This window comes from Camelus bactrianus, chromosome 10 (genome assembly GCF_048773025.1).
Source record: "Camelus bactrianus isolate YW-2024 breed Bactrian camel chromosome 10, ASM4877302v1, whole genome shotgun sequence".
In the NCBI taxonomy this organism is placed as follows: domain Eukaryota; kingdom Metazoa; phylum Chordata; class Mammalia; order Artiodactyla; family Camelidae; genus Camelus; species Camelus bactrianus.
The window spans coordinates 45,834,608-45,897,882 of record NC_133548.1 but is presented as its reverse complement, the minus strand read 5'-3'; the positions used below and the strand labels follow the sequence as shown (position 1 = coordinate 45,897,882).

General features: G+C 37.3%; 5 protein-coding genes and 1 pseudogene across 5 annotated transcripts; 2 read left to right on the top strand and 4 right to left on the bottom strand.

Annotated features, from left to right (window-relative positions):
• Positions 1-7,011: 7,011 nt before the first annotated feature.
• On the bottom strand, positions 7,012-7,977 carry OR51G1 (olfactory receptor family 51 subfamily G member 1). Its single transcript, XM_010952691.2, has one exon. It carries the CDS (start codon positions 7,975-7,977, stop codon positions 7,012-7,014), a length of 966 nt encoding a protein of 321 aa, XP_010950993.2.
• An 8,667-nt stretch (positions 7,978-16,644) lies between these two features.
• On the bottom strand, positions 16,645-17,586 carry LOC105067217 (olfactory receptor 51A7-like). Its single transcript, XM_010952693.1, has one exon. It carries the CDS (start codon positions 17,584-17,586, stop codon positions 16,645-16,647), a length of 942 nt encoding a protein of 313 aa, XP_010950995.1.
• Positions 17,587-24,628: 7,042 nt separating this feature from the next.
• Positions 24,629-25,573, bottom strand: LOC105067216 (olfactory receptor 51A4). Its single transcript, XM_010952692.2, has one exon. The coding sequence runs from the start codon at positions 25,571-25,573 to the stop codon at positions 24,629-24,631; it is 945 nt and encodes a 314-aa protein (XP_010950994.1).
• A 6,259-nt stretch (positions 25,574-31,832) lies between these two features.
• On the bottom strand, positions 31,833-35,483 carry LOC123616226 (olfactory receptor 51A4-like; annotated as a pseudogene).
• An 11,153-nt stretch (positions 35,484-46,636) lies between these two features.
• Positions 46,637-51,445, top strand: MMP26 (matrix metallopeptidase 26). The gene is made up of 5 exons (XM_045515044.2): positions 46,637-46,834; positions 48,766-48,986; positions 49,700-49,848; positions 50,472-50,597; positions 51,082-51,445. Exons 1-5 carry the CDS (start codon positions 46,703-46,705, stop codon positions 51,318-51,320), a joined length of 867 nt encoding a protein of 288 aa, XP_045371000.1. The 5' UTR covers positions 46,637-46,702; the 3' UTR covers positions 51,321-51,445.
• Positions 51,446-61,423: 9,978 nt separating this feature from the next.
• Positions 61,424-62,371, top strand: LOC105067219 (olfactory receptor 51L1). The gene has a single exon (XM_010952695.2). It carries the CDS (start codon positions 61,424-61,426, stop codon positions 62,369-62,371), a length of 948 nt encoding a protein of 315 aa, XP_010950997.1.
• Positions 62,372-63,275: the final 904 nt, after the last annotated feature.

The following is a 63,275-nucleotide window of genomic DNA, read 5'->3' as shown; positions in this document are numbered from 1 at the left end:
TTTTTAAAGTCGAGACAGTCTGAAATGGGTGGTGATTAAATGACAAATGATAAAGAGAATTATCAAAAGTATCAGTCCCTACCTTCTTGTAGCTACTAGCTCAAGGGAGCCTCTCTGGAATGAGAGTTTATGCTTCACATTTTAAGGGAGTAGAGCAGAACAGGAATCAGAAAGAGAGGACTTATAAGGATGAGTTGAAGGAGGGAACTTGGATATAAGCAAAAATCCAGAAGAGTGAAGCCAGGAGATATCTGCTTGGTTTCACCTTTAGTGTGTTGGCTGAAGAGATCTTAGTAAGATAATTATTCCAAGGGCTTCTTATTTAAAGGTCCTTAGAGTATTCCTCCTCAGTTCTGGTGAGAATCTCACTGTTCCTGACCAGTACCAAAAGTAGCTGTCCAGGGTAGAGAAGGGTGGGAAATTTAACAAATGCCTTTCTGTCCCCAGTTGCTCTTCTTGGAGACCACTTCCTAGAGTGACTTGTACAAGTGCAATGCTTGCTTCTAATTCCATCAGTCATATGCTGTGGTCCTTCAGGGAAATGTCCTTTGATATTACAGTCGAGCTTTTCTCTAGAGGATCACATTTCTTCCTGCCCCTCTATCTCTGTGCTTCTTGGAAATAACTCCCGATTCTATAACCTTGTGTTTGACGCTAAAGGGCAGATACTGAACCTAGAGTAACTGAGCTCATCTCCTTCCTGCACCTCAGGTTCACTTGCCAAATTGGCCTGTCTCCCTGGGTCTCAGCAATATTCCCACTGTCACCATGCATGGGGCAACACTCTGAGCACAAAACTAAAGAAGTGAGCAGATGTGAGGGAGCTATTCTTTCCTCTCTGGGCTAGTGCTAAAACCAGGCCTTGAAATCCCACGAAGTAAGCAAGATCTGACTCCAGCAGTCCCACCTTGAGCAGAGAACCCTCTACAGCCTTTCCTGTGCCTCAAAATCCCTTTATTTCTCTCCCTCTCCAAAGACAAGGCTGAGCCTTCGGGGATCTCTTCTTGGTTCCACAATTCAGCACTGAACACCTTCTCACTATGTTGACTCCTAATGTACCAAGACTAAACCCAGAGGTTCCGAGCCTTAACAACAAAGGAGAAGGAAGGTTAAAACTAGAGCTCTGAGGGGAATGGAGAAACTAGAGGGTGGATTTTTAACTTCCTGATTTTTATAAAACTGCCTGAGGTCCCCATGGAGACCCAATCAACGATCTTTAATCAACTTCCTGCTAGGACTGGCTTCCTGTCTCTCATTATCTCAGACCCTGGGGAGAAGGAAAAGAAAGAAGAGAGTGGTCTTGTGAGCTGTCTAGCTGGGAAACCCAGAGGATTTTATACACTGTAGCTACTTTTTAAAGATCTGGTGAAAGTTTTGAACAACCCCTACAGCTTCAGGGAAGTGCAGCGGGTGTTGCTGATAGTGTTTTATCAATGATATATTCTTGTTACAGAAACAGCAGGCCAGCCAAGAAACAAATGCCACTCGGAGGGAGGGTTGGAGTACTCAGGTTTATTATGCTGGCGGGCTCAGTGGGGCTCTCGCTCTGGAGCTCTGAGCGCCCCCGGGAAGTGTAAGTGAGGTTTTACAGGGTCGCTTACAAGCTCGGGGTCCATCAACCAACAGGGTGAGTACAGCTAGGCAGTATAAAGCGGAAACAAAGGGTCGCTTGCAAACTCGGGGTCCATCAACCAGTAAGGTGAGTACAGCCAGGCAGTATCATAAAAGCAGAAGCAAAGGGTCGCTTGCAGTAACCCGAAACCAGTCCAAGGTGAGACTTAAAATTCATGAGTTAGCCCAGCCCAGTCTTGGCCCACAACCTTTTCCTTTTCATCCTAACTGTATAGTTTAGGCATATCTGATGTGACAGCGTGCATGTTGAGTATACATAACCCTATGTAACATGAAAAGGGGCTTTTTGATTAAATGTTTTTCCTATCACCAAAGGGGAGGAAAGAAGTTAGACCAAGTTCTTGGAAATATTGTGACAGTGTTTATGCTTATTCTTGGTGCCCCAGGGAACCCTGTAAGCTCCTGACTCTTGCCTACACTCAGGGACTCCATCTCCTCTTCCTGCCTCTGACCCACTCAGAGCACAGCCCTTTGTTTCCAGACATCAGGAGCCAACTGGAGAAACCAGTCTATCCTTGTATTCTTGTGGACAACATGAGCTTCTGCAAAGGGTGGTTAAATCTCCAGAGGAGTTTTATGTATTAGTGTAGGATTATGAAGGGTTAATCATCAATTTTTAGACTCTGAAGTCTAATGGAGAAGACATTTCCTTAGATTTATATCTAAGAATTTCATTTTTTGAGGTGCTAGTATAAATGGTATTTTTAAAAATTTCAATTCCACTCATTCATTACTAATAAATTCAATTTAAAAAAAAGTGTTGTTTTTTTTTTTTACCAGTTTTCAGTCTGAGGACCTGGCCTGCATTCTATATATTCCTGAGTAATTCAATGCATTTCAAAGATGTGTTCTACTCAAGAATGGTGGGAATCACTCGAATGAGTGAACTGTGAACTAGACTGTGCTGGCTGTAGCGTAAGTTCTCCACCTTTTGGTAGGAGCATGACCACTAAATTCAGTTTTGTGAAGAACCACATTCATGCTGATGATTAAGTATATTTTAGACTGTTAAAGGAAACCATCTCTTTATGAAATATTTCTTCATATACTCAGTGTATACCAGATTCATGGTTCATTTTGTAAACAATGTGAAAGTCCCAAGGTAAATAAAGAGAGAGTAAATTAATACCAATAATATTGATGATAATCATTAGAACAAAATGATAGCAGTAATATGTATAAGTTAAAAGAAACTAATATTCATAATTACAGCATATAAAATATTATACAATAATACAGTAACATATCATATATTAATTGTATTACTATTTAATATTCATCATATGATATGATATGATATGATATGATATATAGGCAAAACTATGGATCTTAAAAAGATCAGTGGTTTCTAGAGATTGGGTTTGGAGACAGGGATGAATAGGTAGAGCACAGAGGATTTTTAGAACTAGGAAAATAACCTTGTGTGATACAATAATAATGGATTACATGGCATTATACATTTGCTTAAAAGCATAGAATGTACAACACTAAGAGTGATCCCTGTTGGGGGACATTTTGTGGGCTGGTGACACAGGTTGGTAAGAAGAATTTAGCAGAAAGGGAGAAGTTTAAGAACAAAGGAAAGATTTAATAGTTAAGCTGCTACAGGCAACAGCAGGCCACACAGGCAAGCGGTGCCTGCGTGCCCACCCTTTGTGAACGTGCAGGGTCTCTTACTGAGGAAGAGGCTGTGAACACAATGGGATGGGGAATAGATTGGCTACAAGTGAGGTGAGGGGCTTTGGTATAAGGGAGGATAGTGGATTTACGACTCCAGTAAGATGGAGACATGCGCTGACACAATGAACATAGTGGAATTTATGATTACGATAAGGAGGAGATGTGGGCTGAGACAAGCCAGCCTGAGCTACAGTGAGGCTAGTCATTTCCCAGGGCTGTTACCCTGGGAAGGCCAATACCTGTTAGGACTTTATCTTCTGAAGAGGAGCAGGCAGACTTCTAAGGGCTGGAAGTTTATTGGGTGCAGGGCAGGCACCAGTTGGCACTGCAATCCCTGAGATTATGATGTGTCAATGTAGGTTCATCAAATGTAACAAATAAATATACCACTCTGGGGGATGTTAATGGGTGAGGCTATACGTGTGTGGAGCCAAAGAGTATCTGGGAATCTCTGTACCTTCCTCTCAGTTTTGCTGTGTGAGAATCTAAACGTGCTCTAAAACAAAGCAAAAAAACCAAAAAAACCTTGGAAAAAAATAGCCATTTAAAACAAATTTGCATGCATTGTGATGAAGGTGTTAATGAATCAAGCTGTTCGGGGAATGAAAAAGAAATTGTCTGAACAGGACAAGCCTTACTGATCACTTCTCCTAACAGTCAGGCAAACTCCCTAGTTTTAGACAAGAAGCATCTGCTTTTAACACATATTTTTGACAAAGAGACTGGATGGTGAGATAAGATGAAGATATTAAAGAATAGAGAAGTCAGAAAGTAGAGTAAGAGAACATGAGGGGAAAAAAAAGGTCTGAAAAGATGAGGGAGAGGCTTTGAAATAGACTATAAGATCCAAAGGATGACAGAGCTGGCTAAAGGACCAAAAATAAAGCAACATTACCACTTCTTGGCAGTGGAACCCTTTTCTCATTGAAAATCACGTAAAATGTAGATGCAGTAATCTAGGTGAAAAGAGCTTCAAAGCCTCATTAATCTCTGTCATACCCACCTTCCTATCCACAGTAGTTGTTAAAATCCCTTTTTATGGTCTTAGAACATCCTGGAGAAGAGTTTTAAAAAGTGACGGTCTAGAGAAACAGTTTCACTAAAGTTGAGATGGCTAAAAGGCAAGGGACCCCCATTTTGAAAGTAAACAATAAGAAGGAGCAGGGAATGTAAAATAAATCATTGAACACGTTCAGTGTGACTCTGTGATCAAAACCAGTGCAAACATTCCTTCCACTGAGACATTTAATTCAAGATGAGAACTAGAGAGGTATTTCATATAGAATAGTTACTCAGTAACTGTTTTCAGATTTGATTTTGTCAAGTCATAAAATGCAAAAAAATTGAAGAATTTTCACTTGATACTCTTGCACTCAGAAAATCCAGTATTCAGGGAGAGAATCAGTGTACACAGTATGTGGGGTAGTGCCCAGAGTCAGAGGATATGTATCGTTAGCTGATTTGAAGGCCACTGGCTGACTGACCCTTATATGAGAGAACATAGATTCAGTGTCCAAGAATAGAGTTTAACTCATTGGTTTCAATTTCAGTAGAAGGACTTCTCTATATTACATGGATGAGAGTGGGAAGAAATAGGGCAAGTCAAACTCTATGGGAAGAGAAAGACTGTGTTACTTTTCCCTTTATAACGTTCAGATTCAATGAAGGGTTACACACAAATGGAGAAATACTGATTCTACAGGTAATCTGTCTGAGAAAGAGGTTGCTGTGGAGGGGTTTGGGAAGTGTAAAAGATCAACCTGGGGAATTAATAGGCTCAATCAGTACATTAAAAATGCATTTTTTGACAACAACAAATGTTGATGAGAATGCAGAGAAACTGGTCATCATACCTTGTTGGTGAGAATGTAAAATGGTACAGGTACTCTGGAAAAGAGTTTGGCAATTTTTTATAAAAGTGAACATGCTGTTACACAACCTAGCACTCTTGGGCATTTACTTCAGAAAAATAGACTTATGTTCACACAAAAAACCCAAACACAATTGTTCATGTAATAGCTAAAAGCTGGAATTAGCCAAGATGTCCTTCAACAAGTGAATGATTAAATAAACAGTGGTGTATATATAACATGGAGTATTACTCAGCAATAAAAAGGGACAGACTATTGATATAAGCAACAACTTGAATGAAGCCAAAGGAATTACACTGAGTGATAAAATCCAATCCTAGAAGGTTCATACTGTACAATTCTACTTATATAACACCCTTTAAATGGTAAACTTTTAGAAATGGAAGACAGATTACTGGTGGCCAAGTCTTAGGTACTAAGGACAGTGAGAATGGAAGGGAGGTGGATGCGGTTATAAAAGGGCAAAAGGGAAAGATTTTTGTGTTGAAACCACTTAATATCTCGGAGAAGACACAAACCTACACAGGTGATAAAATTATTTGGAACTTAATGTACACACGCATGTGCACACACACACACACACACACACACACACACACACGAGTGAGAACAAGTAAAAGTGGGGAAGTATGAATCAGATTAGTGGACGTACGAATGTCAGTATCCTGGTTATGCAAAATATTACCACTGAAGGAAACCGGAAAAAATATACAAAGGATCTCTGAGTTATATCTTATAACAGCATCTTAATCTATAATTATTTAATAGAAATTTAAATAAAATATATATTTTTGTGAAGACTAGAGACAGAATCAGCATTTTTGGTGTTATTTTTAAAAGTTAATTGTGTTCAATCCAGCATCTTTTCTACTATAGTTACAAAATCTATTAAATTATACACATTGATGAGAATGAAGGCAATTATGAGAAATATTTGCTTTCTCAGGAACTGTGTTCCCTCATCATGGAATAAGAGTGTACCTTCCATAGGAATTCTTCCTTTTCACTCAGGAGCTTATCTATGCTGCTTGCAAATAGCATCAAAGTGTTGTACCTTTTTGAGACAAAAACATCTTGCAAAGAACATAAAATGTGCATGTGTTTCTCTTGCTTTTTCAACTCAGTAATATACAAAATAACTAAAGAAAGAAATCAAGTCCCCCGACTAGTTACGAAGATGATGAGTGATTATCCTAAACCTCAGTTACCTCCTTTGAGGGTGAACTATGGTTACTGTTTTTTTGTTCTCACTGGGTATCTTCCCTCAGACTCCCAGGGTATCTTCTTTTCTTAACTTTGTAGATATGCATTTAGGAAGCAGCCTCACAAAAAGTTATTAACTGGGGTATAGGTATGTGTGCAAATCTGTTGCAAATGAATAAAAATGATAATTATAATAAAGTAACATAAAATAAGGTAATAAAATATAAATTCAAATGTATAAATCTCTGATCAAATTTCACTGCCTGGAGGAATAAAAGATGAAACTTGTATACCCTTTTGGAGATTTTTTCAAATAATAATAGTTAATATTGGTTGAGAATTGATATGTATCAGGCACTGTGTCAGAGACTTACATGTATTTTCTTATTTAATCTTCACAATATCCCTACAAAGAAGGTATTATCATTATTTCCATACTCATTCTGCAAGTGAGGAAAGTAAAGAACAGAGAGGTAGGTAATATTTCCAAGGGCACACATGCAGTATATTGTACAGTTAGTCCACTTTCTGTTGATAATTGGGAGTTCGTTATTTTTCCGCATCATAGCTGAAACCAAAAGTATCCGTGAGCTTTACACCTCAAACTTCCTCCCTTCATCCCAACCTAATCCTGTCGAAAACACCTAGGCAATTTTATAAACTCAAACTTCTTAGCAATGCGTTGGCGGATTTGCTTGGTCTTGATGCTGTAGACAATGGGATTCATGAGAGGTGGGACCAATAGATACACATAAGACATGAGGAGGTGTACAATGCGGGGTAGATGTTCACCAAAGCGGTGCACAAGGGACAAGCCAATCATGGGGATATAGAAGAGCAGCACAGCACAGATATGGGAGACGCAGGTGTTGAGGGCCCGGAGTCGCTCCTGGCGGGAGGCAATGCTGAGCACGGTGCGGAGGATCAGGGCATAGGAGAGGAAGATGAGCAGTGAATCCACACCTATGGTGCAGGCCACAACGAAGAGCCCATAGATGTGATTGACAATGATGCTAGAGCAGGCCAGCTTCATGATCTCTAGGTGCAGACAATAAGCATGGGCCAGCACATGGGAGCGACAGTACTGGAAGTGCTTAAGGAGGAATGGCAGGGGGAAGATGAGCAGTGCGCTTCTACACACCGAGCTCAGCCCCATCCTGACAATCCGTGCAGGTGTCAAGACTGTGGAGTAACGCAGTGGGTTGCAGATGGCAACATAGCGGTCAATGGACATGGACAGTAGAACTGAAGACTCCACTAGGGACAAGGTATGGATGAAGAAGAGCTGAATGAAACAGGCATGGATACCAATTTCTCTGGCATCAAACCAGAAGATGCCCATCACAGTGGGTAGTGTAGAAAGGCAAAGGCCCAGGTCCGTAAGGGCCAGCATGGCCAAGAAATAGTACATGGATTCGTGGAGTGTGACATCAGTCCGGATGATGTGGAGGATGGTAAGGTTTCCTACAATAACTATCAAATAGATGGAGCAGAAGGGAATAGATATCCAGCCGTGGAGCTCTTCCAGACCTTGGAAGCCTGTCAGGAAGAAAGTGGTTTTTTGGAGGCTGTTATTATAAAGGATTGTCATGACTTTACAAACTTGAGTTCACCAACCTGCAATATAGAATGGGATTCCTGGATAGTGACAGGGCTGAATTCTCACTTGCCTAAGTAAGTGTCCTGGGATCAGTGAGTTAGGAAGGGTCTGCATATGAAATAGGAAATAAGTGGGGGAGCCTTTTCTGGAGGGTCTAGGAAGGGGATTTCTATGGCCACACTACCCAAAGCAATCTACAGATTTATTGCAATCCCTATCAGAATACCCAGGACATTTTTTCACAGAAGTAGAACAAGTCATCCTAAAATTTACATGGAATCACAAAAGACCCAGAATTGCCAAAACAATACTGAAGAGAAAGAACAAAGCTGGAGGAAAGACCCTCCCAGGCTTCAGACAATTCTACAGAGCTACAGGCATCAAAACAGTGTGGTATTGGCACATAAACAGATATGGAACAACAGAACAGAATAGAGAGCCCAGAAATAAACCCACACACCTATGGCCAATTAATCTTAAGACAAAAGAGGCAAGAATATACAATGGAGAAAAGAGAGTCTCTTTGGCAAGTGGTATTGAGAAAGCTGGACAGCTGCATGTAAATCAAGGAAATTAGAGTACACCTTCACACCGCACACAAAAATAAACTCAAAATGGCATAAAGATGTAAACATAAGACAAGACACTATAAAACTATTAGAAGAAAACATAGGCAAAACATTATCCAACATAAATCTTAGCAATGTTCTACCCAGGCAATAGAAATAAAAATCAGAATATAGGGGATTTGCATGGCTCACAGATGCCCTGTGTTTTAGTGTTATGGTGGTATGTCCATCGGTGTTGGACTCTCAGGAGTTTAATGAGATCATCTCAGATGGCACGTTTTTCACATGAGAAAAACTTCAATACAATCACCAAAGCATTTAGAATCTATGCCATAATACATGGGGAATTGGCACTACACACCACTTTGCATAACTATTTACTAGAATCAGTTGCATATCATGAGCTTTTACATGTATTTGTAATTTGGATGGAGACTACGTTTCATTCCACAGTACCTAGCCTTCAGGGGAATGCCAGAAAGCATTGAGGAAATGTTTGTTGACTCCTTAAACTTGTAACTTGGGACCAGAATGATGGCTTTCCTGAATCTACTAGAAAAGCCTTTGATGGCTGAGGGGGCAAATGGTGGTGTGCAAATTTAAAGTCTGAGAAATGTCTGAGAAGGCATGTCCTTCAGAAAACAAAGTATTCTAGGAAAGGGTGCTTTGGGCTTAGTTCTGAGAAATATCAGGAGAGAGGTGTGTTTCTGACATCAGGGCAGTTAAGCTGGGGTAGATGAAGGGATAGGGATGCGGAGGAAGGAGGCACAAGCTCTGAAACAGTAATAACAGAGAGGAACCTGAAATGGTCAGGAAAAGCCTCTAATCTGTACTTACATAGGAAAGTAAATCTTGAGGCTCTCAGAGAGAGCTGTGCCTCTGCAGTTTAGGTCGGTCCTTGTAAAACCTGAAACCATGCTCTCCTTTACTTTTGCCCTCAGAATTTTTATTCAGTCACATTTATTGCAATCCACACTATAATGGGGTCTATGTATACTAATACAGTATGACTAGTATATTATTTGCTTAAAATAGCTAATACTTATTTAATATATTGTGTTCCTGTCACCTTCCTAAGTGCCTAATGTTTATTAAGCCGCTTCACTCTCACAACACTCGTATGAGATAGGCTTTGTTCTAAGGAGCACATTACAGGTGAGAAAACTGTGGCACAGGGAGGTGAAGTAACCTGGGTAAGGTTACAGAGCAAGTAAAGGTTTAGGATGGAATTCAAACTCTGACAGTACACTCCAGAGTCTACATTTACTGTTTTACATCATATTTCTTACTACGACTACACTACTGCTGCTACATAACACTTTAGCTCTTACAAAAGTCAGATAATTAAAAAAAAATAAATAAACCAATGGAAAAAACAAAATAAAGCTGTACCTTGGTATAACTATGGACAGCCATTTCTAGTATATGCATAACAGATGAGAGAAAACATGTTCTGGGGACTGAGTTCAGCTGGGGCATGCTGAATGTAAGCTTAACAACGAGTTACTGCAGAGAGCGTCTAGAGGGTATTATATGTAGTGATCTCTGTTTCAGTGAAGGCTCGAGCTACAGGGTATCACTCAAGAACATGGGGAAAATTGCTAGCAAGTGCAGTGTGGAAAGGAAAGACCAGGGCCCAGTTCATAACACTGGAAACTATTTTAAATGAGAGTAGGACATACAATAAGATCTAGAAAAGAGGTAGAGAATGGAGAATCAGAAAAACAGGATGAAAATAGTAGTGTATAATGTCACTAAAGTCAAGTCACTACTGTTGACCATGAAAAGGAGATGGATGTGCAGGATGTGGGTTTTTAAAAAGGCATTGCCCTTACGATGGCGAGATCATTGTTGATTTTTTAGAGAATATTTCAGTATATTGGAGAAAGATTATAAGAGCTTAAATTATCAGTGGGTGAGGAGGAATAAGTAAAAAGGATATACTGGGGGGTTGGGTAGAGCACACACTTAGCAATCACAAGGTCCTGGATTCAGTCCCCAGTACCCCCATGAAAAAAATCTAAAAAAATAAATAAAGGAACACTATTTTTTAAAGTGTATATTGTTTTTCTTCTAAGAGAAAATCTACATGATGAGTGAAGACAGAATATTTTAAGAAACAGAGAAGGAAGCTTGAAAGTACTGTTTCAAAAAGCTTCTTTTTTCTCAGTAAGGTAGAAGGCGTTGAAGTGTTTTGAGGATAAAGAAAGAAAAAACTGTCCATACCCAGCTTTTGCCATTCAAACTTCAAATCAAGTAATAAAAAAGATAATAATGCAATAATTAATATCATAGTAAAATCTCTCTTGTTTTATGACCCCAAAGGAGAAACAGAAAAAGGATAGAAAAAGGCACAGCTAGGAAAGAGGAAGAATGAAGGAGAGAAGTGGAGACTTGGAGAGAAGATGGGCTACGAGGGAAGAAGGAAAAGTCATAGGATTTGAGGAGTGCCCTGTGGGTGGCATAGATAACAATGCAGTCTCACTCTGAGAGTGAGAACAGTGATGGAGAAAAAAAACAAAAAACAAAAAACGGCAACAGAATTGTAAAAAGGAATGATAATAAAGAAGAGACAAATTTCCATCTGTTAAGTGGAGATGCAAACAAGAGTTTAAATATATATGTCGCTTTTCAGCCAGCAGACTCACAGTGATTCTGGTTTCCATCCAGCTCACATTGAGAGATTTCAGAGAGTATGAGAAACAGAAGAAACATTTAAAGGTTATCTATTTCACTCCTGTATCTCCAGACAGAGACTGTTCATTCTGCCTGCTTAGTGAAAATTTGCATTTGTAATATCCCATCCCAGTTATTATCTCCTCTTCCAAATATATTCCATATTTTTGGTGCAGGTAAGAGGCAAGTGTACCATGTATGGTGAGGCAAAAAAAGATCAAAGCAAATATAACTAGACTCAGAGTGATGGAATTTCTGCATCACTAGAGTCTTGTGACCCTAGCGCAGATTTGGAACCTAATAGGTTATACTGAACAAGTGCATTAACGAATGGATAAGAAAAGAGTTGAGATGCAGTAGGAATTACACAGAATATTATTTAGTGCAGAGACTCTTCATTTTCTTTTCAAAGGTACTCACCTCCAGTTTAGTGAATCAGAGAAGTGTCAGCTGATTTCTCTTCTAGACTATATCACACACACTTGGTCCTCCCTTCAGCTCCAATTTATTGAGATAAAGGGATGTCAACCTATGGTCTGTGGCAGAAACAGAGAAGAGATGGGTTAGACAGAGATTTCAATGACACCGGACTCCTCATTTTCATTCTTCAGATAATTGCACAAATGTGTTTACGCTTATCAGCAGCTGCGCTGGTGACAGTCTGCAAAATTACTCCTAAGGACAATTATGACCTTATATTAGTGTAACGCTTGATTGTTACAAAGCGTTGTCAAATCCATTTTAATATTTAATTATTATAATACAGGTTTAAGGTAAGCAAGGTAGAGATTACAATTTTAATTTAAAGATAAAGGTACTAATACTCCTAAGGAGGAGAAAAGAGATGAAGGGCGACAAGAATTGAATCGAATGATGAAGATGACTTTTACAAGGTCACACACAGCGACAAAGCTAGGACAAAACCGCAGGAGCCCTCTCCCCATTCTGTCTGCTACTCAAAACTTCCTTGACTAATTTGATGTGGGGATTCAGAAGTAGCTACGATTGAGAGCTCTGTGTATGGTTCTGGTTATATGTGCCCCAGTTCTCTTTGTGTTCCTGGCAGTTCCTTGTGATTCTTCCTAAAATACGTATCTAAATACCAACAGCTAGAGATAAAAGTGCTTGGGGTGTGTACTTCCTGTCAGAACTCAGGACAGATGGTAACTCAGCTACAAGAATATTCCCTGCTTGACACACAGGGTCTTTTTGAAGAGCCCAGCAGCGTCTCCCTAGGGGCCTCAGCTGAGGCTGAAAATTCCCTGAAGAGCTCTCAAGGCTCTTGGCTAGAGCTGGAGGCTGTGAAAGGCTGAGAAACTCCAATCCTGCACATAGGCAAGGGATATCTTCAAGATGTTAGGACATTTCTCATTTCTAGTTATGAATTCATTTTCCGAAATTGTGTAAGAAAGACCTAGCTCTGCGTGAAAAGCAGTGCTGCACAAGACAGTGTTTTGATTCAGATTCAGATAAAAGAAAAGCTGATTCCAATCTTATCTCTGATACTTTCTAGCCAGTAACCTAGGGACATATTACTGAATCTCTAGAGAGATTATTCTCTTATATATTAAAAAAGCAACCTCTTCCCTCCTTTTTTTCTACACAGACCCTGGTACTAGTAGGCATTCTCACATGTTTTAGAACCAACTGGTAATGTAATCTGGTTTGCATGTTAGGGAAAAAGGTCCTTCTCAGCCTTCAGTCTAAAATACAGGTTTCTTAATTACCACTGGCCATGTTCTTTCAGATTGATTTAAATAGCTGGAGGAAAGACCTGAACAGAATAGCTGACACTTAATGGATTCACAGTAAGCATCATTCGTAAAATCATTGGTAGAGTGACTGTGATTCTAGTTTGCCAAAAATGGGCCTAATTTATAGTTATTATCTTGGTTTCCTAACCAGTTTGGATTTGCATTTCCCTGATGATTACTGATGTTGAGCATCTTTTCATGTACCTGTTGGTCATTTGCATATCTTCTTGGAAAAATGTTTATTCAGTTCCTCTGCTCAGTTTTTAACCAGGTTGATTTTGTTGTTGTTGTTGTTACGGAATTGTAAGAGTTCTTTACGTATTTTGGATATTAGTCACTTATCAGATACACGGTTTGCAAATATTTTCTCCCATTACTTAGGCTGTCTTTTCATTTTGTTAATTGTTTATTTTGCTGTGCAGAAGCTTTTTAACTTGATGTAGTTTGACCTCTTGATTTTTGCTTTTTTTCCCAGTTAGGGGGATCTTCAGATCATGCTTTCCCATTGGCCCATGGAAAGACTTCTTGATGGAGTTCATCAAATCATCAGCAGGGACCACATCCCTTTAATGACCTCTGAGAATTTTATCTGCACCTCTCCTGATATCTTTCCTCTCTTCAGTCGTGGAGTGTAGGATTTAGTACTCTGGATGCTACAAGAGAAATAAGTCTCTTTTGCAGGGTCCCGCACACCTGGGGAATATGGGAGTTCACTCAGCCACTCTCTCTCCCTCCATCCCCCATCCTCCTAGAAGGTCTCACTTAGCCCTTAACTTTGCTACCTGGGGGAGGAGTAATGAAGACAAAATCTAGCTTTTCCTCTTACACACTCCAGTACATCTAAAATTGTATTTTTATTCCAAAGGTATGCTGGAACTTTTCTGGGAATCTGGAATTCCACAAAGCTTCTTTCATTCGTGGGTGACTGCCCCAGTCAGTGTTTTCCAAGTGCAGAAAGACCAAGACTGACAGGGTATTGAGCTGGTTCATAGGCTGTTGTGGAGACAATAGCCAGAATCAAGGTCTGTTTGCCTATTACCCAGTGAATGTGTGGGTGTGACCCCTCCCAGGTCCCTTGAAATATGGTACTGGATCCCACAACTCCCACAGAGGCACTTTTGTTCATGGATGGATACTTTTTTGTTGTCATTGTTGGAAAGATGATAAATGAGAGGCATCTTATTTTGCCACAATGCTGAAGTCACTCTGAAAATCAATTAATTATACAAGTTGTTTAGTTATTCCAATTCATGACTCAAAGTAAAGTTTTTGAACATGTATTCTGTTCAGATTTTATTCTGTAAAACATATAGTCTTATTGTGAATGCTATTTTGAATCCAGTTAAGAAGCTCAACATTTGAGATACATTTATTTTTAAATGTAGATATGATATAAATACATATTTTGTTACAGGACAACAATGTGGTAAAAACAATGTTCTTGTGAAATTAAGAAACTTTCATTCAGTCATGTTTTTGGAATGGTTGTGGTGCAAACACAGTTCATGATTACATCCCAGCAATTCTTCTTCCAGTCTATTTTCTTTTTACCTACACATTTTGAGGAACTGAATTAGGAAACTTTTGAGACAAAGCTGATATTCAATTTAAAAAAATAAAAACTTCAGCATTATAGTAAAAGAACGATCAGCGTTCTCTTTTACTGACCGATCACCTTCAATTAGATTTTAAAGAAAGGTGAGCCTCTGAAGGAATGTTTGGTAAACCAGCCCAATTTGGTGTAACAGATGTAAACACCCACTTTTCAGATCCCATCTGAAGAAATAAGTGGTTATCTAGTTGCAAGGAGTGTGGCCAGCTGAAGAATGCTTCAGGGTCTACCTTAGATTTCCAGCCGCAGCCACAGTCTTTGGGTGACCCGATAATGAATGAGCAAATGGTGGTACACGTACTTGGCCCTTTCTGATCAGTGGGGGACTCCTCCATACATCAATCTCTGCTCCGAAGCTCCCATTAGGTCTAGCAGAGACTTCACTATATCTGCATCATGGTCTAGTAGCTCCCGCTACTCAATCCTAATTTTAACCCTTCTCCTTCACATAAACTCTGCATACTAACTCTGTCTGAACATTTGCTTCCCAGAGAACACATCCTCTAAACTACTTTTACATATTTTGTTCAAAGGAACCTAGACATCTTTAACCAAAGCATTGATACACTGGAGTACCAAAACTTTAGCTTTGATTTCTTTTAGCCAATATAAATCACTTGCTAATTCAAAGCTTGCAAACAGAGCTTGTACATGGATACAGATTGCTTAATTTATGATTACAAAAGGGAAAAGGTGTTGGTGAGGGGTAAATTAGGAATTTGAGATTAGCTGATACACACTACTATATATAAAATAGGTAAACAACAAGGTCCTACTGTATAACACAGTGAACTGTTCAATATCTTGTAATAAACTATAATGAAAAAATATGAAAAAGAATATATATATGCATAACTGAATCACCAGGCTGTACATCAGAAACTAATACAACACTGTAAATCAACTATACTTCAATTAAAGAAAATATTTGAGCCACTTGCTAGTAGCTGGTATAAAGCAGTGAATACGACAGTCACTAATCTCCTGGAGCTCAGATTCTGACACACAGTACTTGTAAAGATATTATAAAAAACAAGTATGTATACACAAATGATACCTACTATTCTAAGCACATCTAGGATACCTAAGATATAGATATATAACAAGACAATATATATGATATATGAGATGATCAATTAGACAGATTGATGTCTGATGTTCAGAAGTTAAAAATATCTATCTAGGCTGGAGATGGTCAGGGAAGTCTTTGTACTGACAAAGTGTGATCTTAGCTTAATAAAAGATTGAGGGAAATAGTAAGATCTCTGCAAAATTTTCTTTAAATCATAAAAAGATTCTCCTTCACACTTAGTTAGAATTAGCTGATTCTAACAAGTGGAAGCAAGATATATATGGGAACAAGTTTTCAGAACAATTGCCAGAGCTGAGCAGGCACAGATAAAGAAGAGAAATTTATGTTTATTATTATTATTTTTCAAACTACTCTAAAATAAATAATGAATTATGGTCATTGAAGCTTTTTAAAAAAATACCCTTGGTAATAATCTCATTGACTCATATGACAACAGAATAATAGCATTTCTAGTTTGAATTTATATCCAAATATGTTGTTGATGTATAGATTTTTAAATCAGTGAATATGTATAGGAAGCTTTGGCGTTCAGGAATTAGATCACTACATCATTGTGAAACTTAAGAAAACAGAAGAAATATTTTAGTCTTTCTTTTAATAGGATTTTATTAGCTAGGAAAGTGAAACAAAGTATGGAAACTTTTTTTTTTCACTTTTAATACAGACATTGACATCAGTAAGTTTTATATTATTTTACTGGCATCTGTTCTTAAAAGGAAGAAGTAGAGGCTTCCAGTCATTGAAGCCTCGAATTTTTCGATGTCCAATCTGAAAATCAGGGAACTGAAGTAATTTTCCGAAGCTCTCAGAGATACTGAGGGTACTAAGCATACTTAATATTAAAAACTATTCACTCTATGAGCTCTGTCTTCTATATTATGCTTTCCCCCAGTTACACAGTCAATGTTTATTTAGTTATTGCTTATAAATGTGTTCCCTTTCTCACTCCTTTAATCAACTTCTTTTTGGACAAAGTTTCCCCATAATCTTTTCTTGGATTTGATGGGTCTTCACACAGTACACGATGGGATTCATCAGGGGTGGCACCAGTAGGAACACATCAGCCATGAGAATATGGATCATAGGAGACACACCCCTGGCAAAATGGTGGAGCATGGCTGCACTTAGCATGGGCACATAGAAGATGAGCACAGCACAGATATGAGAGATGCAGGTGTTGAGGGCCTTAAGCTGCTCTTTGGGGGTTGCAATGCCCAGTACTGTCTTTAAGATCATTATGTAGGAGAAAGTAATAAACAACAAATCCAGAATAGTAGAAAGGGCAGCAAAGAGTCCATAGACAAAGTTAACTCTGTTGTCAGAGCAGGCCAGCTTCATGACATCCTGGTGGAGACAGTAGGAGTGTGAGAGCAGGTTTTGATGACAGTATGTCAGCCGTTGCAGCAGAAAGGGTAGTGGAAGAATCAAGATAATGTTTCTGGAAGTCAGTAAGACCATTGTTTTGATGACTCGGGAGCTGGTTAAGATTGTGCTGTATCTCAGAGGGTTGTGGATGGCCACATATCGGCCAAATGCCATTACAGATAGCACAGAGGCTTCAGTAACTGTGAATAGGTGGATAAAGAACTCCTGGGCAAAGCATGAAGCTGCATGAATTTCATGGACACCAAACAGGAATAGTCCCAGAGTGGTGGGTAAGAAAGAGATGGACAACCTTAGGTCAGAGATGGAGAGCATGGAAAGGAAATAGTACATGGGTTCATGGAGACTTGGTTCCGTCTTGATAAAGAAGAGGATGGCAAGGTCACCCAGGAGGGAAAGAAGGTATACAGATGAGAAAGGAATAGATATCCAGATGTGATCCTTCTCCAGTCCAGGGATACCGATAAGGAGGAATCTAAGAACTTCAGTGTTCGTGTGGTTAAGAGGAGACATGACACATGGAAAAGATACTTAGCCAGGTGCTTACCTCAGTGGAGTTGGAAATTTCCTAAATAAAGTTATGGCAGAAGATGTCTCTTTTTGGTACAATGTAGATCATAGATACTAAGACGACTTTCAGAGACTTCTTAAAATGGTCTATATTTCTACTGTCAGTTCAGGCTGTAAGAAAAGTCAAACACAGAAATAATGAGAAGAATCTGATTTGCTTCTTCATCCAGGTTATTTGTTTCTATTTTGTTAAAGGGTTAATCAATTTGGACTTTGCACAATTAACAATTCCAGACAATCCTTTCACAACCTGCAGCTACCCATGGCTGAATTTCACAAAACCAGCTCTATGATTTTTTGGTTCTCTTATCTCAGTTTTATAAAAGCAAAATCTTGAAGGGAAAAAGCAAAGTTTACAATGAATGGGGAAGGATTCATAAACTATACCTATATTCAAATCTGCATATCTCAAGTAGGATTAACATTTGAAGTAATGGCAGAACTGAAGGTCTTAGAGTTAAAATCGTCTAGAAAATATGCAGTCTTACTCTCCTGTCTGTACTGAACCACTTTAAATCATTGGTCACTATCAACTAACATATCCTAGCTTATTCACAGTGTTGGTGTATTAACTGCTACCTGAAGTTTTGCCTTCATGCTTGAATACTCATATTGTTTTTCTTCTTTGAATTAAGTTGATAAATGTTTTTAAAAGTTTTCATCTTTTTTTTTTCTTTGCAGGTGCAGAATCTAGTCCCATTTACACAAAATAGTTTCTTTAATGATTTCTATTATTATTACATAATTGATATCTGTCTTCTCCCACTGCTAGAATATAAGGGTAGGGAATCTGGGTCATACTGTTCACTACTGCAATTCCAGAGCCTAGCATAGTACGTGGAAAATAAGTAGCTTCATAATTGTTTATTTAATTGAATGTAATTTCCTGAAGTTGAAGACAAGTAATGATTTCTTCCATTATTAGCTATACCTTTTTAGACTGAACATCATCTATTCTATCAAATAACATTTCTGTGAATTTTGATTGCTTGTGGTTTTTGTTTTTGTTTTTGTTTTAGATTCCTCATTTGGTGCTCCTCAAACAACACAAAACACTGGTTCTTCTTATTATATGAAAACACAGTTCCTTGGAAGTTTGTCCACAGAGTGTCTACCTTTTCCAAAGTCATTATCTTTACAGTTTTCATTTCCATTTTGTTAATGATCTAGGAATTATTGACTCTCTACTTTAATTATCCACTTAATCTCCTTCATTTTTAATTACCTGTCAGGGTTGACTCTTAGATTTTTCTAAGAATATTGAGAGTATGGAAGAACCTTAGCTTTTAAGAAAATATAATCTCTTAATGTTTCTGTACTATGCCAACTGCTCCTTTGCTGTATTTTGCTCTTCTTCCCAATCTCTAAATGGATGAACACCCAGGAGTACTGTTCATGGACCTGGTTTCCTTGGGGATCTGTAGCTTAAAGATAAGTGTTTGGAACTTAAGAGAAAGGCCAAGGGTGCGGATAAGTCCATGATATCCATCATATTATGAGTTTACCCATCTTCTGAAACTCCTTATCTGAGCCATAGAACTTACTTTTCTGAAATATGCTAGATGAGGCTAAAATTATCTGTGGCCATTTGTGTTCTGGCCTTTTACTCAGCATTGCTTGAAGACTGCATTGTTTTTCAGAGGTAGTCACTACTGAGATTTAATTTTAACTTATAGGATAAGCACACATAAATTTAATTATTTTATTATATATTTATTCTTATTTTATAATTTATATAGTAATATGACATCCTGCTAAATGACTTACATAGATTTCTCATTTCTGTTCTTATGTGATTATCTTTTTCCCTTTATAGGGAAGACAATAGTTCTTAGAGGTATAATAATTTATCCAAGGTCATGCATCTACCTGCCAGGAGACGTAAAGAAAATGAATCATGTGATGTTTGAGATACATACCTTGTCACATGTATCATTCAGACTGGGGATTTCTAAAACATCTCTGGACACATACCCCCACCAACGTGTACATTCTGTCTCTTCTTGGTAGTTCTATAAGATTCTCAGGCTCCATGGGCATCTCTTGATTTGTTTTTGTTTTAAATCTCTTCAGGATCCAATGAGATAGAAAACAGAATGCAAATTATATTAAATATTCTGAAAGAGTAGAATTATATCTTACCTCCTTTGTGACTCTTCTTCCACCAAGATGACAGTTCACCCTAAAGTAAGAAAGAGATTAGAAGCTGGGAAGTATCCTTTAGACTCCCCTTTTCTGCTTTGTAGGCACTGTCTTATAAAGCCTAGAGAACCCATGGGGTTGACGACAAGCAGGAGATGCCTGATGAATGACACCATACTTCATGGAAATCTTCTAAAGGGTTGTCTCAAGGGACAGTGATCTAAGACTGAGCTCATAATGCAGGCTCAGATTGAGGAAACTGAGCATGATAAGATCTTGGCGGCCATATTAAAATTCAACAGCCATTCATCAACTCTTTCCCTTGGCTCATTTGCCAACATTTCTTGGGACAAATCAGCTAGGTATTTAGAATCTCAAGTTCTGAAAGAGATCAGGCTACCAATATTGTATATTAATTTTCTTCTGACATGAAATTATATTTCTCTATTCATATGTTTATTGGTCATTTTTATTTCTTATTTTTGAAGCATCTACTGAAGCTGTTTGCCCATTTTCCATTGGATTGTTTGTCTTTCCATAATTGATTTACAGAAGTGTTTTAATAAATATAGGCTCAGCCACTTGTTGGTGATGTATAGCACTTATGTTCTTCCACTTTACTGCTTGTCTCTTTAGTCTCTGACTCAATCCTGTTTATTCAATTGATGGAGTCAGCCATGTTAGGCTATGTAGATTTTATGCTGTACTTACTTGTAGGCAGGGATTCCCTTTGGAATTAACAGGAGCAAACCATAGGTCAGCAATCACATGTGACCAACCAGTCTTTGCAGTGTAAATCATATCTAATTTCTCAAATACAATAACCTATGATCTAATTAGAAGTTTGGAAATTAGAGAGAAACAAATTCACTGTGGCTTTCACTTTTTGTTTAGGATCTTTGCAAGTCTTCCAACCTTCACAATACACAATCACACACAAATTCTCTACATTTGGCAATAAAGAAGTGGTTTAGTGAAGTGTCTTTTAAACTTCAATGTGAAGATGAATCACTTGAAAATTTTGTTAAAATGAACATTTTCATTCAAGATACTTGAGTGGATCATAAATTACTATATGTTTAACAAGCTCCCAGGTGATGCCTATGTTGGTGGTCCAAAGACCACCCTCTGAGACATGCTACTTTTGTCTCCTACTACATAGTTTTGGTAGATGGAAGCAAATCTGTCAGTCATGTTGGATTTGCTTGGGAGTGATTTGTTTCGTCAAGGAAAAAGGAAAAACTTAAAGATAATAGTCAAGTAAATGTAACTGATAAAAATTGTCTCTCTTCAATTAGAGTGACTAACGAGCATGTATGTTGTGTTAAAATCAGTGTAGTTTGTCTTATATTTTAAAATTTATTATTATTTTCCTTTTGAATTATTTGTTCATTTTTTATCTGGGATTCTCTGCAGGAATTCTTGTATATCAGCTGTATGTCCCATTCTGGTTATTTTCTCACTTATTTTAGTGTTCTAAGGCCTGAATCAAAACTGAATATAGATAATAATATAGGGAATCTTGGTCTTTTCTTGAATTTTAAAGGGCTATCTTAATATTTTGTCACTGACTTTAAGGTTTATTCTTTGCTTTGAGGGAGGAGTTTAATTTTCACTATTTAACATGAAATCAGTCCTTTTATACTCCTTGCGTTCTAAGAATCTTTTAAAATTATGCATGGCTATCATACTTTATTGAACTTTTTTTTAACTTCTATTGTAATGATATCTTTTTAGTTTATTCTAATTTAAATGATTTAAATGTGTATTTTTTAAAAATTCTGATATAGTTGAAGAATGGCAATGATCTTACAAAAATCAAAAGAAGAAAATTTTCAGGCCTATCTACTTCAGAAACACACGGGGAACACTCATGCACAGACACACACATGCACAGATATAATATACATGTTTAATATGTGGTATGTGGTGTGTATGGGATTTTGAATTACTGAGAAATGATGATACATTCAATTATTGTTTTGTGCTGACCTCTTACTATCAATAACCAATGTTCGTGGCTAGACTGGCCCTTGCAGTTATTATGATTTCAGGATGCCCTCAGCAATAACCATGAGGAAACTTTGGGAAAAAAAGAGTTTTATTACTTATAAGTCTTAGAAATTACATGGCATACCTGGGGCCACACAGTGAGGACACTGGGGGAGAGAGAGAGAGAGAAACAGACCTGGGTTCTGAGTTTATTGGTGTTGATGGTGGGAGCCTTAATGTTTATCAAACTCACTTTTTTTTTCCTTTCATATTTAAAAAATTTTTTATTGATGTGTAGTTGATTTACAGTGTTAGTTTCAGGTGTATAGTAAAGTGATTCAGTTACACATATACATACATATATATTTTTTTTTTCTTTTCAAATTCTTTTCCACTATAGGTTATTACAAGAAATTGAATATAGTTCCCTGTGCTATACAGTAGGTCCTTGTTGTTCATCTATTTTATATACAGTGGTGTGTGTCTGTTAATCCCCAACTCCTAGTTATCCTTCCCCAACCCTTTCCCCTTTGGTAACCATAGTTTGTTTTCTATGTCCATGAGTCTATCAGACTCACTTTTTATTAGTGAATTTAAAACATAGGAGTGGGAATTTCTAGTGGGAGAAGAGGAAAAAACAAGGACTCCAAATGGTCAACTATTGAAATCAAGCAACATCTCTAAAACAAAGTGGCCTGATTGGGGGAAGGGGTTGGCCTGGCTTTTCTAGTTGTGTGGCTGGCAAATGTGTCCATTAGAGACATCCCTCTTTGAAGATGTCTCTTGTAATCATAGCTTAAGTCAGACACTTGCATTATGCGAGAGAAAAAAATCAACTGTCAGGGCTTATACTACAGTTCAATTCACTGGGTTGATGATACTCAGTTAAAATGTGTTATACAGTATTTTCTCATGGCATTAATCATTTTTTCACAAGCATGTAGTAAAGTGACTGAAACAAAGTAGATATTTAACAAATAGCTTTTGAAGAAACTAATGCTACATCATTAAATATGCATGCCATCAATGAGCACTCTAACAGGGGCTTATAATGAGAATCTTTGCACAGTTTCTGGGAACAGCAATTTACGAAACAGCTTAAGATAGCAAAAAACAAATTATAGGAAAACATCTCCAGCTGAAAATTAAGGGTCTCGTGGAAAAAAAATGATTGTGAAATGGCCACACAGAAATAGAAATAGAGTGTGAATGAGAGGGGCAAAAAAAAAAAAAAAAAAAAAAAAGATATAAAGAGAAGGAGAAAGAACAATGCAAAGAAACTTTTTAAAGTGTGTGCAAGAAACTGAGGCATTAATTTCTGAGTCTCTTGCCATTGATGACCTTAAGATTTAGAGGATCCTCATATTTCTGAAAAAACTCTTATTCAAAATGACCAGGAGCAACTTCCATAAATAAATAATACTGTATTTTGTGTGTTCTAAGATGCACATTCTTTACATTTTAATATCTCTGAAATTGGAATGCAGGTGATAATCAGTACTGTCTTTGATTTAATGCAATATAACAATTGTTTTTGCACATTACAACTAGATGGAATTCTAGAAATTAGCAGGCTTCCAACTTTCCTGAGCTCTTGTGCTTACGAGATCATCTCTGTGGGAAGATTCTAAGGAAAGGGCCTCGGTAACTTTGCCTATTTATGATATGCCTGCCCTTGATACAAACTTAAGAAAGTTATATCCCATATGGATGGAGTATTACTGAACTCTTCAACAATTTCATCTTCCTCAATATAGCCTCATTTTCACATTCATTTGTTAACAATTATTTATTGGAGACATACTCTGTGTCAGCAAATCCTAGATGTTAGGCACACAGATAGAAAGAAAGTAAGTATGGTCTCTCCCTTCAATGATAGTACACTCTATTTGGGAAGTAGAAAGAAAAGAAATAAACATACATTATATTTAATACATTATACTCATAATAATGAATATAATGAAGAATAAAGAACAAACAAGCAAAAAAAGAGATCAATAAAAAGAGAGGGTCATAATTTGAACTGAGGGTGATAGGTAATCTATGATGAAATTAAGTGGAAACCTTTAAAAAAGTGAATAGAAATGAGTTATATACAGCATTCTAAGAAAAAGGTTCAGATGTGAGAAGTTATACAAAACAGAAAAATTTACAAATTCAATGAATTTTGAGAAGGCCAATGTAACTAGAGTTTGATTATCTGGTAATGTTGGAGAGGTAGAGCAGGTAAAGAACATGTGTCATCTGATGGTGTGTATTTCATTGTTTTAATTCTATTCTCAGAGAAGTAAGAGTTTATATTTAAAAGAGACCTTACATCATTCAATTTGTCTTTTAAAAAGATCATTTTCATCTTGCACAGAAAATCAGTTAGAAAGTAGTAAGAGTACACATTAAGAAACTAAAGAATTTACTGCAGCATGTCATTAAAGAAGTGCTGGTGACATACAAGGATGATTAAAATGGAGAGAATGAGGAGGTAGACTTGAGATGTAATTTGGGTCTAGAATCAAAAGGACTTAACAGATAGATAGAATCTTAGAATGAGGAATGAAAATCTGTCACAAGGATAGACATTACTGTTGTCAGTGTTGACTATAATTTGTTGCTTTTATCAAAGATGACTTCATAAGGCATCTTTTTTTTTATTAATTAGGATGGAGACACCCCAGAATGAACTCCATTTCCTATTTTATGCCCACCTTCAGTATACAGTTTGATTGAAATAAATCTGATGACAATAACAATAAAAATATATTGATTATTTGTACCAAATATTAGGTTTTGCCAAACTCACCTTTAATCTCTTACTGAGACATTCCCCCCAGATGTTTTCTACTATATATGACTGTTATATTTGCTTCTGACATAATTTTGCTACCACTCTTACTCTAATCTGCCTAGTTTTCACACAGTACACAATGGGATTCATCAGTGGAGGCACAAGTAGAAGAACATTTGCCATAAGAACATTGAAGAGGGGAGAGACATGCCGGGCAAAGCGATGGACAATGGCGAGGTTGATGATGGGCAGGTAGAAGATGGTCACTGCACAGATGTGTGAAACACAGGTATTGAGGGCCTTGAGCTGCTCCTTTTGGGATGCGTTTTTTCCCAGCACAGTCTTGAGGATCAGGATGTAAGATACAGCAATGAGCATAAAATCTACCATAAGGCAGAGTGCCCCCAAAAAGCCATAAATGACATCAATTCGGTTGTCAGAGCAGGCCAACTTCATGACATCCTGGTGGAGACAGTAGGAATGGGATAATTGGCTTTTCTTACAATATTTCAACCTTCTCAAAGTGAAGGGGAAAGGAAGAACCAGGAGGAAGCTCTTGAAAAAGCATACCACTCCTATCTGGGCAACTCTGACTGTTTTAAGAATGGAGCTGTATCTCAGAGGGTTGTGGATGGCGAGGAAGCAGTCAAATGACATGATCAGGAGCACTGAGGACTCCAGTGCTGTGAATCCATGGATGAAGAATTCCTGGGCAAAGCAGGCATTAGCAGAGATTTCAGAAGCCTTGAATAAGAAGATCCTCAACATAGTGGGAAGAGAGGAAAAGGACAAGCCCATGTCAGACAGGGCCAACATGGAAAGGAAATAGTACATGGGTTCGTGCAGTGAGGGTTCTGTCTTGATGATGAAAAGGATGGTGCAGTTTCCCAGAACAGCAACAAGGTACATGCTGCAGACAGGAATAGAGATCCAGATGTGTGCATATTCCAGCCTTGGCATCCCAACCAAGAAGAATGTGGTGATTTCAACATGTGACATGTTGATAATGGACATGATCAATTAATTTAGAGGGCTCTGCAGCGAATCACAGAAAGTCTTGAGTAGATAAAATGTGAATATCTGGAAATTTAGTAGAAAAAAAGCAGTTCTGAAGTTTCTGGGTTTTTTCAACTGTCTTTTGATAGAACAAGTTATTTATGTGACTATATAGTGAGAAGTGGCTTTCACTTTAGATTGGAATTTCCTGGATCATAGATTTATAGAAGTTCTTCTGGCCATTTTTTTCCTATAGAGAAACCAGGAATATATTTTGCAATCAGATGAAAAGCTGGTTTCTTTTTCTACTAGTAACATACTAGTAGACCCTAGTCAATTAATCCGGACTCCTCTATGAGTTCTTGCTTTCACATTCTAGATAAGATGTTGGTTAGAATATATGATTTCCAGAATGACACTATGTGAAGGCAGAGGAGTCTCAAAATTTAATTTCTTCCTACTTGTTGGAATTCTCACAAAAGTATGGTCTTCTCAAAACCAAACTACTCTTAGTGCTATCCCCTGCTAGACTGTTGGTTATTTAAGTATCTTTTAAAAACTCCCTTGATTTTCAAATTATTTTTGTATTTGTAAGGGCAGTCACTGCAGAGATTACTGACAAATTATGTCTAATTTTCTCCTGGCCTGGAATTTGTGACCATTTGTGGAGTGTTGACAAGAGAACAATAACCTGAAGTGGTAAGTGTCACAATTTAGGAGAATTTGAATTCTGTTGAAGAACAATTCCCCTAAAGGTAAATAGTTTATTTGTATAGTCTCTGAAAGGAACAATTTTCCTAGATACATGACTTTTGGAAGTGTCTCCTGCTCTGTATGAAGTTCCATGTGGTTGATTTACAAAAAAAAAAAAAAAAAAAAAAAGCAGTAAAATGAAAGCAAAATAGATGAAGATATCTGAGTACTTACCAGAGAGTGGATATTTGAAAGTAGAAGGATTTTAGTATAAAATCCCAGAAGTTATTGCATTTGTCTGTCGCCAAGGTCTCCTCTTCATATATGAGGGCTTGTCTCTTTCTTCTCTCCTAGTGCCCTTGCTTGAGGGGTGCTGAGCTCTCCAGGGATTGCAGCTGACCTCGATCTGTTCTGAGACTGCGAATAAACATGTGCAGACACAGTAAATTCACAGAGATAGTTAATACCAAAGAAATGAAATAATTATCTAGTCCTTGAATTAGGGTCTATTTTGGTTGGAGAAAGGTCCTTAATAACTAAGTATGACAGAGAGATGGTGAATCTTGTGCAAAATCTCTCACACTTCTGTTGGGTTTAGAACTTTCTCTCTTAGTAAAGTATATGATATAGTAATTGTCCTTTTTTAAGTTAAATTGACCCTAAAACTTTCTTTTACATAAGAATTACTTGAAATATCATGTTCCTTGATCCAGTTTCTATCAAATAGCTAAGAAAAAACAATATGCATTTAAACAGGTAAAAACTGACAGAGATAAATAAACTTTCCTCCCTCCCTCTCTCTCTCTCGCTCTCACTCTCTTTTGTTTTCTTTTTAAAATTAAGCCTCTTGTTACTGCTTATTGTATTGTCATGCTATGGCAGACTATCTGGACTAGAGCAGGATGGAGACATATGTTTTTAGCTCTGTAAATCTAAGATTTTATGAATCAGTTAGAAAAAAAAGGATTTGAAAGTTATAGCAGAACCACAGTTAATATTTAATATTTGTTTGATTATATTTATAGTCCAGGGTGCAGAACATAATGTTTACCGTAATCATTGTTAACAGAACCACAAATTGGGAACTTAAAATTCACAGTCAAACTGTGGAATACCCCTTGTGATATGGTAAGGGAAGAAGAATTTCAGAGACAATTCAAGAGAAATGTTACTTTCCCAAAAAGGAATTGTTGAATTCCATTAGGAAATTAGGAAAATAACATGAATATTTTTCCATGCAGTGAACAGAAAATAGAGAAAGTGTGGGATTAATTACTTGTAGTAGTGATCACAGTGTAATCCTGGCCACAAAGAGGCATTAATTATCACCCTCCTCCCTCTCCAAACTCACTCCCCAGTTCATGTTCCAGCTACTGTTAAATTTCTACAATATGCTTTTTCTATCTGTGCTTTTCAAGTCTTCTCCTTTTGCAAATGGTAAAAATGCTCTTCCTTGCCTTGACTTTCTTTGTTCAAATCCTCAGTTAGCTATTAAGTCCTTTACAATCCTTCCCTGAGACTTTTGTCCTCCTCCCATTCAAGTGTATCGGTGTATAGTGCGCTTTCCTTGATATTACTGATATTTTTTGTCCTCCATCTGGCTTCATAGAATCTAATAGAAGCGGACATCATTTTGATATACACGCATATACTTGAATGAATGAAGTTATACCCTCAATTTGGAGACCTCTATATGTAGAGTAGATGATTGAAGAGAATATATACAAAACCCACCTCTACACCATTACTTAAAATCCATGAACTCATAGGCAGTTTTTTGTTAGAATCATAAGATTGCTTTCTTATTTATCAAGAAAGGAAAAATGTAAGGCAGAGATTTAAGTCTAATAAGAAGCATGCTGAGTTAGGACATACCATGGAGAAAGAAACTCCTAGTGGTCACTATTCCCTTCTCACTGATGCCCACTGCAAACTCAGTGGTCTGAGACCAGAAACAACTTACAGTAACATGTAAGGCGATAACTACCATTCAGCAAACATATCACCCAAGAGGCAGGTCCAAGTAGCTGATTTTGAATTTCCTTCTGTGCTCAGTCAGTGATTTTGGGCCTGGCACTTGGTTGATTGCCATCAATTTGGCAGGACCCTGGAATTCTACCGTGCATTTACATAACTGTGGGACTTTTTAGAAGGTCGGGGTAATGGCATCCATCCTAAGCATGTAGTGACTACAATTAGATATACTATGTGGATTTTCTTGCTTGAGCTGGTGCAAAGAGCTATGAACATCAGGAAACTTACCAGTAAGTTGGTAAGTCATTGTACCCACATGCCAGAGTAAAGAGGAAATGAAGGTGGCATGCAGTCAGTCACCACAATTCCACTGCTGTGCGGTCATGACCATTTAATCCTGACCTACAGAATCTAGTCCTGCCTCCCTGATGCTTTCCTATTAGCCCAGAAAACTTTGATTCCAGCCCAGCAGGCTGCACCCAGAGAAAAAGAAAACTCCCTGTGGGTGAAACTCAACAGGGACTGGAGCCAAGGAGAGTCATCCAACCCCCTGTAAATGGGAAGAATTAATCCTTTGAGGAAAACACCCCTTAAGCCCTTCTGCTCCCTCTGGCAGAATTATGTCCCTGTCTTCTCTGATTGACAGAATCATGTGAATAATCTCAGAGCATTTTCACCATATGTGACAACTATGCCTTTTTGTGTCTGCCTCCTCCTCTAGATTTCACTCCCTTAAACTTATAGATGTTTTCTTCTGAGAATGTTTTGAAATTTTCATTTTCATCTAGCATGTTCAAGGACAGTAGTTTTCAACCTGGGATGCACATAAGACTTCTCTATGGAGTTTTATAAAAATACAAATATCTAGGCTTACTCTAGATTCACTGAATCTCTTTATTTGATATTCTTGGCAATCTTGGTATTTCCTTGGTACATTATGCATATCATTTCCCATGATTATTATGCTATGTATCGATATTGTTTCCATTGTAAAAATTATGCTTATTTATTTGTATATATCAGATGAAACATTACTGTCCTCAGATATAGTCTATATCATTATCCTTAGAGACTTTTTTTAAACTTCTCTTTTTGGAAATAGCTTTATTATCTTGTTTTGCATGCCATGGAGACAATCAAATTTACTTGTCAGTTGCACTATTTGTGTTATCAACTCTCATCAGACTTTTTACATTTGAATGCATAAGTAATAAATTAACAATGGCCATTTAAAGATAAGTATAAATATCTTGTAATAACATATAATGAAAAAGAATACATATAAAGATAAATTTAACTCTCTTAAGTTAGCTTAACTATCTTAAAACAATAGATAATTTTTGTTTGGCTCTGATGCATTCATGAAAGATCTGCAATCAGAAATAGGCTGGAGTTTCGTCTTCAACAGAGAAGGACCCCACCAGAGCTCACGGAAAAGGACTGCAGCAAGTACTGCAAACTTCAAAGAACCAGCTTTTGGGTAACTTTCAGGTTTTTCTAGTGGGCTGAGTTGTGATTTCCATGACTCTTCCTAACAACAGACAAACACCTTCATGAGACTGCTAACTCAAGAGCCGGTGGAACAAGAATTAATTGTGTAGAACTAAATTAACTGATAAGTAACATCTTATTATGTGTTTGGAATATTGTTGATGTGGTTTATGTTCTATTTTCTGAATATATAATAAGGCTTTTTATCATTCTCTTAAACTGTACTAATCTAGTAGAATCTGCTTTTGTAAACTAAATCAAACATTTTGAAGTCATAGCTGATTCTCACTGAATACTCTGAGTTCAGGAAACCCTTACTGAGTGTCCTTGCTTTTCAGGACAATGTATTATTTTTATAGGTACAGTTTAAGAACCTGTCCTATTTTTAACTAAGATATAATTTTAAAAATTGATTGTGCAACTAGGGCCTTTCCTAGAATATCACACTTGAGAATGTTTCTGATTTAATCAGGTAGGACCAGTCACTTTTAGGGAACTGAGGTTGACTTTATAGAGTCTGTGCTGACAAAATCCCAGGTAAATTAGCCTGTTGCTTGGCTTACGGGCCGATCTCTTAGAGGTGGAAAGGGAGGCAAGCCAAGGATCCCAGGATGTCTTGGGGAGTTCAGGAAAATAAAATATTACTCAAGTGTGTGGCTACCTGAAGGAGTAATTTGATGGAGATAATTTTTTTGGTTATAGCTTCCTCTCCTAGATATAGAATATAATAGCAGCTTTATAACATCCTGTCTGAAAGTCTCCAGCACTGCAAACTTAAGAAGCCCTTCTGGTGAATTTTTTCATCTGTATAAATAATGAGGCCAAACCTAATGAGGAGAGCCTTGTTTTATGATCAAGAATAATCTTTATTTCAAATAATGTTTTATTAAAATGGGGGAGACTATATGAAAAAAAAGATATGTGCTTCAGTGGAAAACTCTGCATTGTTCACAGCCCACCCCTATGGGTTATCTAATTCTGATTATGTAGGGACTTAGAGTTTTCACTGTCTTTGAGCTTTTTTCCAACTCTGTAAGTTGTAGATACTAAATGCAATCAAAGTAATTCACATTGGTAGACAGGTGAATAAACTGGTCGAGGGTCAATTGGTATGTGTCCCACAGGTGAAAGAAGTCATAGTTGAACTCATTTGAAAATTAATGGAAACATTGCTATTTATAAATGTATCTTTTATTGGTCTCTTTGAACTGGTTGTATCATTTGCCTGGTTCATTCATTAAAAATCAGCTAAGTGAGATCTATATGGATGTTCAATTTATTTCTTTGTGAGAACAGTAAAATTTTGAAAATTAATCTTTATCAGGGTTTACAGTCTTGCATGGGAGTGAGACATATACGGTATAATGAGTTATGGCATTAGGTAGAACTCCTGTAGAAATCTGGTAGACAGAGAATTTTCAACCCTAAATAACTTATAAAGTGATATTTTAATGTTCAGGAAAGAAATATTGAAACAAATAAATGAATTTAATTCTTATATTTTTGTAAACTCTGCACGAATGCATATTTGTTCCATGTGTGCATTGTCATTGCCCTTTTCAATTTCAATTCCTGAGAGAATAGATATGTGTCATAAAAGGGAAAACTATGTGTTGAAAAGGGATATTGTAAATGAATAAGCAATCCTCTGTCACCTCCAATCACTAGGCAGTTGTCATATAAATGTATACTGCTAATTCTCAAATGAACACACAGAATATTACTCTAAAATGATGAAAACAAGCTTATATTGTGTTCATAAGGCTGGTAAGGTGTGTGAAAGTGGAACTACGAATACATTTTATGTTTACATAAGAGCTCTAAATCCTAAATCCTAAACCAGTAAATTTGCGAGGCTGAGTCTTCAGTCTTCATAAGCATACTGAGAGATGATATTGTAAGGTGATTAACGTATGGTGTGCTTCCTTATTGATTAATTCTGCTTTCTCTATGTCATTTACTGATTGGGTTTTCACTATCATTAAGCATCCAAGTCAGCTGCATTTTTTTCATTAAAAAATTTTTTTCCCCTTTAGCAGAGGCACTGGGGATTGAACCCAGGACCTTGTGCACACCAGGTATGTGCTCTACCACTGAGCTATACCCTCCACCTGCCATGTCAGCTGTATTTTTGACACAGCTTCTCTAAAACCCGATTTCTTTTTTTTTTTTTTTAACATTTTTTACTGATTTATAATCATTTTACAATGTTGTATCAAATTCAAGTGTAGAGCACAATTTTTCAGTTATACATGAACATATATATATTCATTGTCACATTTTCTTCTCCGAAAGCTACCATAAGATCTTATGTATATTTCCCTGTGCTATACAGTATAATCTTGTTTATCTATTCTACAGTTTTGTAATCCTAGTCTATCCCTTCCCACCCTCTGCCCCCTTGCCAACCACAAGTTTGTATTCTATGTCTATGAGTTTATTTCTGTTTTGCATTTATGCTTTGTTTGTGTGTTTTTTGTTTGTTTTAGATTCCACATATGAGCAATCTCATATGGTATTTTTCTTTCTCTTTCTGGCTTACTTCACTTAGAATGACATTCTCCAGGAGCATCCATGTTGCTGCAAATGGTGTTATGTTGTCGGTTTTTATGGCTGAATAGTATTCCATTGTATACATATACCACCTCTTCTTTATCCAGTCATCCATTGATGGACATTTAGGCTGTTTCCATGTCTTGGCTATTGTAAATAGTGCTGCTATGAACATTGGGGTTCAGGTGTCATCCTGAAGTAGTGTTCCTTCTGGATATATGCCCAGGAGTGGGATTCCTGGGTTGCATGGTAAGTCTATTCCTAGTCTTTTGAGGAATCTTCATACTGTTTTCCACAGTGGCTGCACCAAACTGCATTCCCACCAGCAGTGTAGGAGGGTTCCCCTTTCTCCACAGCCTCTCCAGCATTTGTCATTTGTGGATTCTTGAATGATGGCCATTCTGACTGGTGTGAGGTGATACCTCATTGTAGTTCTGATTTGCATTTCTCTGATAATTAGTGATACTGAGCATTTTTTCATGTGCCTATTGATCATTTGTATGTCTTCTTTGGAGAATTGCTTGTTTAGGTCTTTTGCCCATTTTTGGATTGGGTTGTTTGGTTGTTTCTTATTAAGTCATAAGAGCTGCTTATATATTCTGGAGATCAAGCCTTTGTCGGTTTCATTAGCAAAAACTTTCTCCCACTCCATAGGTTGTCATTTTGTTTTACTTATGGTTTCCTTTGCTGTGCAGAAGCTTGTAAGTTTCATTAGGTCCCATTTGTTTATTCTTGCTTTTATTTCTATTGCTTGAGTAGACTGTTCTAGGAGAACATTTTTGAGATGTATGTCAGATAATGTTTTGCCAATATTTTCTTCTAGGAGGTTTATTGTATCTTGTCTTATGTTTAAGTCTTTGATCCATTTTGAGTTTATTTTTGTGTATGGTGTAAGGGAGTGTTCTAGCTTCATTGTTTTACAGGCTGCTGTCCAGTTTTCCCAACACAATTTGCTGAAGAGGCTGTCTTTATTCCATTGTATATTCTTGCCTCCTTTGTCGAAGATTAGTTGACCAAAAGTTTGTGGGTTCATTTCTGGGCTCTCTATTCTGTTTCATTGGTCTATATGTTTTTGTACCAATACCATGCTGTCTTGATGACTGTAGCTCCATAGTATTGTCTGAAGTCTGGGAGAGTTATTCCTCCAGACTCTTTCTTTCTCTTCAGTAATGCTTTGGCAATTCTAGGTCTTTGATGGTTCCATATAAATTTAATTATGATTTGTTCTAGTTCTGTGAAATATGTCCTAGGTAATTTGATAGGGATTGCATTAAATCTGTAGATTACCTTGGGCAGTGTGACCATTTTAACAATATTGATTCTTCCAATCCAAGAGCATGGGATATCCTTCCATTTTTTAAAGTCTTCTTTAATTTCCTTCATCAATGGTTTATAGTTTTCTGTGTATAATTTTTTCACCTCCTGGGTTAGATTTATTCCTAGATATTTTATTACTTTGGGTGCTATTTTAAAGGGGATTATTTCTTTACTTTCTTTTTCTGTTGATTCATCGTTAGTGTAAAGAAATGCAACTGATTTTTGTACGATAATCTTGTAACCTGCTACCTTGCTGAATTCTTTGATCAGCTCTAGTAGTTTTTGTGTGGACCTTTTAGGGTTTTCTATGTATGGTAACATATTGTCAGCATATAGCGACACTTTTACACTTTTTTTCCAATTCAGATCCCTTTTATTTCTCTCTTTTGCCTGATTGCTGTGGCTAAGACTTCCAAGACTATGTCGAATAGGAGTGGTAATAGTGGGCATCCTTGTCTTGTCCCAGATTTTAGTGGGAAGCTTTTGAGTTTTTCACCATTGAGTACTATGCTGGCTGTAGGTTTGTCATATATAGCTTTTATTATGTTGAGATATGTTCCCTCTATACCCACTTTGGTGAGAATTTTTATCATAAATCGGTGTTGAATTTTATCAAATGCTTTTTCTGCATCTATTGAGATGATCATGTGTTTTTTGTCCTTTCTCTTGTTGATGTGATGTATTACATTGATTGATTTGCATATGTTGAACCACCCTTGTGTCCCTGGGATGAACCCCACTTGGTCATGATGTATAATCTTTTTTATGTGTTGTTGGATTTTATTTGCTAATATTTTTTGGTGAGAATTTTGGCATCTATGTTCATCAGTGATATTGGCCTGTAATTCTCTTTTTTGGTAGTATCTTTGCCTGGTTCTGGTATCAGGGTGATGGTGGCTTCATAGAATGAGTTTGGGAGTATTCCCTCTTTTTCAATCTTCTGGAAGAGTTTGAGAAGGACTGGTATGAGTTCTTGTTTGTATGTTTGGTAGAATTCCCTGGTGAAGCCATCTGGTCCTGGACTTTTATTTGTAGGGAGGTAAAACCAGATTTCTTATCTGCTGGCTCTTCACACAGTATACAGTGGGGTTCATCAATGGCGTGAGGATTGATGAGGATCAATCAGCCATGAGGATCCTCATGACTTGGGAACTGTGTTTGGAAAACAGGTAGATGACAGCTAAGGAGATAATGGGAACATAGACGATAAGCACAGCACAGATGTGGGAAACACATATATTGAGGACCTTGAGTCTTTCCCTCTGTGATCCTATGCTCAACATGGCTGTAAGTATCAGCATGTAGGACATGAAAATAAATGTGAAGTCTAGGATGCCTGTGAGAGCTACAAATAAGCCATAGATGACATTAACCTTGTAAGGAGGTTCTTCTTACAGTATCTTGGATGTCTTAAAGTTAAAGGAAAAGGAAGGATCAATAAAATATTTTTGAGAGAAAAAGTAAGCCCTATTTTCATGACTCTGGCACTGGTTAGGATGGAGGTGTATCTCAGAGGATTGCAGATGGTAATAAAGTGATCAAAAAACATGATGAGAAGTACTGATGATTCCATAGCTGGGAATCCATGAATGAAAAACTCTTGGGCAATACAGGCATCAGAGGAAATTCCCGGAGCACTGAATAAGAATATTCTAAGCATGGTAGGGAGAGAGGAGAGGGACAGTCCCAAGTCAGAGAGAGCCAACATGGAGAGAAAATAGTTCATGGGTTCATGCCGAGAAGGCTCCATTTTTATGAAAATGAGGATGGGGCAGTTCCCCAGGATGGCAACAAGGTACATAAGGCAAATGGGGATGGAGACCCAAATGGTGGCAGACTCCATCCCTGGGATCCCAATGAGGAAGAAGGCAGAGACACCAATTTCAGAGGTGTTGAAGGTGGATATGCCAGGTATACAAGGAAATCAACATGAGACGTTCAGGAGAGGCTTCCTGCAATGGTGAAAAGAGACTCACTCAAATGACTGACTCTATCCTATTACAATCATTGAGGTCTTGTGAATCCAAGTGATGTTCACATAATTCTTAGGTACAAATCTAAATGGAGAAAAATAGATAGGTACAGAGGTAGATAGCAATATTCAACTAAAAATGAAAACTGAGAGAAAAAGAAAACAAATTGATATTAAAATTGAAACTTAACAACACATGGATTATAAAAGACACAACTTCAAAACAAGGGCCAATGGTTCAACTAGACAATTATACAAGTGCTATTTTCCAATTGAAGAATTTGAAAGTTTTGTTTTTCTTGTGTAAATACAATTATTTTTGTACTGTTAAGAATTTCATTAAAAGTTCAATGACTTTACATAAAATTCAGAGATAAGTAATGTATTTTCAAACAATGTCTTCTCATGTAAAAATGGGTTTTAGTTTTCTTTTCTCAAATCTTCTTTTCTGCCTCTCAAAAATACCTGGTCATTTTTTCTGGATTCAATTTCAGCACACAGTTATATGTTTTTACACTGCATCTCATAATTATCTGTCTGTCTGTCTGTCTGTCTAAGTCTATCTATCATGTATTTTCTATTTGTTTGACCTAAGAAGCATGGTGATGTATTTTTTATCATTTTTTATTGTATCTGTTGTTGTTACATGTTTGGTGTGTAGTGGAAATTGACATACCTGATTCAGCTCACTACACCATATTGAATAAAATGCTCCATCAAAATTTAAATACAATTTTAGAAATATAAATTGTTAAAGCTTATGTTCAGGAAAAAATAATTTTGTTGAAAAAATATTTGATCTTGTGCTGTTTGTAAAATAGTGGATTAATGTATCAATTTATTCAATAATATACTAGAGCTAATTGCAGGTTTTATCATCAATCCTTGTCGTGGGAGTTTGATAATATCTCTCAGATCTGAAATATTTAGGCAATTTCTTAGTACTATTATTCTTATCTACTTATATCTTCAACTGCTGTGTTACTATAATCATGTGGCCATGGTGGAGAATTCCTAAAGCTCATGTTCACGTTCTTAACCATTTATTTTCTGCAATTTTTCTCCTCCTGCAGTCTCAAACTCTAATGACTGCAATCCACTTTCAGTTGTTTCTGAACTGTTGTAACTGCTTCCTGAACTGAATTTTCCGGTCTGGATTCCACCTCCATCTTGCTATAATTATTTTCCTCTGTCTAAAATACTTCTATTTCTAGGTTGTTTGCAACATTTTAGTGACATTTATTTTCTTTAGACATTAGATATCAAGAAGACAGACAATTAGAAAGAAATGCCTAGGAAGTCCTGGATTTTATAATAAATTACATGCATTAAAAAAAAAGGAAAAAAAAACCTGGCAGCTGTTTGGATATTGTTCATCTTATACTTTGGGAGGCTCATAAAAATTGATAGAAAGGCAATGAATAAACTTTATACTGTGACTAATACCATTGCGATATGTCTGCCTAAACACTAATCCAGTTGTGCCAAGGCATACAACTATCAGTGGAGGGCTACCTGTTAGGTCTAGTCTTAGAATTTCCAAAACTTGCTTATGACGCTAATCTGAAAGGAGTGAGATAAATGTTCAAAGAAAAACAAGTTTTATTCCAACAGAGACTGCGCAAGAGTTTTGCTTGTTTGATCTGTGTAATCATACAGTTAAACAGAGATTGGCTCTCTCTCTCTCTCCAGGACAGATGGCATCAGACTTCCAGGGCTAAGTGAGATGTTTGAGGAGAATATTTCTTTGCTGCTTGGGGATCTTCTTCTGTCTGACTTGTCTGTTAAACTCACCAGATCAGTCTTTAACATCAGCCTTCCTTGTCAATGCCTCCACCCCTACTCCAAGCAGTTCCTCCTTGGCTAAATGGAGACTGATTCTCTTGCAATTTTCTCCCAGAGGTTATCTAGCAAACTTTATCCCAAACGTCATAGGTTGCCTGTAACTTGGTGTTGTTTTTGACATATAGTAATCTATTTAATAGTTCTGAATCTTTTCAGCAATTTAAACATTTTGAGCTCTGAGTTATAAATCTTTCCATACCAAATCCTATGAATAACTCTGTGTTCATATCAGTTCTCTTAATAGAATTAAAACTTATCTGTTCACTGATCAATCAAGAAAAATGAAGTAATAAATTTTTCAAAAAGCACATTATTTACTCTTCATTATCAACCTCTACTTGCCCTGAACTACCAAAAAAAAAAAAAAAATGATGGCTTTCTTTAGATAATAATATACCCTAGAAAAGCTATTTTATTTGCTTTAAAGGGCAACATTTTTTAGAGAGTCTAGAGCAAAGCATAATACTGTACAGAGATTTTCCCAGTATGTTGTTTTCAGTTCAGAAAGCCTTCCCAACCCAATTCTCTGGTTTGCAAATACATAAATATTGCAGTTTAAGTAACAGATACAGAATATCTTTAAAGGATGGAGTTAGAATAAAGTTCATTATTTATATGAGAATTATTAAATGAGATTGTTTATCGTATTCTTTATGTAATCAGCATGGTAGTGTTATCCATACTGTTTCAGGTGTTGAGTATATCCAGAGATTGAAGCAGTTATTAAACAGTAAAAGCATAACAACTTCTTAGGAATAAGATACACATCTTTATGTTCTTGACTGATAAAATCCATAATTACAACATGAGGGTTCTCAAGTACTTATCAAGGGGTTGGCCACCTCATTTACATTTCAGGGTGGAAAAAGAGATGAACTCAGGATGAAGGCACCCCAGTCCCAGTTGTTTGGCACAAGGACTGATCATGACAGTGTGAATCTAGTCCTTCTCTGCTGCTGCAGTTTTAGTATAATAAGGGTCTCTGGGGATGACAATTCAGGAAGCTGTACCAAGAAAGACTAAAAAACCCAAAGGCAAGTCCTTAAATGAGTTAATTCAAGGACAGTTCAACTGAATTCCCATTATGCATATGAACTAGCCATTTACAGTTAATACCCCAGAAGGCCCCTCTATTCCATGAAGCAGAATTAATTGCTCCCTCACCTGCAATTTCAGAGCAACTGCTGTGGCTGTCTGGATCCGCTGTCACATTTTATATTTGAATTTCTTTTTAGAGGCTAGTCAAGTACATCTTTTTAAAAAATAGTTATTAGTTTGTGGGAGTCCTTTCTATATTATAAAACCTTTTATTATGATGTGACTTGCAATTAATTTTTTTTCTTGTGTCACTTGTATTTGTCTTTGTTAACATTGGTCACAAGTTGGGTTCCTTTTGCACGGAACACTGAGGTGAAAATTTGTGTGCAGAAATTTATTTGGAGAGTGCCCTGAGATTAAATATCTAGGGGGAAAGAATACAATAGAACTAGTGGAGGGAGAAGTTAAACTCCATTTAATTGTTGGGATAGACAGCCCTAGGAGAACATTGCTAAGATTAAACTCCATTCAATTATAATAAAGGCCACATTCAATCCTGCAGAGATCTCTGGAACTGAGATGACCTTTTAGAATTGTCCTGAATTAAAGAAAAATATGGGCCTTTTAAACTACCCATTAACTGGCCATTAGATGTTATCTGTCCACAGAGAGGAGACAGGATTTTGGGTGAGGTGGCTTTGAGAAAGGAGGGAAGGGGGCAGGGTACAACCATTAAAAGAATGACACAGCAACTGAGGACAGGACATAAATTGGTTAAAACTTGACTAGGCCCAAGATGGCGAAAAATTCAACTCGAGGTAGACCTTGACCCTCATTATACGCTCATCCTAATATATTAGCATGCTAAATGATACACCCACAGGCGCCACACAGTTCCCAGGCTGACCCCAAAAGGCCAAAAAGTGGGCGGGAGCCCAATTCCTGGAAATCCCCACCCATAACATAGCTGGAATAATCCTCCTCCCCATTAGCACATGAAATTGCCCAGCCCATACAAGCCAACAACCTCCACACTTCCTGGCTGCTCTCCCTTCTGAGTGAGATGGCCTGCACTCTGTCTATGGAGTGTGTATCTCTCTAAATAAACTTGCTTTCACTTTACTATGGCTCCCTCTTGAATTCTTTCCTGCCTGAAGCCAAGAACCCTCACTTGGCAGGGTGTGTTCCAAGGACTCAGAGACCTGGTTCATGACCATCCTCTCATGCCCCATTTTCCTGCAACAGCTTCAATATGAAGACAGCAGTTCCCAAGAAGGACTCAGATGAGCTCTATCACTTGTTAACACTCTCTGTAGAGAAATGAGTGCTTCAAGCCTGGCAGGACAGGAGATCTGGCTGGTATAGACAGTGCACTCCTTGCATGCTTGAATCCACAAGCATCAGTAATTTTGGCATTTTGGAAGCAGCTTCTCCAAGGATTCATATGGCTTTAAAAAAAAAAATTGGGAACTAACAAGAGGGTGGTTAGTGGAATGATCTATAGCCCCTTACAATAGCAGTTATGAGGTCACAACTGTTATATATTATTTCTTTTTCTACTGTTCATTTTTGATTCTTGCCAGCATCAGCCAGCACTTCATCTTTGGCCACCATACATTTCTCAAACTGTGGCTTCTGCAATTGTCTATTTACTATCTGTCTAGTCCATCTGGGTTGTTAGAACAAAAATACCATAGACTGGGCAACTTAAACAACAAAAACTTATTTCTCACAATCCCGGAGACTGAGAAGTCCAAGATCAAGGTGCTGGTAGACTGGGCATCTGATGAAGACAGCAGTCTTTTTGCTATATCATATGGCAGAAAGAGGACTAGAGAATTCTTTGGAGGTTTCTTCTATAAGAGTGTTAATCCCATTTATGAGGGCTCCATCTTTATTACCCAATTAACTTCCAAAGGCCCTACATTCTAATATCATCACATTGGGGGTTAGAATTTCAACACATGAATTTTAGGGAAACATAAACACATATTAAGTCCATTACACCATCAAAACTAGGCAAGTGTGAAGGAATGCCATTGTAAATGAAATCATTTTCTGAATTTCCTTTTTGAATAGGTCACTATATTTGTATGCTTTTTGTATCCTGTGACCTTACTGAATTTGCTTTCTAATTCTAACATTTGTGTGTGTGTGTGTGTGTGTGTGTGTGTGTGTGTGTGTGTGTGTATGTGTGTGCACATGTGGAGTCTAGGGTGTTCTACATATAAGATCACCGTATCACCTACGGAGATAGTTTTACTTCCTTTCTGATTTGGACGTCTTTTATTTCTTTTTCTTGCCTCATTGCTCTGACTAGATCTTTCAATACTATGTTGAAAAGAAGAAATGAGAGGAGGCATCCTTGATTTGTTCTAGATCTTAAAGGGAATGCTTTCAGCTTTCCACCACTGAGTAAGATGTAAGCTGTGGGCTTTTCTTAAAGTGCCTTTGTTGAGTTAAGATAAGTTTCTTCTATATCTAATTTTTGAGAGTTTTTTGAGTTTTACTAAAAGTACTGAATTTTACTAAATGCTTTTTATGCATCTATTGAGATGATCATGTGATTTTTACCCTTCATTTTGTGAGGTAGAGTATCACACTTATCAATTTGTATATGTTGAACCATCCTTGCATCCCAGGGATGAGTCTTACTTGGTCATGGTGTATGATTCTTTTAATGTGCTGTTGTATTTAGTTTGCTAGAATTTGTTGAGGATTTTGACATCATGATGTTCATCAGGGATATTGTACTGTATCTTTCTCTTCTTGTGGTGTCTTTGTCTAGCTTTGGTATTACAGTGATGCTGGCCTCATAGAATTAATTCAGGATATAACTTCCACTTTTACAAAGAATTTAAAAATAATTGATATAAATTCTTTAAATCTTTCTTAAATGTTTAGCAGAAATCACTTGTAAAACCATCTGGTCCTGGGCTTTTCTTTGTTTGGCATTTTTCTTTACTCCTTCAATCTTATTTGTTATAGGTCTGTATGACTTTCTATTTCTTTTTTACTCAGTCTTCATAGATTCTATGAAGGAATTTATTATTTTGAGGTTGTTCAATTTGTTGGTATATAATTTTTCATAACATTCTTTTATTATCTTTTTATTTCTGTGGTAACATCTATTTCACTTCTAATTTGCTTGCTTTTAGGTTTCTCTCTTTTTACTTAGTCTAGTTAAGGGTTTATCAATTTTGTTTATCTTTTCACAAAAGAAATTGTTTTAATTTTTATAGTACTTCTCTACTCTCCACCTTATTTATTTTTGCTCTCATCTTTTTAATTTCTTTTTCCTGATTACTTTGGGCTCAGTTTGTTCTTTATTTAGTTCCTTGAGTTGTAAAGTTAGGTTGTTTATTTGAGGTTCTCTTCATTTTTAAGTAGGTGTTTATTACTACAAACTTCATTTATACAGTAAGGTAAGAATGACTATTTCCATTTTGTTAAATATTTTCTGTGTGTTTAGCATTTTCTTGTTTTTTATCTTTTGTGTATTTACTATACATTGTGTGTGTGTATGTATGTGTGCATGTTCACCATGGGGTTTACATCAAACATTTTATATCTACAGCAGTCTATTTTAAGCTAATGACTAACTATAACCTCATCTCAATATTCTACACCTCCTTATGTCTGCACACTTTATGCAACTGATTTCAAAATTTTCTTTTTTCTATACTGTTTTCTTCATTAACAAATTTCAGTGGTTATAGTTTTGTTTCTTTTTTTTTTTTTTTACTACTTTTAAGTTTATACATTAATGTTAAAAGTGACTTATACACTACCATTACTGTTTTATAATATTCTGTATTTGTCTTTATATATTTAACAGTGACATTTTTATTTTCTTAGGCAAAATCAGTGAGATTTTTACTTTTATGTTGTTAAGTGTCTTTTCCTTTAACTTGAAGAACTCTTTGAAGTTCTTCTACTTGAACTTTAACTGGAACAGCTTGTTCTTCAACTTAAAGTTCTTCAACCTGAACAACATAAAACATTTCTTGTAAGGCAGGTCTATTGGTGACGAATTCCCTTAGTTTTTATTTGTCTGGTAAAGTCTTTATCGCTCCTTCATTCTTAAAGGACAGATTTATGGGGTAAAGCATTCTTGGTTGGCATTTTATTTTCTTAATACTTAGATTATATCATCCTACTCTCTCCTTGACAGGTGAGAAATCTGCTTATAGTCTTCTGGGGGCTGTCTTGGATGTGCCAATTCACTTTTTTTTCTTGCTGATTTAAAATCTTCTCTTTATCTTTCTATTTTGATAATTTAGTTATAATGTGACTCAGTGTAGACCTCTTTGTATTCAACCTATTTGTGTTCCTTTACTCGTATCTGGATGTCAATAACATTCCTAGATTTGAGAAGTTTCAGTCATTATATCTTTAAATAAGCTTTCTGCCCCTTTCTCTGTTTCTTTTTCTAGGACTTTTATAATGTATGTATTGGTTCTCTTGATGGTGCTGTGTAAACCCTGTAGGCTTTCCTAATCTTTTTAATTCTTTTTTTTTTTCCTTTTTGTTTCTCTAACTGCATAATTTCAAATGATTTCTTTTTGAGCTCACTGATTCTTTTGTTTAATCAAGTCTGCTATTGAAGTTTTCTATTGAATTTTCAGCTCATGAATTGCATTCTTCAGCTACAGGATTTCTCTTTGGTTCTTTTTTATGGTTTTTATTTCTTTAATTTCTCATTGTGTTCTTGTATTATTTTTCTGATTTTGTTTAGTGGTCTGTGTTTTCTTGCAGTTTATTGAGTTTTTAAAAAATTATTATTTTGAATTCTTTGTCAAGCAGTTCACAGAGCTCCATTTCTATAGAGTCAGTTACTGGTGCTTTATTAGTTTTATTTGTTGGTGTCATATTTGCTTTATTCTTCATGATTCTTGTAGCTTTGCATTGGTGTCTGTGCATTTTAAGGAGCTGTCACCTTTTCTGGTCTTTATAGTCTGGTTTTGGCAAGAAAAGTCCTTCTTCTGCCAGGTCTATGAACAGATAGGACTATCTCTAGGACTGTGGTCAAGCCAAGTCAAAAGGCTGCTTATGAGTCATCAAGCTTGTTAACAGAGGTGTCAACTAGCATGATTTTTGCTGGGTCCCTGGGCAGACAGAAATGCCTCTGTTTACATTGGTCAAACAAGGTTGGAACTAGGTTGTGGAGCTCCTTCTGGATCTGTAGGCAGATCCATGTTTGGTTACACATGTACAATTTTTATAAAATACATATGTGTGCATGTGTGTGTGTGTGTGTGTGTGTGTGTATGTGTGTCCCATGTGTATGTATGTGTGTGTATTGTAGGTAAACATTGCAGACTCTGCTAGTTAAAGCTTCCCAACTTTGGAAAAATTATTTAACTTTCTGAGTTTTAATTCCCTGGTCTGTAAAATGAGGAATAATGAAACAATTCATGCAAATAGCGTGTGACACTTAATGACTGGTAAAAGTTGGCCGCTCCTTATTATTATGGTTATCATTTTTATAATTATTGTTATATTTATTTGAATAAACACTGATAATACAAATACACATTTATAAAATGTAAAGACTATAATTTATTCTATATGACTTCTAAAACCCTCGCCTGTTTCTTACATCTCTCTTAATTTTTATCTTCATGAAAGAGATTTGCTCAATACAAACCTATACTCCAACCAAAAGTAATGACCTAAGGTTCTTTTTCTTCTGAATTCCTACAAACTTTTAAAATATAAAACCCAGAGTACTTCATCTCCTTTACTTACTTCCTCTGCCCAACCCAGGCAGGTTAACATCTCATCCAGTTAGTCTCGAGTTTAACTTGTATATATATTTATTACAAGGCTGGTCACTGTCTCACAATTGTATAATTTACAGGTCATTCTATGAGCTGGTAAACTAATTTAAGGCAGGCTTTGTATCATAATAACCTTTGCATCACAAATTGCATGGCATTCTCTGGACAGAAAAATTAAATTGTAAATGCAGGATAGTTTTAGAAGAGAAAATGTACACTTACATAATTAAATAATTCAATGGGATGATAATTAAACATCTGTGTTGCTCAGTACCACCAAAGGAACTTTGATGCCTGCCCAGTCCCCTTGTTCCAATCTCTGATTATCCCCTAAACTCTCTAGCAGTAACTCTTTCCTCAGTGTAAGCACCAAGTCAGGTTCAGTTGTGGAAACATTTCTTCTATTTCAGGATGAATTAGACATAGAGTCACCCTTTCCCAGCAGAGTTATCGATGGCATGACAAAGGCAATAATTTCTCAGCTCCGGAAAATGTCCCCCCAAATCTCCCTATGCCACCTTACTACCTCAGTCACGGAAACAGAGGTCATATATTTCTGTGCTTCAAAAATATTTTTCCTTCTGCCACTGAGACAGTTTACCCAGAAGGAGCTGGCAAACAATCTATACTCTGCTGGGAAAGATTTTGGACATAAGCCAGATTTTTTTCTATCCCCAGGCATCAGATGCTATGAGAATGATGAAGAGGGTGAAAGTATAGGTGAGGGTGGGAGGAGACATGGGTTCTTATTTCTCAAAGGTCCTCATTTTTTAAACAAAATATAAAAATCTAGTATCCATTCTAAAAATTATCTGGTTGAATTCACAGCTTCTACACTCCCTACATTCTCAACAGCCACTACATCATAACTGTTCAAAAAGTATAATCTTCAGACAAGCAGCACTAGCATCGCTTAGGAGCTTGTTAGAAACTAAAAATATTAGGCCCATCTGAGACCTTTTAAATCAAAATCTGCACTTTTAACGACATCTTCAGATGATTCGTACTCACATTACATTTTGAGAAACACTGCTATACTTCAAATACATACTTCTTATCTGTAGCTAAATCATTAATAAGTCACTTATTTACTTTCGTAGGTTACCTAGGTCTCAGCATCCTGCACTCATTTACTTGAACACTGGGCCCATCTTACAGGTGACTGCTCACCTGAGTCTGCCTAACCAGACTGCTGGTGCACACTGGGAGTGCCAGAAACAGCATCACGGCAGCTTGTGGCATCACGAGAGATGGAGCAAGCCCTTTGAAATTGGCAGTCCAGTCCAGTGATTAAAAATGCTGCTTTCAGAGTAGAATACTTTTTGTTTATAATGTCTACATATCACTTTGAGCATTGTGACTATCTAAATGACAGTTAAATGACGTGAAGCCTCCTTTCTTGAACAATAATATGAAAATAAAACTTCTACTTCACAAATGGTTGTGTTCATGAAGCGAGACAGTGCATTATTGGCACAGCATATGTACTTAATAAGTTATTATGATTATCTTCTGCTGTACATCAAGAGATCTGAGTTACATGCTCATATTTACCACTAGCAAAATAGACACAAAGAACTTACATCCAGTCTCGTTAGTGGCCATGAGATGCTTTCACTGAACACTTTCATTCATCTAATAAATAAGAGGTTCCTTTTAGGTTCCAAAGAATGTACTACAGCTGTCAATGCAAATCAAAGAAGTTTCTGTCCTCAGTGAGTCTATGGTATAGTTTATGAGTCTGTAAACATATGGGGATTTCACTTATTAACAATTCTGCACCAGAATTTCAAGAACAAGTCAGAGTCAGGCTTTATAATGTTAAATAACTTGCCTAAGGCAAATCAGCTTTTAAGTAGCAGAGCTGATATTCAGACCCGTACCTGTGATTTCAAAGGTTATCAGCTCAAACCTTATGGGTGTGTATGCTTATCTCTGTGTCTCTCTCAATTTATTATCAATGATGTATTTTCTCAAACATTCTCAAACACAGCAACTTTCTCTTTCTGTGGGTTCCTCTCTCTCCTAGGTGGGATTTTTTTTCATATTATGACCTGAGTCTTCACTATAGGGGATGCTATTCCCTTCCTCAACTTCTCTTTTTAGCTTCTGGAGCAAGATATTTGTCAGTGACTAGTAAAGAAATTATATCAGATAAAGCTTTAATAAATTGTTCCTATGTCTCCTGTTTCTTTTTTTTCCCCCCCTCTATTTTTAAAGAATAATATCCCCTATAATCTGAGATATTCCAGTATTTCCTTAACCAAGGTTATGGCCATGTGTCCTGAGGGCTGTCAGGTGTGAAATGGAGGTGAAAATAAATCCCATGGCTGCTGGCATCACTCTGGCAGGCTGGCTCTGCGTTCAACCCAGAATGGGCAGTGACGGCAAGAACCAATGCAAAGAAAGGAGAAACTGGCAGTGTGAGTCACTGGGCATTGCTGGCACGGCTATAAAGTCCTGCTGATCCATGCTTGGTATATGAATTCAGGCTGGGGAGAAATGAGCTTTGCCATGCAGCCTGACATCTTCAAAGCTACAATTTTCCTGCCATGGTGCCTTGCCTTCCCAGTGCCCCCTGCTACAGACCTTAAAGGACTGGACTTTGCTAAGGTAGGTGGGTTAATCAGGACCTCATTATCACATTATGACTATGGTGGGTTCTTCTCCCAGATGTGTGTTATATGTATACACATTGCTTCATGGTATAAAGACAAATATATTTACTGTTTCATAGTAAATCATTCTCTTCAATCTCTAAGTTCATTTCTTTTCTTCTGATTTTAAAATAAATGAAATCATTTGTGGGGGCTGGTAAAAGAATGGTGCTTATACAAATTACTCTTCCAGGTAAGAGTTTAATAAATTTTGCTTATGGTACCTAATGAATAATTCAGTGCAAATGTTCATGTCTCACTCTTCTATTATTCCATATGGCAAAGTGTACACTCAGAGGTCTGGATCTCTGAGCCTACTAGGTGGTGAGGGATCTGGGGAAGTGATTCAAATGGACTGATGTGTTTTTCCTATTGACTGAGAAATCTCTTAAACCTGTCTACCAAACACTTTCAAATTCCTCAAGAAACTGCATTCAAAACACCTAAAACTCTTTATAACTGGTTTCAGTCATCTGCTTTATGATCATTCAGGGACCTGGTAAAATTTCCTGCTAATATCTAACCTAGAAAAATTTGGTAAATCATGTGCCTCTGAGTGCCCAGCCAAGGTCACAATAGACTAAAGGTATAATAAGAATGCAATTTTATACAAAACTCAAAAATCAATCAATCTCAAATATCAATCAAAGATCAAGTATGATTTATAAGAATTGTAGTATAGACCAAATTTCATTAGACATGAGCAATGCCCTTAAAGTACTTTCAGCCCAGCTAGAGTTCAAATAAAGATGTAGAAAGAGTTACTATAATACAATGTGCCTCCCTACCTTCACTCCCTGCCCTGGAGGTTGAAGTTTAGTTCACTGGATTGTTAAGAAAGTCAGTGTTGGACAGGGAGTAGGTGAAGAATGAGATTTTTAGAAGTATTTTAATGGAATTGATATGTAAATGCAAATGGACTGAGTATACAGAAGCAGCTAAATTCTATATCCTAGGAGTCATAGATTCTGTCCTGACTGAGAAAACTTTAATCGATGAGAAAGATCAGAGGTCATTTTCCCTGAGCAATTCCCATCTATACCTTCATGACCTTTCTGGAGCCCAGAATGGACTGCCCCAAAATGTGCCTCAATGGCACAATGATTATTTTGAATTAAAGTTGCTTAAGAAATGGCCGACCCAAGAGGGACACCCTGATCTTCCTTTCTGTCTCCCTGAAAGCAGGAAATAAATCTCTCGTATAAAAGGTGCGCTCCCTGCATCTGGAGGTAGAAGGACACCCTTACCACCAAAGAGGAATCCAGGCCAAGAGTCCTAGATAAACAAACGCTGTTACTTTTTAACTTTACTACCCCAAGCCCAAACTCTGTTTAGATTCTTCACCAGTTGGGCACCCAAACCTAAGTTTCTTTGTCCTGTCAATTCCTCCCAAATATATCATTTCTTTGTCTAAGAAGTATAAAAGCTGCCTGCTTTGGCCACTTCTTAAGTCCCATTTCTATGGGACCCCATGTGCATGAACTAGAATGTATTTCTTTTTCGCCTGTTAATCTGTCTCGTGTTAATTTTATTATTAGTCCAGCGACAGGAACTCAAGATGGGGAGGGGGGTAGTTTTTCCCTACCCTGACAACTTTTGCCTTTGGGCCTCTCTGTTCTGAAAATTTAATGCTTTATTTTCAGAGAAGTTTTAACGGGTTATCCAGGCCATTTTAATTTTATCACCCATGTTTAATGTTACCTACTGAGTGACAGGAGAATCGGGCATCGTTGCCATCATTCAGCTGAGAATAAGACATTTAAGAAGACCAGAGAGACAAAGCACCATCCTTCCCAGGCCTTCAAAGGAGGCTATGCCTGGGCTACTGATGCTGTGAGTCTGTCCTTGCTGTCTCTAAGTACTCCTCATTCCCAATCTTCCACCCAGGACTATTTCCATCAGTTTTTCTTGACCAAGAAAGAACCATCACTCCTTACCCAGGGGGAAAAGATACAGCTCCTGCCGCAGTTCCATCTGAACGAGGCAAACCTGAGGGAGGAGCAAACGCTGACTGTGCTACACCAGCCCCGCTGTGGAGTTACTGATGTTGATCACGACTCCGCCTCTGCAGCAAGTTCTAAATGGAATAAGCACACTCTGACCTACAGGTGCTTGTGGTTACGGCCTGGAGGGATGAGCGGGGTGACTGCCTGCAATGTCCCTCCTGGAGGCACCTCTACTGTCTTCTGCTTTCGCTGGCAGTCTCTCCAAAGCCCCCAGTCTTCCTCAGAAAAGGCAATTCTCTCAGTTCTCATTCCAGCTTCCCCAGATCATCTCTTTTGGAAGTGGAGCCTAACTACCATTCTTTGGCTGTGAACCTATCATTCTTCCCTTAACTAAACATACTTTTATCCCCCTGTGTGTAAGTGGTGGGGGTGGGGAGGGGGAGGGGGGTGTTAGGATATAATTTGATGTATTTTTGCTCCACATCCATGTTACTTATTCTACTGGGGATCCTAAGCATTTTGGCTATTGGGGATAGCCAAAACAAAGCAATACTAAACTATATGAAATGCCATACATTTCAATGGAGTCCATCATGATTTTTTTCCTCACAATTACCCTATAGGGCTGTCATTCTCAGGACTTAGTGTAGATAAGAACAATGTGGAGAATTTGTAAAAATTCTTAAACATCTGTATTTTGCAGGTTTAATTTCCTGGGCTTTTGATTCAGTTTGTCTGGGGTTTATTCTCTTTTCGGATAGTAAAATAAGGCCCCAAAGTATTAAGTGATTTTCTCCAAAGCAGAGTCATGCCTTTTTAGAGCTGGATTATTCCTATACCTTTGAGCTATTCTACTTAAAGATTTCTTCTTTCAGGATTATCAATTACCCAAATGATCTGAAGCAATCCACAGTGAAAAACATTATACATGATGCAGTTTCCATCTGGAGCAATGTGACCCCCTTGATCTTCCAGCAAGTGGAGAGTGAAGATGCAGACATCAAGATTTCTTTCTGGGAGCTGGGTTAGAAAATAACATGGGAGGGAGGGTATGGTGTCCCATGTAAAAGGCAAATGGTCTCAGTTCTGAAACAAAAACCTAGTCCGCCTAATCTAGCTGCTGAGAAAAAAGGAAGGCAAAACCCTAATGGAAATCAATAAACCTATACCAGGAAAGATATTTTTGGAACAATGAGGTAGTAGGTAGGGGACTGGAGGATGCACTGTTGTGTGAATAAAGTGAGGGAAAGCCTATTGCACATTCTCCTGTCAAAAGAGAGTTGTGTGGCTCTCAAATCTGTTGAAATGCTACTGAGTTGATCAAACCTATTTATGAAAGCCTGCAGTGCCTAAGTTCCCTTCCCCTCTTTTCCTCCATTTTGGGAAGAGATCTTTGTGTTTAACATACAACCTTCACTCAGTCTCTTCCACCTTTCCTTTCTTTTTTTTTTTGCCACAGAAGATAGGGAGTAGCTAGATTTTTGGCCCCATCCTATTTTTCTACATAGATGGTGCCTCAGCCCTCTCACCTCTCCAGCAGTAGCAGTTGCAGCGTGCATGAGGCACTGAGGCACTGAGGCTTACCTAAGACCATTCCTGCCCTTGCCTGCGAAACCCTATTGTGGCAATAGTTTCTGTCGTTCACAGCCCATGGAGATGGTTGTCCATTTGATGGGCCAGGTGGTGTCTTAGGCCATGCCTTTTTACCAAATTCTGGAGCTGCAGGAACTATCCACTTTGACAAGGGAGAACACTGGTCGACTTCATACAGAGGTAAAGACCTGAACTGGTGGGAGTGCTAGAACTCTCCGGGAGCTTGGGGGTTGGTATTGATGGTCTCCATTTGGGCCTAGCATATTGTGAAGAAGGTAGAAGGCAGGATTCAGAGTGGCCAGGGTGAGGCGGGATGATTTAGCTGAGGAATTGGGTCTTCTAATGAGTGGGGGGAGGTGGGATCACTTCTGAACAAAGATACTTCTATGATAAACATTATCATATTGTGCGTTCTCTCTCTTATCCCTTTGTTTCCATTTATCATTCTCTCAACTTCTGTTCACTTCCAGTTTGTTCATTTTAATTTGCCATTTTGTTTCTCACCTAGATTCTGTCCACCTCTCTTTCCTTTTTTCCTGCACTCTTACATTTGCTCTTTCTTCCTTTTCTGTTCTCTTTTTTCTTCCTTTTTTTTTTTTTTTTACAGACTTTCTGCCTTTCCTATGCATATATAATTTTTATCCTTTTGTCTGTTCCTTTTCAGGATTTAATCTGTTCCTGGTTGCCATTCATGAGCTAGGTCACTCTCTGGGCCTGCAGCACTCCAGGAATTGGAACTCCATAATGTACCCCAGATACATGTATCGGGACCTTAGAACCTTCCACCTTGGTGTTGACGATATCCAAAGAATCCAGCAACTCTATGGTCTGTGCCTGCTGAAAGGGCGGGGATCTGGGCAGGAAATTCCACTTGGAGTTTACTGTTTTCTTCTGTCCCCATAAGGAGAAAGATGTTCATCTAAAAAGCCCTAATGCTGGCACAGAAGAAATCATTCAATCTGGCCTTTCAGTGGCTTCACTGGAGGATCTAAGAACTCAAAGCACTAAATCCACCTCTGAGACCAATCGAATGAGCCCCAAAGGAATGGAACTTAGGGCAGCTGAGTCAAAATTCAGAACACTTCCAGATCACAATAAACCTATTTTTAAAAGTGAAATTGTGTGCTTACAATTTGGTATGTCTCAACATTTGGTATTCAGTCACTGAAAGCAGGGTGAGAGAATGGTATAGTAAAGTAGAAAATTCTAGCAGAGGTGCCATGGAACTCTTGAATTAGCTGAAAAGGAAAAAAAAAAATAAGATCAGGAATAGATTTTTAGTATGTTAGTGCATGGGTAGAGTTTGCGGAACGTTGTTTATGCTGTTGAAGATATAGCTACAGAGACCAGCTTAGGATGGTGGCTTATCCATCCCTTATTAGCTCTGAGACTTTGGGCAAGTTATTTAACCTCTTTTTGACTCAATTTCACTTTTGCTAAATAATTGCAATAATTTCTAGGGCTAAATGATATAATGAATGTAAACATCATTAATCAAAGCTTGGTAACACAATTTTTTGTTATTATTAATATTGTTGTTGAGATATTAGATAAAAATATGTACTAAGTCCACATCCCACTGACTGCATTTAAAGGAAGAAACCCCAGATGGAGAGTTTGGAATGGGTAGGCAGCAGCATGTCATCAGATACAGTAGAAGCCAGGAGGAGCTATACAATGTATTAATTAAGATGAGTCCACTCAGCCAGACATAAGCATTTATTTTCCTTTTTTAGAATCAAGACACATTAGGGGAACTTTCTAAAGAAGGGGCTGTTCTGCCTTACACAACATCCCCTTGGTAATGAAAAACCTGAAATGAGGAAACTGAGTTCTGAGTGGTAAGCTGAAGTAAAGACATCTGCCTAGGAAAGTCAGGCTAGTACATTACAGACATCATTTCAGAAATGGGTTAGGAAAGATTGCACTAATAGGGCTAAAAAAGGGCAGAAAAAAAGAAGTCATATAAAAAGAAGATTTCCTAAAAAGTGTTTTAATATCAGTGTTTTCATTATAAAAGAGAAAATAGCTAATATATTAGGATGTATGCGTATATATTTCTGAAAATATAAAGAGTATTTGGGAATGATTTTTGAAAATCTCAAATTAGTTGCATAAAATAATGTTGCATTTCAAAGAGCAACTGGAAGAAAGTAGGTGAGAGAGAAGTGAGTAAAATTGGCGTGAACCTTTTGAGTTAAGGGATATGACATGAACAGAGTCCTATGATTTGCCTTAGTTTCAGAAAGCCTTTTCCCTGAGGTCACACACTTCTTAGGGCTCCCACATTGGATGAATGAGTGAATCTGGAATGTGTTTGTTCGCCACTTCCACCTGATGTGGGCAATTCTTTGGAGTCATATTGCAGAGAGTCCCCGGTGTTGGCCAAGATTTTGTCAGGTCTGTGTTGCAGTTCACTTTTCTCTTTGCCAAATTCTGCTTTCTCTCTTCCCCTCACAGGTGTTGATTCCTAATAAATACTTTCCATCCCAAATTCTGCCTTAGTCTCTACTTCTGGTGTACCCAGAAAATGACTTTTGAAAGGTCAATGACATTATTTACCTACTGCATGACTAGCAAGTGTAAAAGATAGATTGCATATAAAACCAACATCAGTAATGAAAAAAGGCAATATCTTGACACTTCTGAAGACATTGAAAAATCATAAAGATACATAGTGAGTAATATATAACCAATAAATACAAATATGTTTATCCAAAATACACATTCTTAGATAAACACAACTTACAAAACTAGGCAAAGGGGAGAAATAGAAAATCCAAGTAGTCCTATAAATGTTTGGAAATAAAATTTATAATTAGATCTTGCCACAAGTCATTTAAAGACTGACAAACAAGAAAATCTGAATTGTCCTTTAACTATTATCTATCAAAACTATAATTCAAAACTATTCCTTGATAATATACTATATAGATAGTCATTTAATAAATAAACCTGCAAACCATATGAAAATCTTCTGGTTGGAAAAAATTTTTTTCCTAAGTTATTTTTTAAGCTCCTCATAATCTTATAGCAAAGCGTGAGAAAGACATTTGTCAACTGAAAAAACAAATGCACAACCTGAGTTGAGAATTATGTTTTACTCAGCAGACTTTCTGAGGACTTTAAGCCTGAAAGGAAGTCTCTCAGATAGCTCTGAGGATAAGGGAAGGAACCAGGATATTTAGGGGTTTTTGCAACAAAGACCAGGTAGTTGGAACATCAAAAGATTATTGTTAATTAAAGAAAACCAGATATCTCAAGGTAAGGAATTTAATAATATTCTATGTATGGAAAAATGCAAAAGTCTGAGTTCACTGAAATCATTCCTGTGATGTGCACCTTCGCTATCTAGGGCCAGTACCCTGTTCCTTCCCATTCTGAGTTCCCTCAGGGCTCACCATCAGGGTGGCTGTACTAGTTTGATGGCTGCAACATCTTTTGTTCATTGATATGGCAGGTAACATTTTTCATTTATACATTATAAGTAAGGAAAATTTTAGGTCATTCTCGTTAACATCGATGTAAAAATCCTGGATGAAATATTAGATCAAATCTGGCAATAAATAAAGGAAAATAAAGTGACAGATTCCACCTGGATCTATTCTGGAAATGTAAAGTTGATATTTAAAAATCAATCAATATAATTAATCATATTAATAGGATATTAAAGGAAAATCATATGGATCATAAGTCATAAACCTCATGGACACAGAAAATAATTTTATGAAATCCAGCATCTATTCTTGATAAAACACTTAACGAATAGAAAGTAATCATGTTCTCTGATAAAGGTAATTACAAAAAATCCTAGCAAACATACTTTAAAGATGAAATGTTGAGAGTATTACCTATTTACAAAGAGAAAATAACATAACTCTCATCATTTCTACCCCAAACTGCACTAGAAGCCTTAAAAAGGGCCACAAATCAACTGTAGTGTAAGCCCTGACAGGTAGGTTTTTTGTTTGTTTTGTTTTGTAATGCAAATACCTAACTTAAGCTTTGATTGCCTAGAGGCATCTATTTCAAAGAGGAATCTGCTTCAAAAATAGCTATCTCAAATAAACACAAAGCTGAGTACTGGACTAATTGAAGAGCCAGGCCACCACTCTACCCACTCACCACACACATACCAAACTCCCTAGATAACTGACCCTTTGGGCCACTTGTTTTTTCTCTTCTCATACTTTAAATTTCTGCTCTTGTTTTAAATTGACCAATAGAGTGAGCCCCCCAAATGCTAAATCCCACCCTTGATCCCAATAAAAGCAGAACCTCAGGCCTGAGTGAGCTCACAGTCTCTCTCTCTCTTTCTCTCTATTCTTAACCTACTCTTTGGCTCACAGCCTGCCCTGTAATTTCCAGGCGGAGGGTGTGAACAAAAAATACTGCAAACCATATCAGTAAACAAAGAATGCTGAAGCCATCAAGTCAGCAGCAGCTGCCGCCACCCCCGAGTGAAGACTAGCCTGCAGCCCAGCATCTGCAGCCACTCACAAAGGTGCACCCTGAGGGGACTCAGAATAAGAAAGGACAGGATACTGGTGCTAGATAGCTAGGTGCTTGTCAAAGGAATGAATTCAATGAGCCCAAATGTTTGCTTCCTCCCAGACACAGAAAAGCACCAAATTCTTTAACTTGATGCCTGGTTTTCTTTAAATAATAAGTAATCTTTATTGTTTCAACTACCTGGTCTTTGTTGTAAAGCTCCTATATATCCTAGCTCCTCCCCTACCTCTTCGGAGCAGTCCCTCATCTGAGAGGCTGTCATCCCAGCTCAAGTCCTCTCGCCAAATAAAACAAAACTCTCAACTTTTAGGCTGCACATTTATTTCAGTCGACAAAATGTTCCTCTACCCTTCTCTAGGTTTTTCTGGCTGGTCTAAGAATTAAATTGATATGAGACAGATTAATGGGAGAAAGTCAGACGAAAGTTTAATAACATGTATACACGCTAGAGACCCAGGAAAACTGATTAACTCACGAAAATGGCCAAAACCCCCTCCTTACTATCTTAAGCTAAAGACAAAAGAGGAGGTTGGGAGTAGTTTTCTGGGACTTCAAGGGGAGGGAGGCAATTCACAAGGGGGTGGAAAAGCAAATATTTGGTAAACAAATGTTTACAGTGCTGTGCAGAGACAATGAGACACAGAGTTGATTTTGATCTTGAGGACCTGCCTAGAGTTTCCCACACCACACCTAGCCCATATCCTTTGCATGTATCTCTGGTGAGAGCCAGGAACTGGCCCTTTATCTAAATTCTATAGGTAGCTAAGGAGGAGTTAAAAAGAAAGGTTTCCTGAATCTTCTGTTTCTTAAAAATAATCAGCCTAAATTAATCCTCTTGCCAAAGAGACACATTTTGGGGTGGCAAATTTTGCTCCTCTTGTCAACTGAAATAAGTGCACAGTCACAGTCTAAAAGTTAAAATTTCATAATTTCTTCCTCCCCAACACAGAACTTCTAGTAATAAACCTGTTTTTTTTCCCCCAAAGTCTCCTGAAGATATTTTCTAACTGAAGTAAGAATCACAAGGGCTGGTCCAGCCACAACATTGGTTATCAATAGGCTGAGACTGGCACAAAATGTCAATAAATATAATAAAAGATATAATGATTGGAAATAAGGGAGAGAGAAGTTGACATTACTAATAAAAGTGTGATTAGTACAAAGTAAGGAATAAAGATTATATAGATTACTTAATAGAAATAAATATAAGCTTAAAAGTTTTTCAGAAAAAAAAGACCAAATATAAATTGATTTCATTTTTATATATCAGGACCAAAGATTTAGATAATTTGTAAATGCTAGTCACATAAGCATAAATTAATATCAAATACTTAAGAACAAATCTAATGTAAGATAAATATTCTCTCTTAACTGTTGACTTTGTGAATGAAAAATATTGCCAGCCATTTCAGTAAACAAAGGATGCTGTGGCCATCAAGTCATCAGCCACTACCACTGCCCCCGACAGTGACGGGAGGGGACTCAGGATGGAGGTAAGCAGGCAGCCCAGAAGGCAGCCTCTGCAGCCACCTACTGAGGGAACTCAGGATGGGAAAGAAGAGGATACTGGCCCTAGATAGCTAAGGTGTACATCAAAGGAATGATTTCAAGAAGCCAAGACTTTTGCACATTCCCATACATAGAAAAGCACTAAATTCCTTAATTTGAGATGTCTGGTTTTCTTTAATTAACAGTAACCTTTTGATGCTCTGATTACCTGGCCTTTGTGGCAAAACTCCTATATAGCCTGGCTCCTCCCCTGCTTCTTTGGAGCAATATCTCAGAGCTATCTGAGAGGCTGCCTCCCAGGCTTGAGTCCTCTGAAAGTCCGCCAAATAAAACATAACTCTTAACTTTTAGGTTGTGTATATTTTTTCAGTTGACAACCTGAAATAAATAGTCAGCCAGCTAGTCTTCCAGCAAAGATGGGTTTATTCGGGATCAGCAGGGAATTGCAATTTGGGGTCTTGCAACCATGGTGAGCCATGTGCAAGTCCCCATAAGGTAAGGAAAGAAAAGTGCTTTTATAGAGAGAAAAAGGAAATTGGGAAGCCATGGTAAACAGAGTTCATGTCTTTTCACTGACTGAGTCATTGTCAGGAAAGGAGAGGAGTCTTTCTTCTTCTTCTTGGGCTTTGCTATTATTGCAAGGGGTGAGAGCTCCTCCTTCTGGTCTCCCAACTTTATTCAATTGCATTTTCTGTATTAATTTTTTTTATAACAGTAAAGTATAAAACAATATTGAGAAAAAATAATAACATTAATTAATTGAAGTCCATTATCTTGGATTGGAAGATCTGGTAATTAGATATTTCAATTCTTCCAAAATTGATCTGTAGATTCAATACATCGTCAATAAAAGTCCCAATGTATATCTTGGTGCAAATTGATAAGCTGTTTCTAAAATTTATAAATAAATGCAAAGAGGTGGATATGAGCTAAGAAAAAGAATGGATTAGAAAGTCATCTCCATACTGAGCAAAGTGGAAGTCATGACGAACCAGATAATGGTTTTTGCCTTTATAGAGCTGAGTATGGAGACTTGAATCCTGTTGGTGCTTAACACACGATTATTAAACAAACAGCTAATGAATGACCCTGTTCAGCAAGAAATGGTAAACACTTTCTAAGAGGAGGACTTATCAATGCACTTAATTGCCATAGTTCTATATGGATGTCCTCAATGAAGCTGAGATTTCACTATTCCTATGGAATATTAGACTGTGGTCATGAACTCTCAGATGCACTTTCAAGAAGAGAAAACTATTACATTTGAAAAAAAGGACTGGGAGTGGTGGATAGAAGTAGGCACACATTTCTTCAACTTCCGGGATTTTATGCCCTTGGCACAGCTGTGGTTAAGGGCTGTTTATATTAATTTCATCTCTAGGGACCCAGAAGACTCTGATGCCAATCCCTTATTTACTATCCCAGGAGAAACCAGGAGTATGTATAGAGATGATGGAAGCATTTAAGCCTCACTATCCATGGAGTCAAAGGTTTTGAAAACCTAAGGTATATGGAGAATCAAAATTGTAGCATCTGTAATCAGTTCAAGTTTGACCTTCAGATGGTGATGGGAACTCTTCTCAGGTGAGGGATAAAGCAAAGAGAGCAAGAACTAAATGCACAGAAGTACAAAGAAATGAGAAGAAAGATAGGAATAATAGCAGGGGTAACAAAAAGAGAGAGAGAGAATGCTACAGAAACAGAAACAGAATGTGACTTTACCTGTGATGGTGGACAGTGTAGGCAGAAAAAGGCAATATGAAACTGGATCTTTGGGAAACCGGTTATTGGTTGCATGATTCAGCATTCATATCGATGAAATAGACTTATGAGTAAATTTCAGGTGTTAATTTTTAAATTATTAATAAGTAGTGTATAGATTTTGGCATAGATTATGTTATGACACAAGGGCTAAAGAGAGCAAAATCATTAAAGAACAACAAATTTATGAAGAAGGGAAATATGGGTGTCATTCTCTTTAGAGGTGAAAAATTTTGAAGTTTATGACGTATCTTAACATCCTAATTCAATCTTTTCCAACAATTTTAAGATAGGCTGGTTAGTGAAAGATAGTATCTGAGGACTGCAGGTAAGATGCTGGAGGGGCTATAATAAAATGATTTTCTTATCCTCAGTGGTTCTCTCTCCATTTCTTAGGATAGATAACTGTATTACATGAGTCTTTTCAGGCCTCTGCCCTTTGAGACAGTCTTGTCATTAGCCTAGTCTCTTCCTACTATTTATTTTTCACATCACTGTGGTTAAATTGTATTAAAATAAGCAAAGTACCCCAAAGATCATTGTTAATGACATAGATATAGCATCAGCAGAGGATGAAGAAAGGAAGGACAATGATGAAGGGACTGAGAAAAAGTGAAAGACATGACAGCTGAGTCAGTGAGAGAGAAGGATAAGAAAGAGAGATATTCCTGCCTGTCCTAAATTTAAGTCTATGCACCGGCCTGCCACTGAAGTTTTCTGAACATTGAAATCTGCTCTTAGAGGACTCAGAGCAGGGAGAAAGGCATTTTTAAAAAACAGTGATCCATTTTATTTCTGCAACTTCTCTGAGAATTAAAGAAAATGTGTTTTATATTAAGGTTAGAAGAATTAAAGTAGAATGCATGGACTAATTTCTTGGCATGGGGAAAATTAAGTTACTTTTCTAATACGGCCACAATCTAATCTTTGTGTGTGTATATGTGTTCTGTATACTTCAATGATAATGTCTAGAGCCTTTTGATAAGCTGAGACTTGAATAGGAAATAGAACAAAATTTATGGGTGAGGATAAGGAAGATGTGGTATACACACACACACACACACACACACACACACACACACACACACAGGAATATTACTCAGCCATAAAAAAGAATGAAATAATACCATTTGCAGCAACATGGATGGACCTAGAGACGATCACATTAAGTGAAGTAAGTCAGATAGAGAAAGACAAATATCATAAAATATCTCTTATAGGTGGAATCTTAAAAAAATGACACAAATGAACTTATTTACAAACCAGAAATAGACTCACAGACATAGAAAACAAACTATTATTACCAAAGGGGAAAGGGGTAGGGGAGGGATAAATTAGGAGTTTGGGATTAACATATACACACCACCATATATAAAATAGATAAAAAACAAGGACCTACTGTATAGCACAGGGAACTATATTCAATATCTTGAAATAACCTATAATGGAAAATAATCTAAAAATTATATATATATATATATATATATATATATATATATATATATATATATATATATATAATTGAATCACTTTGCTGTACACCCAAAACTAACACAACATTGTAAACCAACTATACATCAATAAAAACAAAGAAAGTCAACTAGGGCTTTAGTAAATTCTGAAGACTAGGAAAGAAGTGTTGCTTGGAGGTAAAGAAAAATAAATGTGTTGAGCAAGTATTCTGCCTGGTAGATGCAGAAGACAGTGAGTAGCTGACTGCTTCATCCAAGCCAGGGGTCCCAGTTAAAGCTCAGTGTAGCCTGCTTGGGGCTGGAGAAGAGTACCAGAGAGACATCAGACTCTTAGAGGATGGGGATGGCCAGACTGGAGGAAAAAGGGAGAAAGCAGCAAATCCTTCTGAGAATGGCTGGGTATTTCCTTCTGTTTCTCAGGTACAGATGCTAAGCCAAAGTCCTCATTGGAATTACAGACTGTTTAGCTTGAGAACTTTCAGTTTTTTAGTGGTTAGAGACTAAGTGTCTATAGGAAGAATGAGAGAGATGCTGAGACATTGCAGTGAAGGTATCTGAAGTCAATGAAGTCTAGACACTAAAGGAGCACATTAGTGAAGAATTTTCTCCAGGACAGTCAATGGGGCTGGACACAGCTAACATAAGGAAACAGAGAACTGAAGGGACAGAGAATCCCATAGGGCTTAGCTGCTGTGCCCAATGCCATCAACACGGGGTACAGCAAGGACAGCATTAGCAGAGGCAATCGCAATGAAGATTGCTCAAGGAGAGTAAAGCCAGACGTTAGAATTGCATTTTCAAAAGGGAAAAAGAACTTGGTTGTTTCTGAGAGCCACTGATGGTGAGTACTTAGAGCTGCATTTATGAGATTGTTTTGGGTTCAAGGAGGTAGGTGCAAAGGGGCATAAAAATTAGAAAAACGTTTAATATTTTATTGAATATTTTTAAAAATGTGATTATGTATCAGCCTCATTTTGAGAGAAAAAATAAGCAAGAAATGACAAATAGAAATGAAGTGGATATATTACACATTATTACTAATTTAAGACACATAATATATAATAGATGTCTAAACTAAATATATACATTTTTTATTTTAATATTATTTTGTGTGCAGGCAGATAGGAAGAGCTTTAATAGTTACATTGTGACCTTATGATATATATATATATATATATATATTCTTTTTCATGCCCTCTTTTCATATAATGGGTACTGAATTTTATTAAAATATTAAATATTTTTAACATTATAAATTATTATATAAGTATGTATAAGTATTAAATAAGTAGGAAGCGAAATTATGTTGAGTCCTTAGGACAAATTCTGTTGTCAGGAATTAAAAGATAGCCTAGAAACAATCAAGGTTAACTCAAGAACATTACTGGCTGGAAGCTTATGCAAATCCAGAGACATTTACTCTGACTTTTCTCTGTTTGTAATTTTATAATACATAGTAAAGATTTCTTTCTCTAATCTTTTGCTGCTTAAATTTTTTAGTGTCCTCAATGCAAAGCCATCAAAGTTCTTGTCAGAAATGACCAGATTTCTGTAGTACACACTTTTGCTCTAGAATTTGGTGCTCATTACTACCGGGAAATGTTTCTTACCTAAGAACTGTAACTCCTTCCTTCCTCAGCGGGATTAGAGGAAAGATGTATCCTGACTGCTCTACTTATGCTCACAAGGGATGACTCTGAGGGACAAAAAAGGCTAACAGAAAATATTCCTCACTCTTTGCCAAGGGTCACCATGGTGGTCTGGAGTAACAATGATACTATGGAGCCTATATTTATTCTGAGGGGTTTTCCTGGACTAGAGTATGTTCATTCCTGGCTCTCAATCCCATTCTGTCTTGCATACTTGTTAGCATTTATTGGTAATGTTAGCATCCTCTCTGTCATTTGGACAGAGTCTTCCCTCCAGCAGCCCATGTATTACTTTCTTTCCATCTTGGCACTAACTGACCTAGGTTTGTCCTTGTCCACACTTCCCACCATGCTTGCTGTGTTATGTTTGGATGCTCGGGAGATTCGGGCAAGTGTTTGCTATGTTCAGCTCTTCTTCATCCATACATTCACATTCCTGGAGTCCTCAGTGCTGCTGGCCATGGCCTTTGACCGTTTCATTGCTATCTGCCGTCCACTGCACTACACCACCATCCTCACCAACAGTGTAATAGGCAAGATTGGTTTGACCTGCTTGCTAAGAAGCATGGGAGTTGTACTGCCCACACCTTTGCTACTGAGACAGTATCACTACTGCCACATCAATGCCCTCTCCCACGCCTTCTGTTTGCACCAGGATGTTCTGAAACTATCCTGCTCGGATGCCAGCATCAACAGTGTTTATGGACTGTGTGTAGTTATTGCCACACTGGGTGTGGATTCAGTCTTTATACTTCTTTCTTATGTCCTAATTCTGAAGGCTGTGCTGGGCATTGCATCTCGTGAAGAACAGCTAAAGGCACTCAACACATGTGTATCCCATATCTGCGTGGTACTCATCTTCTTTGTGCCAGTTATTGGGGTATCAATGGTCCATCGCTTTGGGAAGTATTTGTCTCCCATTGTCCACATCCTCATGGCTGACATATACTTGCTTCTCCCCCCATTGCTGAACCCTGTTGTCTACAGTGTCAGGACAAAGCAGATTCGTCTAGGAATTCTCCGCAAGTTTGGACTAAGGAGGAAGCTTTAAGTAACCTCTATCCTCCAGGTTTTCCACTGAAAAGATCTTGGGGCAGCTGTTTGAGTAGATGAGAAGTAAACTATCTGAAGCTTGATCATCTGGTTAAATGTCTAATTTCTTCACTTCCTAGATATGTGATCTCAGTTAACCATCAATCCTTATGAGATTCAGATTTTTTCATAGCCAAATTGTAAGTATGGCCTTTTCTAGCCCCAAGATAATTATGAAGCATACAATAGACAATGTATGTAAAAGAGATTGTTTTTGAAAACTGTACATTTTGTTAATATTATTACATTGTTATTAATGATAATAGCAATATTTTCCTTATGTAACTATGTTTACATAGTTTCTCATGTTTATGACCTAAACTCAGAAATCAACTTCTCTTTTTCTAATACATTTGCCCATATTTTGTTTCTCATGCCAAAATGTCATAACTTTTTATGAAAATATTTATGGATTCTTAGGGCAAGTTTGGAACTTGAGTTCCTAGAAGGACTTTGAACTGCTTCTGTCCTGTTGGGTATGGAATAAGTCTTCACCTCATCACTGGGTGATGTGTTCTTTCTCCCAATGCCACTGTAGATCTATCTGCTTCTTCAACTCACCAGCAAATACTGAGACAGACACACAGGAGTTGCCCAAGAAAGCCTGATAGTGTATATCTAAACATCTGGGCAAATGTGTACATTTCCTCCTCAGTACTATAGCTCAGGATTTCATGTCTTCATCTATGAGTAGATTGGGAGTTGTGCATGATAACCATCCTCATCTCTTAATAACATTTTCTCCTCTTGTGCTACATGTCTGTGTGGATCTTTAATATCTTCTTTCTCAATTCTTTTATTGTTGATAATCCATTACTTTTTTCTTCTTCATTAAGATGATTTACACATATGCTTTTGTTGGT

Bases quoted from the DNA above. Each gene is read 5' to 3' on its own strand.
- OR51G1 (XM_010952691.2), bottom strand. From the start codon at position 7,977: ATGACAATCCTTTATAATAACAGCCTCCAAAAAACCACTTTCTTCCTG.
- LOC105067217 (XM_010952693.1), bottom strand. From the start codon at position 17,586: ATGTCTCCTCTTAACCACACGAACACTGAAGTTCTTAGATTCCTCCTT.
- LOC105067216 (XM_010952692.2), bottom strand. From the start codon at position 25,573: ATGTCCATTATCAACATGTCACATGTTGAAATCACCACATTCTTCTTG.
- MMP26 (XM_045515044.2), top strand. From the start codon at position 46,703: ATGAATTCAGGCTGGGGAGAAATGAGCTTTGCCATGCAGCCTGACATC. The intron at 46,835-48,765 runs GTAGGTGGGTTA...TCTTCCACCCAG, and splicing joins AAGGACTGGACTTTGCTAAG to GACTATTTCCATCAGTTTTT. The intron at 48,987-49,699 runs GTGCTTGTGGTT...TTCTTCTTTCAG, and splicing joins AAGCACACTCTGACCTACAG to GATTATCAATTACCCAAATG.
- LOC105067219 (XM_010952695.2), top strand. From the start codon at position 61,424: ATGGTGGTCTGGAGTAACAATGATACTATGGAGCCTATATTTATTCTG.